At 37.9% G+C, this 60,948-nt stretch overlaps 3 protein-coding genes and 1 long non-coding RNA gene across 7 annotated transcripts in view; 2 read left to right on the top strand and 2 right to left on the bottom strand.

Moving 5' to 3' along the window:
* Window positions 1–471: 471 nt before the first annotated feature.
* On the bottom strand, window positions 472–6,107 carry LOC129206395 (uncharacterized). The gene is made up of 3 exons (XR_008577115.1): window positions 6,063–6,107; window positions 4,819–4,886; window positions 472–3,593 (listed from the first exon to the last, which is right to left on the bottom strand). It is a non-coding gene; the product is annotated as an uncharacterized LOC129206395 (long non-coding RNA).
* A 67-nt stretch (window positions 6,108–6,174) lies between these two features.
* GNPDA2 (glucosamine-6-phosphate deaminase 2) lies at window positions 6,175–14,405 on the top strand. 2 transcript variants are annotated; one of them, XM_054823433.1, is made up of 8 exons: window positions 6,175–6,320; window positions 6,518–6,743; window positions 7,899–8,062; window positions 8,376–8,477; window positions 8,960–9,142; window positions 9,470–9,654; window positions 9,750–9,924; window positions 13,363–14,405. In XM_054823433.1, exons 3-8 carry the CDS (start codon window positions 7,939–7,941, stop codon window positions 13,419–13,421), a joined length of 828 nt encoding a protein of 275 aa, XP_054679408.1. In that variant the 5' UTR covers window positions 6,175–6,320; window positions 6,518–6,743; window positions 7,899–7,938; the 3' UTR covers window positions 13,422–14,405. The 2 variants fall into 2 exon arrangements, with proteins under 2 accessions (XP_054679408.1, XP_054679407.1); XM_054823432.1 differs by lacking the exon at window positions 6,518–6,743.
* Window positions 14,406–16,319: 1,914 nt separating this feature from the next.
* On the bottom strand, window positions 16,320–35,987 carry GUF1 (GTP binding elongation factor GUF1). 3 transcript variants are annotated; one of them, XM_054823431.1, is made up of 18 exons: window positions 35,560–35,987; window positions 34,397–34,508; window positions 32,720–32,868; window positions 32,419–32,499; window positions 31,426–31,503; window positions 31,126–31,209; window positions 30,456–30,520; window positions 29,208–29,411; window positions 28,712–28,756; window positions 27,465–27,604; window positions 26,089–26,212; window positions 25,737–25,869; window positions 24,083–24,226; window positions 22,968–23,101; window positions 20,962–21,063; window positions 18,896–19,015; window positions 17,938–17,974; window positions 16,320–16,913 (listed from the first exon to the last, which is right to left on the bottom strand). In XM_054823431.1, exons 1-18 carry the CDS (start codon window positions 35,695–35,697, stop codon window positions 16,776–16,778), a joined length of 2,028 nt encoding a protein of 675 aa, XP_054679406.1. In that variant the 5' UTR covers window positions 35,698–35,987; the 3' UTR covers window positions 16,320–16,775. The 3 variants fall into 3 exon arrangements, 2 of the variants coding, with proteins under 2 accessions (XP_054679406.1, XP_054679405.1); XM_054823430.1 differs by lacking the exon at window positions 28,712–28,756; XR_008576805.1 differs by lacking the exons at window positions 16,320–16,913; window positions 28,712–28,756 and adding an exon at window positions 19,276–19,382 and having other exon boundaries at window positions 17,959–17,974.
* A 19,859-nt stretch (window positions 35,988–55,846) lies between these two features.
* The window catches only part of YIPF7 (Yip1 domain family member 7), a 15,791-nt gene continuing 10,689 nt past the window's right edge, over window positions 55,847–60,948 (top strand). Inside the window, exons 1-3 of the mRNA XM_054824688.1 lie at window positions 55,847–55,922; window positions 58,173–58,289; window positions 59,804–59,967. Coding sequence (XP_054680663.1) covers window positions 58,174–58,289; window positions 59,804–59,967 — 280 coding nt within the window. The 5' untranslated portion in view covers window positions 55,847–55,922; window position 58,173. The remainder of the gene's footprint in view (window positions 55,923–58,172; window positions 58,290–59,803; window positions 59,968–60,948) is intronic.

The following is a 60,948-nucleotide window of genomic DNA, read 5'->3' as shown; positions in this document are numbered from 1 at the left end:
TCAACATCGAGTTATTTAACTAACTAATGATTTGCAACGCTGAATCCAAGAGGTTAAGACGACCGCAAAACCACGGCAGAAGCAGAAACGGTCCGTGAGGGGAGGCAGCAATCTGACGAGAGAGAAAACCGCTCGGCTCGGCTCGGCTCGGCTCGGCTCGGCTCGGCTCGGCTCGGCTCGGCTCGGCTCGGCTCGGCTCGGCTCGGCTCGGCTCGGCTCGGCTCGGCTCGGCTCGGCGGCACCCTGCTGCCACCTGCCGGGCGCGACGCGGCATCGCCCCGCGCCCCCAGCCCTGTGACAGATGGAAAGGACGGCTCATTTCACATGAAGTCAGTCTGTTGAAATAATGGCATTTTAAGGAAAAACAAACAAACAAACAAAACCCAAAAAACCCCCCAAAAAACCCCAAACCTTAAAAAAATACCAAGGATGATATTTACAAGGTTTATTCAATAAAGAGAGAGATAATAAGTGCAAACTACATTTCTTGAAGCTGTTTTACAATTCTGGTCTTCCCAAGCTTTTCTAAAAAAGTTGATTTCAAAAACAAGGGGCAATATTAAATAGGATGCAACATTATTGTCTTTACAAGTACTAATAAAAAACACTAAGCGTGATTTTTCTGGTTATCTCTCATCATCTTCAAAAGCCTAGCATGAAACTTTTAATCCTGGTTTAGTTTTGCACAAACTGAAAGGAGAACACTTTCATGAGCACTAGGGACTCACAGAGTTTCTCAATACTTACAAATTACATACACCCCGAAACACTCCCAAGCACTGAGCTGACTGTCACAGGATGGCCTGTGTACAAGCTAGTAAAACATTTGCTGGCTGCAAAAACAGGGAACCTATTTCCCACGTGCAGAACTGGAATAGGATGGAGTATTAAACATATCCTGCATATTTTTGTGCCTGATCTCATTAATATCCCCACTGAAACACCTACTACCTCTGCTGCTTTCTCACTGGCTTTGTGCAGCACATGGCAATATGCAATTCTAGATGGAGCACTCACATCAGGGTCAGGCTCTCCTGTTCCTCTGCACTTTGCCGTGGCCTCCCTGTCTTTTCAAAACTTGAGGGTAGAGGAGGCAGAGAAGTACAAGCAGCCGTCTATTTGCCTGACAGTATATCGTGACACAGGACTACAGGTATACTGTGTGCCTGCACTGTGACTTCCTGAGAAAAGATAATCAGAATATTGATTTTCCCATCATGTGTGCAGTTAAAATAGAAAGTCTATTCATGTAAGAGTCTGAAATGACCAATGCTAGCTAAATTCTGAAGCACTGCCATGTGGGCTGCAATCCATTTGACTCCATATTCATATATTCAACTCCATACAAACCTCCATATTCAAGCTATTCACATTTTTCTGAAGGAGATGCTTAAGACCAGCTAGAATTCAACCACCCAAGACGGATGTCTTATTCCCCTCATCACTCAGCAGGCCACATTCTGGCAATGGTCCTGCAGCTGGTGTGAATCAGCCTACCCACACTTTAATCAGGCCGCCTAACTGGGCGAACAAGAGTCAGCACAGAGCAAATGCCCATACGTAAATCCCTTGTCATTCACTCCTTAACAGCTGTCACAGTACCCCTTGCAAAAAGGCCTCAAAACCAGTCAGTCTTCTTCACATATAAAACTTCCATGAAGCACTAGACTAAACAGCAATTCCCTGTAGAAAGAAGGAAAAAAAAAAAAAAGTGTTTCCTCATTGCACAGAGCTTGAGGCAGAGGCACAACTTTTGTCTTAAGCCTGCAAAGGACCCTGTGCTTGGTACCCCTTATTTCTTTCTACCTTTAGAAACAGCTTCAGTTCACAAAAGATACCATACGAGTCAAGTGGACTACCTGTTGTACACATTTCAGCCCAGTCATGTTCCTGGAAGGGCTGGAAAGTCTCACTCATTCAGCTCAAGGGAGGAGCAGATTAGGAGAGGGGAGAGAGAGAAGAAAGGACAGAAATGGTGACCATCTAAACTGTGCACTCTGAAAGGAACAAGCTTAAACAACAGCTGAGCACGTGATCAAAAATTTCTCTCAACAGCATCCCTGCACACATCAAGAACATTTCCCCACTACAGGGGCACAGCCAACCATCAATTTGTGCACTCGTACCAACGAGGCAGCTGACACGCATCAGTAACGAGGGAAAGGTTTCATCTGGAGGAAATGTGGCAGGCAGCTCTGCCTGCTGCTTCAGGCGGAGATGCTTGAAAGAGATGCTTGTGGAGAAATACCCTGGCACTCCAGACACACACAGGAACACAACCAGCATCAGCTCTCTCTACATGGCAAAATGAAGTAGTACTGAGCAGGAGACTCCAGTGCTGAACCCCTACTTTGAAGAACTGAGGAGTTCACCAGCAATAAGGTAATAGGGTGATGATACAATACTTAAGTCACACGCCTCTCCCCTCATCACCTTTAATGCCTACCCTGTAGTGATCGACTCTTATGTTTGGAACCAGCTGGCACTGGGTAACCATCTGGTTGGGTACAGATTCTACTAGAATGCATGTAGGAAGCACTGACATGTGGCAAGTGAGAACGGAAATGGAAAACAAAAGCATAGGGTGCTTATCTGCTATTGTGTATAGCTTCATAAACTGACTCAAAGCCTTGCCAATGAAAATTAAGATGGTGCTAAATATTAGCTAGATGCTATTCCTGGCATCACAGAATCTTGTTTCCTATTTTACTGGAAAATACTTCCAATGGGATTGTTGCGTAAAACATAAACCCAAAAGACATCACATGCCATGTACTCCCTGGCTTGTGGAAACGTGGCGAGATCTAACCAAGGAAGCTTTGAAGAAAGCTGTGACAAGTACAGGGGTGCATGAGTGTGTGAAACTATCCTCAGTGTTTGCAACCAGCAACCAAAGCTGCCAGATGGGTTTGGTCCCCTCAGGCTTATGTCCAGAAGACAAATGAAGTTACCAGAAACGCAGCTTTAGTCAGAGAAAAACAGGCGGCTATTGACCCTGTGGCATTAAATGGAGTACAGTTACCTACCACTCTCTTCACATTCTTTCAGAGCTCTGAAAATTAAAAAAAAAAAAAAAACACCCAAACTTTTCTTCACTGCAGTTTTCTTCCTTGTCCCTGGTCATCACCCTCTAAAAGGTTTCAGTTGCTATGTTATTTTGTATCCTTATTCCTGAGATGCACATCCGGTACACAGCAGAGTTTAATTCAGCAAAGGGAAAAGAGCTAGTCTTTTTGTTTGGTTTTGTTTTGGGTTTTGTTTGTTTGGTTTGGGGTTTTTTTAAGCCTTTTCATCAATTATCTGTTTCTCAACCTCTACATTTAATGCCTTACTTGACAAATATTTTCACTGCAACCTTTTGGGCTTCTTAGAGTCTTTCCTGCATGTCAACATCCATCTGAGTCATTTTCCTTCACAGGTCCCAACTTTGAGCAGGATCCTTTGTTCTTCACACCAAAAAGGAGAGGATCTGAAGGGATAACCACTTTGTCAAAAGATGAGATTCAGCCTTCTAAGCTCAGGTGGCCCTCCTCGGGTAAAACTTGATGCAGGTTGGTTACTACTGAAGTACATTCAGTTTAAATTCCTAGTCACTTAAAAACAGAGATTAGACACCTAAGATTTGCATGTTTAAAAAAAGCAACACAAAAATCACCCAATCATAGCAGATACATAAAAATCAGATCACCATGACTCATAAATGATTTAATACTTAACAGAAGGGGCCATTAAGAAAAAAATTGAAAAAGTGTATCACAGAAATACTGTTTTGAAAAGCAACAGAAAAACACTGGGATTTTAAATATTATGACTGTGAGATTTTAAGAAATCTCTAATGCTACTCAATGAAACCTAATAAGGAATTAAGATTTTTGTCTAATTGCTAGTAACAACATTCAGTGCACACAGAGCATTTCACATCTACTACTAATTAGAAAGGAAAACCTGAAGAATGGCTTGGGAAAAATCATACCCTATGCATTAGCATACTAACAAGGAGAGGCAGAATTGCTCACAAAAGACAGGGAATTTGTCTGAGAGCATGTCTAATAGAAGTAATTTAGATAATGTTGCCAAGTTAGCTAAAAGGGAACAGACACAGAAGGTTGCTTAGAATTTGGAGGCAGCAGGAAAAAGCGCAAGAAGTTCCACTGAGCGTAGAATAGTGCATCACGTATTCTCTGAGCTCCTGGAGAACATGCAACACCGGGGGGAGTCCCTTATCTGAATTTTAAGAGTTTTTCATTAGCGATGAACATAGTGAATTTTCAAGTTGTGGAAACACACAGAACCTGTGCGAACAATCTCAGTTTCCTATTAACAACTTCATGTGCAGGGTGATAAACAAAGCCAATGGACTAGGGCAGAACAAGGAATATATGGTAGGGTCATACCTATATAGGGCAGAGCTAGGAATGGAATGACAGAGATGGGAAGCCTGAGAGACCGTTGAATGACGCTGTTCTGCCAAGGGAAACGAGGGTAACACAAACAGCCGTTCTTGCTGTACCATCCATTCAGGCACGCTCCACTCGCATCTTGTTAAGGCAGCAGGTAGCAAGTATACAGCAGGGTAAAAATCCTCAGAAACCATCTACCACCATGAGATCACGGTAAGTAAAGGTTTTAGGGAAGTGGAGAAGCCCATTCTTGCTGCCCTCAGGGACACAAGCTGGCAACAGCGGAGAGAAAGGGAATAGACAACCCTAGAAGGGCAGCAGGGAGCTGATGAAGAACAGCACAGATGGATGCTTGACTATGAGAAAATAATTAAGTAGTATCTTACATTGAGCTTACATTTCATAGAATTGGGCTCACCTGGGGAAGAAAAGGATGTCCCCTACAGTTCTGGGGATGTGACTTCAGGCCTATAGGTACTTAAGTGCCTAGAAATACCAAAGAAATGTGTTAACTAGTCTGCTGCATGTAGTAGTTCACCACTGAAGTGTTACACGTGGTCCACACAGGTAGGAAAAAAACAATGGAAATCTAGAAGCAAAACTTAGTTTTTTACATAGGATCTGAAAATCACAACCTCCACTGCAGCATACCCTGAAACAGTGAGAGCAGCAGAGATTCAGAGCATGACTCAAAAAGTGGCACAAGAAAAAACAATTTTCCTGAGTACCTCATAAAACTTCTGAGATAAAAACTTTATAGGAAGATCAGGCATAAGCTAAATTAAGTTGCTGATATCTGAAATTCAAAAAAAGACAGATTTTGGAACAAAGGATATTTTTATTGGTTGCCTGCCAAGCTCCAGAGACTCCAGTAGGATTTATTTTTCTTCACAAGTTTGCAAATACATCTTTCATGCCCTTGGCAAAATATTACTCAATCTTTCTAAGCCACCTTGCAATAGTTCAAGTCAGGTTACCAGAAAATGTATTAGTGTTCATATGAGTAGTCCTGATTTTTTTTTTGTTCCTTCCCTTTATTAGCTTGCCCCCCTTTAGCCTTCAATCATTATGTTTGTACTGTAAATTATACTCCTGCCCAGTAAACAGATTTATCCTGGTTTTCTAAGATGGTAGGATCTCAGCAAAGCCCATGGCATTTGCATACACTCAGAATCACATAGCTTCCTCTTTTCTTCCCCACCCCATTTCCTTACTCAGTTCTGAAGAGCAGCCTTTAAGACATTAACCATTTCCCAGCCAGCAAGATCTATCACACTATAGCTGTTTCAATTATAGCTTAACCACATCTGTAAGATTGCAACTGCTTTTAAAGTAAAAAAAAAGATGTCAATGCCCTACCTACTGTTTTTGCAATAACTATAAACTGCCTTTTTTTTATAGCTACTTGAAGCAAAGGGAAGCTTTTCTCACTAAGATCTCAGTGTGCCACCTGCTTCCCCCAGAATAACAGCTCTAAGAGAAGGCCTCACACAAAGGCCCTACACTAGCTTAGCCTATGAAGCAGATCAGTACTTTTACAGCAGCCTCCACCCGCCCCAACCACACAGGCAGCTCCCTAGACCCTCCCCTAAGGGCAGGGGCCTCCTCCACCCATACCCTACCCCTGCAACAAGCAAACAGAAGCAAAGAGACAACACCCACTACCCCTCAAGGAGCCCCACTGCTGGCCCCGAATCCCGCCTTAAGGAGGCCGCTGCCCCTGCGCATGCGCGGCACCGCCCACCCGTGCAGCTATTTCCGGTCCTCTCCAGGTGTTTCCGGGTTGCGCGCCTGGTTCTGTTGGCGGTGGGAGGGCAGGCGCTGTGGGGCGCTCCGGCGGGTGGCGGTCCCCGTCCTCCCTCCCGGTGCCGGTCCGTGCCGCTCTGCTTCTGCTGGCGCCTGCTGTGGGCTCTGCTGGGGGTGAGTGGGGCTGGGCAGGGTCGGGTTGTTTGGCGGGTGCGTGAGGCTGGGCCCGGCTGTGCAGGCTGCAGTGGTGGCCGCAGGCCCCTGGTCAGGGGGAGGCCGTCGGGCCTTGGGGAGCTGTGCTGGCGGGCTGGGGGCCGTCCGGCAGTAGGTGCCTTCCTCTAACAGTGCACACTCACCAACCTCCCCAAAAGGGAGCTGTACCCCCCCCCCAGCCGAAAATCCGTGGTCGTTCTGGTGCCCGCTGGCGAGCGTCTCCTCTGTTGGAGAGCATCACCGTGTTCTCTGGGTAGAGTCGTTAAAGCTTTGTGAGGCGGCCCTAACGCCGCGGGATCTCCTTCTGGTGGCCTGTTTTTGTGTCCTCCTTGAGGAAATGTGAGCGTTAAACTTTTCCTGTGGAACAGCACTTCCTCTGCGAAGGTGAGTTTGACTTGTCACGGTTTTACTGTCCGGGGAGAGGAAGCAGCACGGTCAGCGCAAGGTGGTGTTCGTTTCCTTCCTCCTTCAGTGTGAAGAGCAGGTGTGTGACCCTGTTAAGCACTATTGCAGCTTAATTCATATTTCTTCTAAAAGTGGCGTCTCATTTTGGGTCACGCAAGGGTAGTGTGTGCTAGTGGTGGTTTGGCACCTAGCTGGCCTTAGCCTTCTGATAGCTGTGTTGTTTTCTGGCTAATGTCAGGCATGCTCAGACCTGGGAAGAGGAGAGCAATACATTGCAAACTAAAAGCCTCAGTCTTTCTGATAATTACCTGACTCTAGTAAGCAAAAACTCATGGAAAAATTAATTTCACTTAAATACAAGAGATGCTTGTGTACTTTTAACAGCCAAGCTTGTTTTCAAGCTATATCATCTTAATAGTTGATATAGTTATACTAAAAATCAGAGCCTAGAAAGAATGACTGACTGACTTCTGTTTAAAGTTATGTTGGGGGAAAAAAGTGACCTCATAGGTATTTTTTCCTGTGAATTGTAAAGACTTCAAATATCTCTAATGCTTTAACTTTTTTTTACAGATTAATAAGCTTACTAAAGCATTGTTATGAAGCTAGAATGGGAGTGAAAGGAGTTTTAATTGTTTACTTCCAGTTACATACTTTGAATATAGAAGCATGGGGTTATTCTAGGCCTTGTTTTTGAAATTTTAGGTATTCGGCTGGCCTTAAGAAAAAGGAGTTAATCTTAGTGTTGGTTGACTTGTTCGTTTGCTTTTATTTCAAGCAGAGTATTTCCTCTTTTGTAACAGTAACAACTAATTAAAAGATTGAAGTTCAACATGGCTTGTTCTCATTTTGGTTTAGCTTTTTCCTACAACTTATTTTAAATTAGTCTGTGAATTTTGATAAATATTTTGACTGTAATCTGTTACTTGGATTCTGTAGCTTTTGCTTTGATTGTCCAACAGTCTAGCTTGAACAAGGGCCACAAGAGTGCAATGTGCTTATGCAAGTAAAATATCCTTTATTTAGCACTATAAGTCATCTGTATAAAAGGTCACTTTTTATCTCTTCCGTAATCTAAGAGTTTTGCAACTATTCATATGGTGCTTATTTTTAAAGTTTTGACATTTTCTCCAGGTTTAAGTTGATTTTATCATACAAGTTCTTCACTGCCATAATGAGGCTAGTAATTCTTGAAGATTATGATCAGGCTAGTGAATGGGCAGCAAAATACATCTGTAATCGTATTATCCAATTCAAGCCAAGTCAAGGAAGATATTTCACGCTTGGTCTACCAACAGGCAAGTTTCATTTAAAGCCTATGTAAATGACTAAACCTAGAACTATGTTTGTGTCATTGCTAACAGATACAGTATTTAAAATCGCAACTACGTTTTTTGGTAATACTCCAACATATTTCTTTTTAAATATGGATTTGATTTGTGTAGAAAGTTGTGATTTCTCAGTTTGAGAAGCTGAGAAACATTAAATGAGAAATGTAACAGATTTTTTATGTTGAAGAGCATTGTAGCAAAATTTTGACTATGAAGAGATTTCAATGAACTGAAAATGTTGTGCAGATACATAGAACAGTAGAAAAAATTTCTTTAACAGGGAGTACACCTTTGGGATGCTACAAAAAGCTGATAGAATATCACAAGAATGGAGATCTATCTTTCAAATATGTAAAGACTTTCAACATGGATGAATATGTAGGTAAGATGTGCTAATTATTTGACAACACACTATACTGATAATTTTTTTATTATTAAAACTGTTAAATACTTTATCAAAGCACAAGGTCAGTCTAGTATGTTTGTACTCCTATGTTAGACTTCTGTCTGTGAGGTCATCTTAACCATTTTTCTTTATTCCTTCATCCACGAAAATCCAAATAATAAATAGGTGGATCCTGGGCTAAATTCAGTACTTCACAATACTTCTGTAGAAAGTATGTTGTCATGTAATATTGTGACTGCATTTCTTTTGGAGACTTTACAGTCTTTGTGATAAGATGTATGCGAAGGGAATGTAAACAAATTACCTTGTGCATGCCAACAGGAAATCTTTCTTATCAATATAATTTCAAATACTGACCTAGGTTTGCCTTGCATGCCCTACATCGGTTACACATAGACTGGAATTAACGCTGTTTAGTTAAACTTGTAATGTGTTACTTTCACTCTAAATTATTTCAGGGCTTCCCAGAAATCATCCAGAGAGCTATCATTCCTACATGTGGAATAACTTCTTTAAACATATTGACATAGATCCAAATAATGCTCATATCCTTGATGGGAATGCTCCAGACTTACAGGCGGAATGTGATGCATTTGAAAAGAAAATTGAAGAAGCAGGGGGGATTGATCTGTTTGTTGGAGGTATGACAAAATGCTGTGTGGTTAGTTGTGGTTCAAACAAATACACTGACTCTTCAATGACTATTTTTGTAACTTAGCTAAACCCCCTGTTTTCAATTATGGTGTAAGTTCTGGACTAACAAAGAATCAGTGTGAATACCAAAGCGTAATAGTTGGTGTCCAAGTTTCTAATAACTTAATTTCAAGTAAGTTTGGAATGCTTTGTATTGAAAATGGGGAACCAAAAGGAAAGAATGAGTCTTAAAGCTTTTTTATTCGTTTACAATGTTTGAGGATAATTGTTGACTCGCAGGTCTGGAATGATTTACTTTTTTTAACTTTGAAAAGGCATTGGTCCAGATGGCCACATTGCATTCAATGAACCCGGATCAAGTTTGTCTTCAAGAACAAGATTAAAGACTTTAGCAATGGACACCATTTTGGCAAATGCTAAATACTTTGATGGAGACTTATCTAAAGTACCAACTATGGCGCTAACAGTTGGTGTGGGTACAGTGATGGATGCTAGAGAAGTAAGAACTCATTTAGTTCTAGTTGCATGTGTCTGTTTTTGAGACTAGTTGGTATTGATACTGGGATTGATAGTAAAGAGACCTTTGTTTTGCAGGTGATGATTCTTATAACAGGTGCACATAAGGCTTTTGCTTTGTACAAAGCAATTGAAGAAGGAGTCAATCATATGTGGACAGTTTCTGCTTTCCAGCAACACCCTCGTACTATCTTTGTGTGTGATGAAGATGCTACTTTAGAGCTAAGAGTTAAAACTGTGAAGTACTTTAAAGGTGAGCACTGAATCAGAGGTTACATGTATTAAAAAATTATTTAATTATATTCATTTAAGTCTGAGCCTTCCAACACTTTAGCTAAAATGTATAATGTTATATAGTCAAAATACTACATGTTAACTTATTTCTTGTGGATGGAAAAGTGCTGGGAGGCATAACTTGTCTTCCTTACATTCCTGACAAATCAACTTTGGAAAAATATTTCCTTTGCTTCCAATTTGAAATGATAGTTTAGTAATCTTCAACTGTATGTAAAACAGCAGCAGTGTGGTGTTCCAGAATACTGGTCTTAAATATACTGGAAAGTTTCACTTAAAGAAAACTTGATACATTTAATAATCTTGGTATATTTTTCATGCTGCTTTTGCTATGTGCTCTAATGTGCTGTCTAGTAAAATTGAAATGTGTGATACAGATTTTGAAGCCACCTGAGGACACTTTTCATACAGTGCAATTAGCGTAACAATCTATACTGATTTTTAATACACTGCAGCCTTTTACTGTGCTTTTCCTATTTGTAGCAGGTATATTGAGGCAAGCTTAAAGCTGAGATTTGTTTTTAGTCATTGGAAGTTCCTAGATGTGAATTCTGTTTCACTGAGTCTGTAGAAGCTCAGAAAAGTAGGTTTTTTCCTAACTATATTAGCACAGCAAATCCAATCATGTAAATCACTCATCTTTCTCACTAGCATGGAATACTTGTAGTCATCGAGGCACCTGAGATAAAGGCTTGTAATTTATGAAAGTACTTTATAGAGCATTATATCACCAGTGTCCATGTATGTATTAGACTGTAATTCTGGGATTGATGTGACTGTTATCCTGACATCGTTTGTGGCTAACTTGTTAATTTTGGATTTTTCAGTATCCTGTTCTTTGCTATGTAGTGTGTGTGTTAGTCTTTACCTGTATCACACTGCTAGATAGGGCTTATTCTTGTTTTCAAAGACAAACTCCTTTTAACTGCTTGGATAAATTTTAAATATTATCCTGTATTTCATATAAACAAAAGCTATGCTTGGGAAAGATATAAACCTAATGTAGAATTATTTGGTATGAGTGACACTGAAAACTGCTTTAAAAAATCAAGGGCTACATTACATGAATGTGTGCTATTGTGTCACACTGTATTTAAATACCCTGTAATACAGAGCAATAGAACTCTTAAAAAGATTGTTTACTTTAAACTTGCTTAATTTTACCTATTCTCAAATCAGTGAGGTTTTCCCCCTTTTAAGATGGAGGAGAAATCAATGTGGGTCAAACTTGGAATTATTTCTGAATCTTGATCTTCGGGTTAGACTTCTTAGGAAGCTAGGTAGTTCTTAATGACTGCTAATTGTGGCAGCTATTTACTGCAATTTTTCACCATTTAAAAAAATCTCAAGGAACTATATGAAGCTTCAAATCTTTTTGATAATCAAGTACTGCACTGGCTGGTAACTAGAATAACTCCACTTTTTTTCTTACTTTCTGAAAACCTATTAGAAGTTAAAATTATCAAGTGTACTTAAATGTTCTTATTGGAAAAAGGAAAGGTAACTTTCTTGCACAATGAAGTGGAAAATGACTTTTGAATTTACAAATTACTCTGCAGATAAGTTAATTCAGGATAGTTTTTCCACTTTGTGCATACTGCTCTTAAAACTGCAGCAATCTGTTTATTCAAAGCATACTGGAATATACAGTGAGACTTGACTTTGAAATAACTGCTTTGTCATCTATCAAGTAAGGACTCTGCATACCTTTAAAAAAGCTTATGCTTCTAACTGTTTTTCCTGAAACAATTTCACTAACAGGATTTAAATATCCTTCATTAAATATGGCAGAGGCAATACTTTGTAAGCAGTTTTCATGCCTCTAGGAAGTACGTAATTATCTCCTTTTCATTTCCCTTTTTTAGAAGAGAAAAACACTGCTAGGAAGTAAAATGCTTTAAAGTTCAAAACATAATTCTAGTTTGAGTAGTATGTGCAGCTGTTATTCTTTAAGTACAAATGGCTTTTGTATCAAATGTATACTTAATACTTACTGTTAAACTCCTGAAAAATATTACTGACTTCAGCTTTCCCATGTACGTCAACCCCAGTAGTTATCCTTCATGAAATCTAAGAAACTTTTCTTTAGTTATGTTGCCTTATAAGGTGGGTTTTCTTATTGCATAAATATCTGAAGCTAAGTCATTACCTCTAGAGACAACATGAGCTGGATTCTTGAGTCAGTTATGAGTGTGTTTGCTGTTTAGTATGGCTGAATGTGTCACTAAGTGAAGATGGAAATAGTAACATCTGCATTTTATATTAAATAATTGCACACTGATTAGAAGTAGATGCTGCATAAAATGCCTTTTGTTGCGGTCACCTACAGTAATGGCCTCAGATTGTACAGTTATTCAAGTTTCATGTTGCTGCAGTGACACTAAGTTTGCCACCAGATGCATCATGTAGCAAAGGTATTTGAATATTCTTTGCTGTAGATAATTACTAAAATGTGCACTACTGTCACACTTCTGTGGTTTTTAAGGAAACTTCTCTACTAATGTTGCATATTACTTAAATTTGTAATTTTAGAAGTTAATCCTTAGTTTGGTGCTAAAATGGACTTTTACTTTGCAGATTGTGAACACTGATCAGTTACTGTTATTAGTCCTTAAGGTGAAATGAGGTTAGAAACATACCAGTGACTGAATGTCATACAGACCTAGATGTAGGTAACCTTTTTACTAAGTTGTAACAAAGTAAACAAAGCAGCACCTTTTTTTTTTCCTATTGCTCCTTCTCTTCAGCACTTTTCAAAATCAAAATATCTTACCAGGAAAAAAAAATACTCCCCTAATCACAGCTGTGGATGACTTGTAAATGACAAAAAAAAAAACCCAGCTGGAATAGAAAACAGTTGAACTGCTGAAGTTATGAATCTGCATTAACAGTCTGGATACTTTAGTTTTGTCTGTATAGGACCACAAGTATGCTATTAGTGACAAAGACAGTAATAGCACAATGCTGTAACATTGCAATTCCAGCTGTAAAAGTATCATTATGTGTACATCTGATTTTTATGACAGATTTTGGTGTGAGGGAATTTTATGTTGCTGTTATGCAGTTTTTAATAAAATGGTAAGATGGGTGGATCCCATGTAGTCAATGCATTTGAAAGTATTCCAGATGTACTTTTTGATGGGTCTGTTATCAGAGAACTGTCTCATCTGTGCTCACTTTCTACTGAAGATGTCATTAGTATTCAAGTGATACAGGAATATATAGCCTGTCTTTAACTTCTGATTTTGAACTACTTCGAATAGTCATTGTTATTCTCTTCAGTGAACTACTTAAAATGTATACTTTGAAGCAAACTCCAAATAAAAATGTGGATAGAAAAAAACATGTTGAAAAAGTATAACTAATGTAAAGCTGGCATTGTTGCTTTCCCCCCAAGGTTTAATGCATGTGCACAATAAGCTTGTGGACCCACTGTACAGTATGAAAGAAAACTGAAAGAAGAATTGAAGAGGAACTCCATGTGGGTCAACAGCAACAGTTTTAGGTAGCAGATGAGTTCACTGCTATGCAATATGCTGAAAACTGTTCAAAATGGGGAATCCTAGGTACTGTATTTTTTAAAAGGTCCAATATCTGTACATTGACATTCCATCTGTTTGCTGTGTTGTACATTTTGCTTTAATGTTTGGAGTTCTGTTGTTGGCTGGTATATAACTAAATGGAACAGAACAAACCAGCGGGAGACTGCATGTTATGTGGGGGGGGGAAAGTAGAGCACTTATTCTAGCACAGCAATGTAATGCATCTGCCTCGTGTTACAGAAGATGATACTTTATTTCCAGGAAATTGTAATTTTTGGCTTGATTAGTGCAACTACATTTTGCATTTGTGTCTCTAGGCAGAATGGTTTTGGCCTTTGTCAATACTATGGACTTGTAATAGTTGTACAATTTCTACTATGAAATGTTCTGTTTACATATATCTAATGTACACTGAGCTTTTGCACTTGGTTGCCTTAAATTATCTTAAACAGTTTTGGGGCATCTCAAGTCCTGCTGTACAATTCAGGCAAATAAAAATACAAAAACAGTGCCTAAAAATGCACCAAATTCTTGAAAGTTGTAACTTATTCCACAGATAAAAATATTGAACTTCTGCCATAGCACTTTTTCTTCTCATGTGTTTCAAATTACTTTAGGAGTTTTATATTTTTGGTAATTGAGCTTTATACATAAGGAAAAATCTAAATGTTCCTTTCTCAAGGTACCTGTTTAATTGTACCATTGATGTTACTCTTAAATGCCTGAGAAGAGGTTAATTTACAGAAATATAATGTCTGCAAGTTTAATACATGATCATTTACAGTCAACTGTTAATCACTTTGCAAGTTACCTCTCATTGTATCATTAGAAACATTGAGCTGTTACAAGGAATGTTATTTCCTACTTTGAATATAAGTAAAACTTAGACATAAATCCATAATGTCAACATTGTTTTGTTTTTAATAAAAATTCTGGCATGAATAAATACTTCAGGGTTTCAGGGGAAGGTTAGGAATCCTGTGCTGCCTTCTACCTAGGAGGAAGAGTTTATTGATATAGACTTTTTTTGCAGAGGGTGGGGGCATGCCCTTGTGTAAAATATTCAGTGGGAGAAAGCACAACAGAGAACAACTTCAGTAATTTAACTTTTCACCTAGATAAAGAATAGGCAGGTATTCTTACTCTAAAGAATTTTTTTATTATAAAAATTAGGTATTGCAATGAAATCTTTTCCAGTGCAACTTTTACTGAGTGCTGCACCTGTTGCTCCTTGCTTTCTCCATGTGGTTCCCTGTGACAAGACAGCCTCTGTCCTCTTTGTAGTCACCATGTAAATACTGAAATACTGTGATAAGGTCCTCCCTAAGCATTCCCCTTTCCAGGGAGAAAAGACCTAACTCCTCATACAGCAGGTGCTCCATCTCTGTGATCATCTTTGCAGCCTTCCTTTGGGCCCTCTCCAGCCTGACCATCTCTCTCTTGAATTGTGGGGAGCAGAACTGGACACAGTATTCCAGGTGCTGCCTGGCAAGCACTGAGTAGAGGGTTATCTCTGCTAGTAATGCAGCCCTGGATCTGATTTGCCTTTGTTGCTGCAGCAGCACCCTGTTCCTTCCCAAGGTGGCTTTATCCATGCAGGTAGTGGTCATGTCATTAGGTGACATATTTGATGTGTCATACTCAGCAACTTTATGAAAGATTTACTACTTGGATAGTATCTGGCTTACCTTTAACTTCTACCTTATTCCTCAGTACAGAGCCAGTACTTTCTCTTCTAGGTCTATTTAAAAAGGGAAAAAAATATTTATTTAAAAAAATTGCTTTAGTTCCTTTGCTCTTAGCACATATTATTATATCTGTACTTTCTCAGATATCTCTGTACTTTCTTAAATGCTATCTTTCAAGATAGTATTCCCGTGAGCTTTTTTAGGGGGAAGAATAACAATTATGTTATTGATAGAGCCATTGTCCACAGCATCTTTCCTATGTTCAGGATCAGTAGTAGCAGCAGCAGCTTATGTACATTTATTAGAAAGATGGGATACTGTGTTCTCAGTACTTCAAATAAAAAGCAACAGCAAAAAAGCCCCAAACAAATCACTGAAGTATCAAAATTCCCTCCCTCCTTTTTCTGTAGACTTAGACTAATACAGGTTGAAAGGGACCTCTGATGGTGTCCAGTTCAATTCCATCCCTCCAAGGATGTTCCCAATTGAACTAAAAGAACTATCACTCTCAAATTGTAGTTACAAGCCTAAATTTAAGAGCAATCACCTTTCTTGGTGACTGAGTAATTTAAGAGATATTACTAGCACTTTGTTCTCTAAAATATAATTTAGTAACAAGAAGATCTGTTTAGACCCAAATTAGTCCCTGAAGATCTAAAAAATAAAAACAAACAGCTTAAAAGTTTTCAGAGATGGGCATGTAGTTGTCAACACAGTATAGCATGGTCATTAACTTGTGTTAATTTATTTGCACTTCAAAAAGCAACAACTCATATTAAGCACACTTAACTACAGCTTTCAAGTGAGAACTCACTGACAAACTTTAATATGTGAACAACACAAGTAACACTTCAAAAACTACCCTAAGACTGTTCTAACTAAGCCTTTGTGCCAAAGGAATTAAGGCCTGAATTGATACTATTGGTGGAGTAACTACATATCTTGTGTTTTAATATATTAAAACTTAACAATTTCTTTGGAGATTAGCATAGCTAGGCTGTATTCATGGTAAACTGACAGATTTTAAGACGTTTAAAATAAAGAGTGGTACATTAAAAGAAGTCATGATTAGTTTTTCTTGATGTGATTTCCCCATCATCATCATGATTTCCTGACAACAGCAATTTTAGAAAGTAAAACAGGAAGTAGCTTTATATTTTTGTGGCAACAGTTCAAACTTTTTTAAAACAAACAAACAAACCCAACAGCATTGTTTGTCTATACAAACTTTTCAATTATTTTTATAAACTTTTTGGCATGTTGTTCTTGTTTTCTCAGAGACAAAAATAAAACATAACCATGTTAAAATTTAAGTGTTAAAAGTATGATAATAATGAAATGCAATGAAAACCAATACAATGAAAACTTCTAGATTCATTTAAGTCAAATAACTTTAATTCCATAATCATCTACATGTATCTGTACATTTTAAGTACACAGTCCTTTCAATTTATGTTCCCACATATGTTTAATTTACACCATTTAAAGTCAAAAATGTTCCCTCTCAGTGATACACATTAGCTCATCATGCTACTGTCTACAAAAAGTTGAAAGAATAATCAGCTGCGTGTCACGGATCTCTATTTGTCAGTTTGTCTCTTTAAAACACGGATAAAGGCATCTCTTGGTACTTCCACATTGCCTATTTTTCTCATCAACTTCTTCCCTTCTGCCTGCCTCTTCAAAAGCTTCATTCTTCTTGTAATGTCTCCACCATACTATGAAAAGGAAAAGAATTCCAGTAAGCTTAAATGCAACTACAGTACATGTCACCAACACTAAACTCAAGGGCTTAAAAATAGTCAGAAAGGCTAGTTATATTATGACAGAAAATTATTTTATACTCCGAACAGTTATCCCAAAAGGCCACTAGTTAAAAGAACAAGGGACCAATTATGCATGTTCATCGAGGGTTGAATTCAGTTACCTAAATATATGCATTCACATAAGCATGGTTGATGGTAGACACAACCTATGGGATATCCAAATCCCCTTGGAACAGCAGCAGGATGCCAGCTCAGGTACACTGGGGCATCCTGACTAGCACCAGGTGCTTACATCTAGGTAAGTTATACGATGTTGAGCAAACACCATCCCACGTATGTGCCTAGCAGAAGAATTCTATAATGGTTGTGAGAAAGGGATACTTGTTTAATTTTTTTCGAACACCTGCACTTCAGGGAGCTAAAGACAAGTAAGAGACATCCCATTTTTCCCATAGCTTTGTCCAGGCTTGTTGATACTCAACTACTGCATATTTAAGGCCTTGTCATGATGTATTACTGAAAACCCAAGTGAAAGTCTAATCACAATCAGTCACTAAAGAAGCACTTTTATAGTTTCTTAAATCACCTGGAAAAAACAAATGTAGGAAATGTGAAGTTACACATACGTGTGTGTACACATACACACACACAATTACTGTATGTCTACAACTATTAAAAAATGGTGAGGAGACAGGAGTGAACACAGACACACTCTGTTGAGTTCACTCCAAGTGTGTAATTTTGAAAAAGCCATTACTCTTTCTGATCCACTCTTACTGCAAGCTGCAACTAGAGGTTACATGAGTTGAACTTACTTTAAAATAAAAGTTTAAAAGCATCTGTTAATATTCTATTGATACTTAGGAAAACAAGCAGAACATATCTTTGCTGCATTTCTAGGAAAAGATAGACTAATCGCATTAGCAAGACAGGTTTACATGCATCAGAAACATCAAAAAATGAAAAAAATACCTACACATTTTGCCACAACATTTTTCCTGTAAGCTTTCAGCCTGTAAAATAAAATAACATACACGCTTTAGCACATTAGAATATCTCCTATGTGTGAAGCTAAACACTGAGTTGTCAAAATACTAAGCATTGTTTTTCTAGTAGTTTTGTAAGATGCACTGGAATCAGGACATTTTCATGTTCTGTATACAGAAGACAAAGTTCTACAGAGAACTTAATTCATGTTTCTCAATTCTAGAAATATCCCTTAGGTTGTGTAATATGTCCATAAAAATTACAATCTTGCCTTTTTATCTAGGATTTCTGCTATGATTCACAGTGTTACATATGTGTGTATATAGACATGTACACACAAATTCTTACAGCACCTCTGCTTGGATCCCTACCTTTAATTCTTTTACCACAATTTAAATCCTATATAAATAGCAACAGCAAAAATGTGACAAAAAACACAACATCAAGGAAACAGTTTAAAAGAAGCGAGTGATGCTAATAGTCGTGTGTTCAGCTTGCAACACATTTCCTTTGGAATAGCAAATTCATTTTTGTTTTTTTTTTTTTCCTGCTCCTCCCAGAGGTTAAACTATTCCACAACTAGCTAAATTTTTCAGTAGTAACACAATTTTTCCACTGCCCAAGAGGAAGTGGACACATGGGTGTTGCAAGTTATACTCTACCCATTAAGTGCACTGCTGACCACAAGCAATTTAAAATAAAAATACATTTTTTCAATTAAATTTTTATAAAAAGTCCTTAGTCATAGTCACGGATCAAATGGGTGTTTTTTTTGTTCCCTGCCAAGCGGTCCAGTAGCATATACAAGAAAAATATGGCTTTACAGTAAAATCCAAGTACTGTAATGTAAAAAACTAGGTAAGACATTAAGAGTCTGTATTTTAAGTAGCTTAACATAAGGGAAAAAAAAAAAAAAAAAAAGAGGGAAACAGAAGGGCTTCACTTACGTTTCTCTTGCAATGATTTTCTTGCCAATAGCAGCCTGGATGGCTATTTCAAACAACTGTCTAGGTATAGCATCTTTTAAACGTTCACACAGGAATTTACCAGTAGCATATGCTTTATCACTGAAAAATAAAGTCACCAGTGTTTTCAGAAAGAGCAATACAACCCCCCAAAAAATATATCCATACACCAAACTGTTAGATAAAAGGATTTTAATAAAGGTTTTCCTCTTTTTAACTCAAAAGATAAACTGATCAGATCATAATTTTACATCTAATAAGTGATCTCTGTGTCACCTGTTTCATACAAACAGGTGATAAGATTGTATTAATGGCAGGTCTTAAAATAAATTTAAAATATTTATTATAAACACCCTGATTACCTATCACACTGAAGCCATTTTGAATACTGTCACAGCTTCAAATGCAATTTTAAACTAGAAGGTCAAGGAAGATTTTCATTGCTGGTAGGCCCAAAACATCAAAAGGTCTACATATTAGAGAAATATTTTTAAAATATCTGTTTCTACATAACAACAAAAAAAACCAAACCCACCCAAAAACATTTTAATATACTCTTGTCATCTGCTAATAAAAATTATCCAACTATATTCAGCATCTGCATATGCTTCATATTTTGTAAAGAGAAGAAGATAAAAGGTCTAAAGAAGCTCCTAAACAGATACTTTCCTAAGTCATTGAAGCTAAATGGGTCTCTTCTCCCTAAAATCATCTATATTTAGCAAACATTTTTTAGCAACATACAGCTGAAAATAGTTTTACACATTTTCATGCAGCAACAATGTGACTCCTGGCTACCTGTATAAAGCAAACAGTTTAAACATGAAGTACTTAAGTAATGTTAAGTTTTAACAGTTTTAGAAGATACAGATATTTATTTGTGTAATCAGGACAAATAATAACGGCTAGATTAATACTGAGCTTACAGTAATCTCGGTAATTCTTTCTCTATAAATGTAATTCAGAATAATTCTTTTTATATATACAGATATAATCTATTTACAGTTGAGAAGACTCTGAGAATAACTGAAGCAGGAGCAGAATGAATGCTGTCTACAACTTAAAAAAATATTTGTAAGCTAAAGCTAAAAGAAAGGCTGTCATTAGTTTTAGTGAGCAAAACAGTTCATGGGTGCGAACTAAATTGATCAAGAAACACATGTTAAAGCAATAACTAACTTTTGCAAGGTTGGCCACTCCATTTTGTATCTTTTCGAAGTAAAAGATATGCAAGTAGATTGCTAAATGCTGCTTATTTATGATAAACATGTTAAGTAGCAAATGTATATGAGAGAGTTATTCCACTTCAGCCCCAGGATCTTTCTGAACAAAGTATGAGTTTCATTTTCCTACGCTGACCTTCTGATGTTAAGGAATTCCAATGATTTTAGGATTGCAGTTATGTAAAAAATATGAAAATATACATATCTCTTTTAGCAACTACAAGTTAGTATTTTAAGAAGGACAAAAACCCCCACAAACCCAACACCAAAAAAACCCCCAAAAAGTTGATCTCAGAATTACTGAGAGGCTAGAAACAGGAAGGCATTATTCTCACCAGCAAACCAGTAATTCCTGAGAAACTTACAGAAACTGACTCATTTTAGCAAAAAGTTTCTGAGGTAATTATATCCAGTAAATATTTACATTTTCCTGATACTCTCACTGGAAACAAGACAACAACAAACTTCTGTAGAACAGGAATTACTGGGAGCATAAAATCATTATTTTTTTTTTCCAGTAGTAAATCATAAGCGCCATGAACAATTCATCTGGCATCTCCTAGACCAGTCTGGTTTTAAATTTTTCCAGCCCCTTAAAAGATTGGCATTTTGCATTTCCTTCTCCCTTCCCCACATTACCACAAAATATTATATCTAGCACTTAAATGCCTCTTTTTCAGTTCATCTCCAAAAGTGGTGATGTGGTGAAATCGTCAATGCTGTTTTCATACAGGCGTATGTATTACTAATATATGACAAATATGTTTTCATTGTATATTAATAGGAAGTCTTATTTCTTTGGAACAGAGAATCCAGTCAACCTACTTGTGTATGACTGTTGCCAGTTCTTCAACTGGATTTCCATTTAGAAGAATATCCATTTTGATAAGGTCTGCTGCCTGGTATCCTGCATCTTCATAATCAAAACTAAATGAAAGCAGTTTAAAAGTTAGTGATGATTTTGTAAAAATTATATTCTGCACTTTTTGTTCCATAAATTTTAAGTTTTAGACATATTTCTTAATAAAACACTCGAACTTTTTATTAGTAGGAGCACAGTTTTTAATAGTCTCTCAGTACATCTCCCTTATACAAGGCTGGACTAGAAATTTAATGCAGATAAATCTCATCTCCAAGGCAGCAGAAGACATCATCCCGTCTTCCAGCTACTGAGCAAGGTAAATCAATCAAAAATAGACATTCTTACTGCAATCTCTTAAAGAGTTTATTCAAACACTTCTATCAGCTGGAAGTTCCTTCAAGTTCCAGGCAACAGAACCCTTCAACACAGCTTTTGAACAGCAAATATCCTTGATGTCACACAAATCAAACACTAACACTGGTTTGTTTCCTCTCATTTGACAGACTTTTTATATGACCCCTGTGACCTTTCTCTATGACAACAAATTTTTCCTCTTCATTTCCAAACCATGTTTTTCTCCTTGACCCCCCAAACCATGTAGGGGCCTTGCGGCCTGTCTGTCAGTTTGCAAAAATTCTTAAAATGGAGGAGATGCAGAGGTATACGTGTGTAATACATATATATTATCTTGTATGTAAATATAAACGTGTAGAATGCCAATACCACTAGTCTGGTCAGATCTGAAATATCAGAACTGAAAGGAAAAAAAATCTTGAGAGTATTTGAAAGTACTTCTACCTTAATTGGCTGAGATAAACGACAGTTGTGTGAACAGATTCATATAACAGAAGTATGATTATTGAGAGCATTAAATACACAAACAACATTAGGGAGTCAATTAGGAAATAAAAATTGAGAAATAAGACAACGCAACATTGTTTGCAATTACAACTGAATCAACAGAAACCCAGCATAATCCTGCTAATGGGATAGCTTCTTGATAAACAGATTGGTTTTTATCTAGATCCTGAGAGAAAATTCAAAATCTCCATCCCCCCCATTTCTTCTACCTGTCCTTCTTGCTTCCCTATTTTTGCTTATGCTTCTACTTCAAATATACACAAACCCAGGCAAAACACATCTTACCTTAACTTTATAAGGCATATTTAAGAAAAAAAAAGACTCAGACCAAATTCAGTCCTCCAGTAAAATTCATTTTTATGCTTATAAAATTAATAATGTAATTAAGTATACTAGTTCCTGACAAAATGTACTATATCTTACTAACAACGTGTCTACGTACCAGGTTTGTAAGAGCTATTGAGTTGCCTGTGGTATAAGCCCATCTGCCATGCAACGGTTTCTCTTCCATTAAACTCAAAAAGCCTCTCACAAACAGCTGAGCTTTGTTCTAGCCTCTGAATTTATAGAACCCATCCACAGCAGAACATTTTGTCTCAAAATATAGATGATTTATTTTATTCCCATAATAAAGCATGTAAGTAAAGTAAGCATTGTTTGTTTCAATTATAGTTTGTTGATTGTTTTTACTAGCTTTAAAGAATCAGTATTTGGTTATTTTCCCTTTTCCACCAAGAGACAATACAGCAGGAAGTACATTTTCAGTGATTCCTTTGATAGAAAATGCCCATTGTCACTTCAGACAAGAAAGAATCATCTAGATCTTACTCATCTAGATGAGTAAGTGCTGGTCTATAGGTCACACCTGAAAAATACATGCATCAAAACAAATTATTAGTAGGTAGTGATGCACTTTTAGTGTTTTTCAGATTTATTTCCATCCATTTTCACAGTGAATTTAATTAATTGAAGTAAGACTCAATTTGCAGCACCATCATAAAAGAATATTCTTCACTTGTGCCCTTCTGTGTCTTCTCAGATCTTTTTTTGTTCACGCCTCAGGGTCAAGGCTGGGGGGAAGCGGAGGGGGAACAGAGGAGGTAGTTACCTTGCATAACCAGAAGACAGAGACTTAAGAGCATCATAAAAATCCACCACAATTTCATTCAGTGGAAAGAGGTATTTTAGCATAACCCTGTGTTCATCAATGTACAACATATCCTTTTGGACTGCCCTACGATCCTAGATAAATAAAAATTGTTTCAGTTCCCTTCAACAGAACTTCTCTACAAATAAATACAAAGCAAATTAAAATAAACAGCTATCCAGTCTCCCATACTTCAAGGCCCAAAGTAACTTTCTTATCGTTCGTTAGTTTGCTGAAGTCCCAGAACAAATTGCAGCACCATAAAAAATGAAGTGGTTGTAACTTAACTGGACAAATGATTCAAGTTTACCTTCTCTAACAGCTGAATTTCTGAAATCCTTAACAGCTTCTGCTTACTGCTGCCTTTTAAATGTAAAATTATTTGGCCACAAAATCTCACTGACATTAGATTTTCACATACATTAGAGTATTATACAACAGGAATCGCAGGCTCATCTTCTTTTCTGCCAGAAGGGTGTTCTTAAAGTTATTTCAGGAAGTCTTTTTAATAGATCTTATACTTTACTGTACTGACAAGCACTGTAGTCTTTTGTATTATGTATTTTGAAATGTTAAAAGCTAAGAAAAATATTGTGAAGAAATTATATAAAGACAATATGCACGGCAGTTAAAACATTTTTTAGTTAAAACTACACTTGATGAAATGTGTTTGGCCATCACTATCATAAATGTACTCTAGTGAAGTACTGAAAACATATGAAGCCTCATTACAGCTTAACGAAAGTCATGTTTCCATGAACGTATGTCTAGAAACCAATCTTATTCCCCTGCTGCAGATTCCATTCTTTCAGGAAAATAGAACTAGCTATGAATTTGTCTAGTATAGGATGTTTGACCAGGTACTTACTGTCACTAAGCTTCATCACTAATTTTCAGTATAAGGATTTTGCAGTTGAGAAGTAATTTTAAATATAAAGAGTTTAAAATATTTTCTTTCAAAAATAGTTAATAATTACTGTCAAAGATACTCTTCAACAGTATTAGTATCTTACTATCTAGTGTCTTCAAGTATGATACTAAGAGCTTAAATGACAAAACTAAAACTGTATACCAACCTGACACAAAGCAATTATTTTCCCAATATATTCATGAGGTGTTACAATAGTACCAAGAACAGTTGGTTCCAAATATTCAGATACTGAAAGTTTATCAGGAAACTGAGCAGGGTTGATAATAGTAATCTCTGCTTTACCATACTCCTGAAAACAAACAAACAAAACAGATACTGTAATTTTAAATAAGTAGACTAAATAGCAAATGAGACAAATATAGCATTGAAAAAAATGCTAAAAAATGTTTCAATTGCTTGGAAACACTTGTGAATTATGCAACCCAGATTCATACCAAGCACAATTTTGAAAGGGATTTCTACATCACATACGGAAGTCCCTGATCAGCATATGTCTGAGTATTATTATATAGAAAGATTGTAGGAATTACTTTTCACTAGGAAAACTTTTTTTTTTTTAAGAATTTTATCCAGTGAACTGTAAACAGAAGAAGTGCTTAGAACTAGGACAACCCAGGGTTATCCACAGAAATATAAAAGCCTTTCTGTCCATCTTTCCATTTCTCTCTCTTGTGTATAGAGCAAGGATCGTCCTTCTTACTCCATCCTGATCGTAGAAGGCATAAGGTACAGCTTCAACAAAAGACCTGCTCTAAGTATTCTAGTGTTTGGTGATGGGGATATTCTTCTCTAAGTAGAACTTTGGGTTCAGGCTCTGTTACAAGCTGAAGTGGGCTTAGAAATTAAGTTTTTGATTCCTGTGAAAGTGCCTTCACAATCTATCTTTTTCTAGTCCAACATCCTGATAGGGGCTGGAGTTATCCTTCTGAACTAAGAATAGAAGGAAGGTTGTGTTTCTTGTCATGTACATACAACTCTCCCCGAGCACCAAATCAAGTGATTATATCACTTTCCACTGGCAAGGCAGCATTCTTGAACAATGACCCAGCTTCCAGCACTGTTTGAAAACAGTGTTCCACATCAGCAATCCAGAATCACTTATGCAGCAAAGGTGTCAACTACTTCATTCATAGCTGCTACCCTGCCTCAGAAAAAAAGCAAAATAACTGGAGAGAAAAAGGGTCTATGCCTTACACTTTGCAAGTACAGCAACCCTTCTTGTACAAGCTGTTTGGAATTTACAGCTTTTCCGTTGTGTTTAGAGGTACATGTTGGACAATAAGGAGCCAACCTATTTGCAGCCTCCTCTGTCAGCAGGTGGTCATAACTCCAACTCTCTCTAAACTCACAGTAATTTTCTTTGCACCCAGTTCAACGACATTTGCACATGCCTGTTTCACTCACTTGTCTTTACCAGCCCTTGCCAGTCTACAGTAGCATTACAAGCTATTCCCAAAAATGTTCATGTTTTCTGACTGATAAAGTCTGGGATGTTATTTCACCTGCTTTAAACTCAGTCCAGTCAGTATGCACGTCAAAGAATACAACAAGAAATGTGTCATTTCCATTTTCAAGGACAGGTGTAAGATAAAAAGAGAGCTCTTGAAGTCGAATGGGGAAGGAAAGCTAACATTCTTTAAAGAAATCCATTAAAAATAGTTTTAAGTTAAATGCTGGTGTTTCTAATGTTTGCTATAAAATGAAGTACTAGTCTACATTAAAAACCAAAAAGTGTAGATGTTTATTATAGGAGGCTTTTTAGCTGCTATTTACATAAAGCTGTAATAAACTTAACATACCTTTATTAACTTTGCTGAGGAAAGAACAGCTTTATAAGGAACTGTAGGTGCAGTTAAAATAACAGACATGTTATACTCTTGCTCCAAACGTTGATTAAAAACTTCCATATGTAAAAGACCAAGGAAACCCAATCTGGAAAAAAAAAAACCAAAAACCGTCAATCACAATGAATTGCATACTCTGCACAAATACAGAATGTAAGAGCATCAAATGCTTTTGATCTTTACCTACCATTAATTTGAATAAAAGCTCCTAATCTTCGATTCATTTTAATTCAACCTTCAGTTGACTTAAACCTGCACTCTCAATTTACAAACAGTTCCAAAAATGAAAGCAGTATAAAAGCCTCACCTCCATCCAGCTCCTAAGGCAAGGCTACTGTCACGATGAACAGTTACACTGGAGTCATTCAACGTCAGCCTTTCCAAAGCACTTTTGAGATTATTATATTCTGTTTGATCTGCAGGATACATTCCTGTCAAAACATATTAGATAGAAGTGATGTGATAGAGCTTTATCTAGTCTATACTGAGCTTTCAAATATGCCTTTTACAGTGAACACAGTAATAAAATCAGAAATAGCTTACTTTCTGTTCCAACTTTTTTAAAATGTGACAAACCATACAAGGACTTTTTTCCAAAAAAACATTAGATAAAATGTAATAAAATATTAGATTACATCAAAAAACCAGGAATTAACATTCAAACAATAATGATAGGGATACTGTACTCATCTAATCCTTCACAACTGTGGAAGATGCACAATTGAGTATAAGCATTGTTTTGCTGGGCTGCAGTGTAAACGTACAGCTTAAGCATAAATGAATAAGCAGACAGACTTCACTGAGATGTTCCTTCAAAGGTAAGGGTGAACAGCGAAAAAAAAAATTGCTGTATCAAAGTTGTGAATGTTTCTGTAATTTTTTTGAAATTAATAAAAAGCAGCTCTCTGTATAATTACTGCCTGAAATGGGTTCTACTGTACCACTGTTCACATCACTATGTTCAGAAAATATAGATTGCTCTATACCAAGAAGCAACACACATGCAAACACAAAAAATTTACAGGATTACACTTTTCTACATTCACTGACAGACAGCATAATCTCCAGGAGACAGTTCGAGTTTTACACATTCCATTGCAACAAGTGTAGAAAGTGATTTACAGAATTTATTTCACTCTAAAGCCATCTTCCATAGCATTTGTAGTAGTAACAGAAGCTGGTGGCAACAGCTGAACAGAACTATTCAAGTTTAAAAAGTCAAATATTTTACAGAATCATTCTGAATATTAGCTTTAGTAGTTCACCATATTTAACAAAAATTAAACAGTTGCTAATTTTTAAAAGAAAAAAGATTTCACAATAGTTATGGTTATCAAGATGAAGAATTCCAATAAATAGACTTCATTTTTTAAAGTCTCAACCCTTCTTTTCCAGCTATCACAAATTTACTGGCATTAGAAGCAATAATTGTGGCTAAAAAAATACATGTTAGTTTTGTATTCATCTAAAACCAGTCTGCAACTATTATTAATCTTGCCTGTTGAGTCACAGGGAAAATTACACAAAGCTATATAAATGATGTGCCTCTGTAGCTTAACTTTGCTAAAATTCCAATCCTCACAACTCTTAATACACACATATATTACTTTAGAAGCTCTAACAGCTCTCTTACTCTTGTTATTGGAAAAAAGTAATTCCACCTTATATCGGTTTACTCCTCACCTGCAAAAACCATTGGCTTCGCTGACTTAAAGCCAGGCAAAGGCTCCACTGGCTGTTTATACAAAAACAGCGTGTCTCCTATTTGGGCTTCTGTTACTTCTTTCATTCCAGCAATCAGGTAGCCCACCTGTCCAGCATATCTAAATAGAATTGGCATTATACGGACATGCTTCTTGGTATTATCAGTATTTCTGCTATTTTCCCCACTTCACTTATCCCAGTCAGAAATTCAAATAAATCACCCCCCTAAAAGCCCCATATACAGTCCAAAAGCCAGATTTAAGTCGTTTCTCCTCTGAGCTGGGAAATTCATCTCAAGGGACAAACTACCTGTTCACTCAAGTAGCTTTATTTCTTTTACAGTTAAATGAACATTTATAGTTCTGGATTTTGAATTCAGTGCTACTCCCAGTTTGAAAGCTAGAGCTGGAAGGAACTTCTCAAGGATCTAAGAAACAGAACCAGAAGAGTTCCCAGCTGCCACCACAGCAAGTTTCATATACTAAGTGGCAGAAACAATAAAAGACAAATGCCTTCCATCAGCACATAATGATGTTTATGACAGGAACCCATGGTTAGATAAAGAGTAAAATACAGCGTACTGGTTTTGGCTTGGATGGAATTAACTTTCTTCGTAGCAACCCCATGCAGTGCTGTGCTTTGGATTTGTGAATAAAATGGTGTTGATAACACACTAGTGTTTTGGCTATTGCTGAACAGCACTTGCACAGCATGAAGGCTTTCTCTGTTTCTCACTTTGTCCCCCTGCAGCAAATAGGCTAGGTAGGGCAAGAGGTTGGGAGCTGACACAGCCAGGACAGCAGACCTGAACTGACCAAACAGATATTCCATGCCACAGAACATCATGCTCGACAATAAAAACCAAGGAGCATAGTCTTTCCAAGGTGGCTGTTGTTTGTACACTAGCTTGTCTGCTAGTGGTCGGTCTGCTTGTGGAAGGTGGTAACTGATTGTCTTTGCATCACTCCGCCTCCTTTTCTTTTTTCTTCACTTAGTTAACTGTCTTTATCTTGACCCATGAGTCTTTCCTCACTTTTGCACTTCCAATTCTCTTCCCCATCCCACTGAGGTTCGGGTAGTGAGCAAGTGGCTGGTTGGGTTCTTAGTTGCTGGCTGGGTTCAACCCACCACACACAGTATCGCAGTCTCACTGAGAATCTTCCAAGAAAGTCATTAATGCATACTTGGATGCAAATTGATAAAGCTTCTCCACTAATTCTAAGTACCTGATTTTCTTCCCACTGCTGCCATGAGGAGCCAGTTTCTGGAAGCTGTTGCATTCATGGATTTTAAGTTTTCCACCCTCAAAATATGCTGCAGCAATAACTAAGATGAAGCCCCATTCCCTTCCACTCTCAAACAAGGTAGTTCCTAGAAATAAATTGGACAGCTGAATAAGAATATCAAATGCTCGTCTTAAAAAAACCTAGCTGTCCAGATGTTCCATGTACTATAGATGATAGAATGGCTTCCTCCCTCTAGCAGTGCCCAAAATTCAGTCCCCAAAAGTTTCTGCCTCAGCATGCCCAAAATGAAAAACACTGACATTGAGCATTAAATTACAGATAATAATCATTAAAAAACCCACCACCAAAGAACAAGAACAAAAACCCCAGGCATCTCCCAGCCTTTACCACTCAAAGCAAAAATTGAACAGAAATGCAGGACTTTGTATCTTACATCTATTTATGATTTGTTCCATTGAAAGAAATTTTTACTTACAGTTTATGCGTTGGCTGCTCATTTGGAGACAAAATTCCAACTTCATTAACTTCATATCTTTTCTTTGTGTGTGCAGACACAATTTTATGCCCTTTCTGAATCTCCCCACCAAAGAGTGCAATGTTAGCTATGACGCCTCGGTAGTGGTCAAACGTGGAGTCAAATACTAAGGCTTTCAATGGATCAGCAGTATTACAGTGGGGTCTAACACAAAAAATGTAAAACAATATAATAAGCAGTGTGTTTTTCAGTCAATATCAAGTGAGCAAGCACCCCCACCTCAAAAACTTCCATATTAAAATAGATAAAACTACCAAGTAACTTTCAATAAACAAACACATACCAGACATCATTTGAATGTTTCACTATTACGCAGCAAATCTTTACATTTTTTTTCTCTGATGTGCAACAGCAGTACAAACAGAACAAAACCAAGTGCATATTCATCATGCTCATTTCACAACAGATGAGACTGATGCTTAAAATATTGTATTACAGGGGAAACAAAAATTCAGCAGTTATATTCCAACAACTGAGGGTTTTAGAAAAAAAAAAAAAGTCCACTGATATTTTGATTTTGCCATATTTCATGGAAACCTAATCTCAGATTTTCATTGTGGTTTCTTTTAACTTTAATTATTAACTAATATGAGGATTACAATTATTAGCTAACAGTAGGAAAAAAGATTGAAAAGCAATATGCTGACTGTAACTGAACTGTAACTCAGCAGCTTTGTCATCAAGTTCCTAGATAAAAGTCTATTTAAAGGTTGGGTTCAGGATATGAAACTCTGAACACAGCAGATTTCAATTACCTTTATCATTTTAACAATGCAATGTTCAAAAGGAGTAATAGCACACACAGATCCTCAAACACTAAGTTTCATGAAAACTATATAAACATTTGTAAAAGTATCACCTTTAGTGGCTCACCTCTCATCTTTTACTTCATATTGAATTCATTTTCGTCTCCCACTTCTTAAGAATAAAGTCTTCTCTGCTGACATTCATAGATGCATTTTTTAAAAGGCATCTCAAATCTGAAGTGTCATTTTTTCTGATTTGCAATTTGAAACTGACTTAACCAGCTCAGACGTTAGATTTCTCCCACATCTCATCTCTTAATATTTATCTGATTAAAAGTCAATACTCTATAAAGTGCAAAACTTGTGTCATTATACTGTATAAATGCAACTCATGGTTTCCTAATTAACCTTGCAAGGTTTCAAAACTAAATACAGAACTTACGGTGGAATCTTCTCAATGACTTTTTGAAGAACTTTTTCAACATTTGTTCCTTGTTTAGCAGAAATCTAAAACAAGTCCAACAACAATTTTGTAAGATGTGTCTTACATTCATTCAGTATCTATTCAACAGTGTTACCTTTGGCCACAGATAATACTACCCATAAAAGCACCCTGAAGCACACTTTCGAACGCTATTATTATGAAATGCTTATTTGATTATAAATCATAGAATGGTTTGGGTTGGAAGGGACCTTAAAGATCATCTAGTTCCAAACCCCCTGCTGTGGGCAGGGACATGCTCAACTAGACCACGCTGCCCAAAGCCTCATCCAATCTGGTCTTAAACACTTCCAAACCATTCTGTAACAGGTTTTTTTTCCTCTACTGAATGGCAACTGTTGTTACAGTAAAAGTGCAAACAATTTGCAGACCCACAATGAAAAATAAAATCTATTTGATGCCATTCATCAAGACATGCTAGAATTTTTAATTGAGATGTTCTCCATTCTTGTTTTCCAGGAGACAATCTTTAAAGAAATTCATGCATATCAGACAAAGACAGGCAGACAGGTGACACCCTGTTGATTTACTACGTGTACACGTCTTTCATTAGCTACAAAGTAGATGCAGATATACAATCAGCACGTTATAAAACTTGCAGAGATCTTACCCTTACGCATTCATCTACAGGGATATCAAACAGCTTCTCAATCTGTTTTTCAACTCTTTCAGGGTCTGCATTCTTCAAGTCAATCTGAAAAACAACAAACCGCTAAATATGCAGATAATCACCTCTTCCATACAATCCAGCACTGTAGTTTCCAAATGTACAAGTCAAGGAACCTTTAGGTATTTATGAGTAAAACACAAAGTTCTTATCATATTCTAGCTATTTTGATGATACATTTCTTATAAATCTCCTATATAAACAACGCAGCCATTTAATATGAAACTCTAAAACCTTTATTACCTTATTTATGACAGGAATTATTGCAAGCTGTGCTTCAAAAGCAAGATAGAAGTTTGCCACTGTCTGAGCCTGAATACCCTAGAAAATAAGCATTAAAAAAGTTTAACACGGAATCTTTTTTTTTCCATAATCATTGAAAGGAAGTTACTTTTTTTTGTATAACAAGGAAAAAAATAGTATTCATTTCACCTTTGTACAATCCAATCATAAATATGCCACAGACAAAATTATCAAAACACTTTGTGAGAATACGTCCACATTTAAAATCATGTTCCCATACTCCTCATATTCTAGTCTGTTAACCGATTCTTCAAAATGTTCCTAGCTCTGTACAAATAAAAGTACAACTAAGATCTCTAATTTCACTTCCCTCCTAGTATAGACTTTGTAAATTTATGAGAGTATCACCTTACAAACATTTTACTCCCTCACTCTCCTGCTTCTCCTGAAAGATCAGTCAAGAACATACCAATCTAGCAGATATAAAACTTCTCAAGTTTCAAGAATACGTCTGTTCACATTCAGCTTATAGTGTCCTTTAGCTTTAACACTGCCAGTATTGGTTTGTACTACTGACAATCAAAAACACAACAGCAATTAGTTATAACTAACTGTGGTTGGTTGAACAAATCATCAAGCTTTCCAACAAGAAACTGAGGGTTTTCAAATCGGTATTAGCACCAACAGCTAAAAGTTCTCCGCATTGCCATTTGCAAAGTTCATATCTTGTACAAAGGACCTGATTCTTCACTAATCCTGTGCTTGTATTTCTATGTCTTGGAACTGCAGTAGCTATCAACACATAAGTATTTGTGTCCAGATTTTTTTAAAAACTCCCATTATTATTCTTCTTCTGCAACGTAATACTTTCATGGAGACAGACCAGGGGCAAAAACACTGATGGAAAAATTAAAAAAAACCCTAATCTTCTCCCTCACTTACTTAATGAAATTGCTGAAATTCTAAACAGAAAACAGGAATTAAGAACTCCACCTCATTTGCATCCACTACAAGTATGACACCTTGACAGGCAGACAGCGACCGTGACACTTCATAGCTGAAATCCACGTGGCCCTGTGGAAAAAATAAATGTTTACAATTTCAAGTACTACTAGAGTCCTTTGCAAAGATTTCTATATTATGATGTTTTCATTTGTATGTATGCTCATCCAAAACACAATTCCTCCAAAAAAAAAAAAAAATTGAATAAACACAAGAAGCCAGACATCTCCTACTTTTAAATATAAAGGCATTTAGCTTTGTGTGATTTAAAAACTGTTTACACTTAACTTACTGGTGTGTCAATAAGATTTAAGAGGTAGTTTACTCCTTCGTGACTGTAAAAGAGAGATGCAGATTGTGCTTTAACTGTAATTCCTCTTTCGCGTTCCACTTGGAGTTTATCCAGCACTTGTTTATTACGGTCAGTTTTAGCAATTGTTCCTAAGATAAAAAACCAACCAGTTTTATTATCTCATTTAGTACATTAGCTTTCAAAATAAATAATTCTTGAAAACGCCATTAACCAGAACATAGGACTTGCAGCTGCAAATGAAGCTTTTCCATCTGATTAATCTAAACTTAGATTTTCATTTAGAAATAAAATTATGCTTCAACTCTTAACATTAAATAAATTTTTTACATATGAACTTATATAAAATACTTTCCTCAATAAGCAGTATACAAAACATCATGTAAGTCTAAATTAGAGATTAAGAAGTAGCAAAAATTCCATTCAGTGCTAAATAATTTTGATGTTTGAAGAAACTTCACCTCCACGGCCCACAGCTCCGACCAGTGCCAATCTCAATTGTGAGAAGAGTATTATCACAGAGCTGGACAGACCTGAATTCAAAGCTCCATTCTATCACAGGCATCAGGTAAAATTGCCATAGTCACACATAAGAGGTAATCATAAAGAATAGCTTTGATCGAAACCTTCTCTCCCAGGTTTTGTTTTGCTCACCACTTAAATGGGAAATACAAGACTCCTCCAAAGGGTATCTCTGAGTAGCTAATTTAAGCTCTGCTCTGAAATCAGTCTCCTCTTGGGAGATACAGCAATTGCGTTACAACTTACCTTAGAGAACCTTCTAAGGCAACTTCTGTCTCTCTCTCCCCCAAGGAAACCCTAGTTTCAGAGTCACTTAGCACTTGTTTCTCACTTTCGCTTTCAAGCGGGGTAGTTTCCCTTGTCCTCAACAACAACACAGAAATAAAAATTCTGAAGTCCAAGAAGCACTCTGATGAGGACAAAATAAAAACCTCTGAAGATGAAAGTAACACAGCTTCAGCAATACTTACGGTGAAGCAAAAAACAAGTCTATAGCAGCCGAGAATCTACGGAATTTACACTTAATTACTAGCAGTTATTCTACACACTAAATCTAAATCAACATAGGGCTGTACGTTTCTAAAACTTACTATGCAGCATCATATCACCTTCCGTACCAGTGAGCTCCACCACCATGAAAGGCAGCTGTTTACGGTTTGCTCACAGGCGGACATATCATTTCTTTCATCCAAGTACAAGCAGCTGAAGTTCCTCTCTGTTTCAATAACACTTTTGAAAACTACTGTGTCCAGAATTTCTAAGTCATGACAGTCCACCCCAAACACTGTCAGTAAACACCACAAACTTGCTGTGTACTGGTCTAATGGACAAATGGTCAGGAATGACAGAAGTAGCATCGTGAACAAGGAAGTACATTCCTTTTCAGTCTCTTTCTAAAATATGTACTTCCTTCAGTGAGTTACACACTTCCTTACCCCTAGCTGTAGGCAGATCTCAACCAGAAAGAAAGTCCATCATATTCACATCTGTAACACTACACAACTGGAAGCCTAAAAGCATAAGCAATCTGGCACTAAAAGAGCAAAGATATTAGAAATTTTAGTAATAATCAAAGCTACAGAAACTGACACATCATCTTACATGTCAGAAAAGGTAGTATGAAATGAGAACACTTACCTGTGATTTCCAACAATCTGTCTGCTAGTGTACTTTTGCCATGATCTACGTGAGCTATAATACTGAAGTTTCTAATGCTTTCAACAGGATACATTGACATATCTAATTTTTCCTGAAAAAAACCCAGAAATTTATTTTCATAAACCATGGTTACAGTCTCTACATAGAATAGGATCTGGCCTTTAAAAAAAGAACTAACTCTTTTTCTCTAGAAGAGGCATAGGCTGCATAGATACAAACCCTTAAATTGTCATCAGTGTTTAAAATGCTAGCATTTTATTTTAGTCATACATACGTACATATATATTTATTTATTAATCTGAATAATCAGTAAGTATGCTGGAAAGTTGTGAAAGGTACTATGTTCTTATGAATGTAGGGAGTTGGAATACTTAAAACAGTTTCAAGTCTGCTAACTACTAAACTTAAGGATTAAGAAAACTGGATTCAGGGGGCCATTAAGGACATAATTCTTCACAAGCATGATATGAATACAGCGTCATTACCTAGCATTTCAGGTAGCAGTGACCTTATCATAAGGAGCAAGCAGACTTTGTGGAAAAGGAAGCTACAGGTAGCACTTATCTTGGCTAAATTAAAAAAAAAAAAATGCAGAAAACCAGCTGACTTCTTGGTTCACATACAGAAAGGTCCAGCACTAAAAAACTTTTCTTTGTGTTATTCCTGCTCATCCCAAGTAATACAACATTTTGAAGAAAGGTGGCTTCTTCGCTTTTCAAAGCTTTCAGCACCAGGAACCAGGAGGCCCCTAACAGCAATCAGTAAAACTTTACTGAAACACTTTGGTCGCCGATTTTAGAGGTACACGAGCTCATCTCTCTCACACAGGCTAGGCATGCAGCTCCGGGCCAGGCAGAGAAGACAGCAAGCCCGGAGTTCTTTGCTAGTATCAATACACAGCATTACCTGCCGCGTCCCTTGCGGGATGCCTCCGCTCGGAACGGCAAGTTCTCTTATTATTGCCAAGGGGACGCAAACGCCCCTGCAGCGGGAAACGGCTACTCCAGGATGGCACCGCCTGTCTGGAAAGGCCATCTTCTACACGCAAGACCGCCGCCTTCGGGGACTCGCCACAGAACAACCCCGGGCAGGCGAAACGCCTCCCCGCACCCCACCCCTCCCGGGCAGCCCTGCGGACTCACCTTGCCGTGGGAGCTGTACGGCCGCTCGCACGCCACGGGCCCGGCGGGCAGCCAGGGAGGAAGGCAGAGCGGGGCGGCAGCGGGGCAGGGGCACCGCAACCAGGCCCACCGCATCGCCGTCCTGCCGGCGAGAGCCATCGCGCTCGGGGCTGGGGTCACACCCTCACAGCGCCGACGGGTGCGGGCCCCATCGCAGCCCGCCTCTGCTCCGCGACCCTCACCGCCGCGCCGGCCCGGCCCTAACGGCTCCCTAACGGTTCCCCAACGGCTCCCCAGCCGCCCCTATCTCTCTTTCCCTTCCGCGCTCCCCGCGCGGGCTCGCTCCGGCGTCGCCTAGCGACCCGCCCCACGCGCGGGAAGAGGGTGATTCCCACGGCACGAGCCAAACACGAGCGGCCACCCCGCGGGACGCAGCACCTCGCGCCCCGGAAGCGCTTCCCGGCAGCGGAAGTGGTCAGATGTCCCCTCCTCCCTCCTCTCCCGCCACGCCGTTCCCTGCGGTACCTAGCCGAGCCCTGTCCCGCCCTGCCTGTGGCCGGCGGCCTGAGCCTGCTGCTGTCGGGGTGCCACGGGAGCTCACTCCAGCCTCACCTCAATACGTTCCGGCCGCCTGCGCCGCCCGCTGCGGCCGTTCGGGGCCTGCGGCCTGCCGGGCCGCGCCTTCGCCTGTAGGTGTGTGGCTGCTGTCCGCCCCTTCGGTGTGGGCTCCCCGGCGGGGCCGGCCTGGCTGAGCACCCAGCCGGGCGGCGTTCTTGTCTGGGTCCCGGCTGCGCCTGCACAGTCTCCTCCATCGGCCTCCTAGTGCAGCTTCCGAAGTGCAGAAATCTCAGAGGAGAGCCTCCACAGGGGTTTCCCCTTGGCTCTTTATTTCAAAAACAACCCACCAAAAAACCCCAAGCACAAACACAAAAAAAAGCAACGCAGCAGTTTGGCCCAGTTGCTGCTACCTGATGTCCTAGCGACAGCAGTCTCTGCGACATCTTCCCTGTCGAATTTTTTTTAGGTGCCATTAATTATTTACATAGAGCACAAACGGTGTTTTTACAAGTTTTTGGAACTTTATTTTCCTTTTTAAAGTTGGGTTTTGTATGAAATTGCTCACAAGAACAGCTTGGTTTGTGATTGCAAAATCTCAGTGCTGCTGCAAGGCATAGAATACTGTTGCCTTGAAATACTTCTTTACTGGCGTTACAGAGGGATCTGTTGCCTTGTATGTCTGCTGCTGTGCCAGCGTACGGCTGTTCTGGCCTTCACAGTTGTGCTTTGTAAAATTCTAGGAGCAGAATAATGTCATCATATTCTCAGATATGTTTTCCTTGTGTTACTCTTTATCAAAGTCTCTGTGTGTTGACATTGTCTTTTCCAGGTATTTTTTCCTAGTTTAGCTTTTATTACTGCCTATACATTGGTGGTTTTTTCTTACTTGAAAATTTTGCATTAATGTTTCACAAAGTTGGGAAAACATGTAGGCCTAAGGTCACTACTCAGTTTATATGTATTGGCTTTATTTTTCTCATTTGCTCAATCTAATCAGGATTTCAGCTGTAGTTACACAAAGTACTTCAGAAATGCCAGCCAAGAAAACTGCAAATATTTTTATCAGCTTCACAATCTAGAGATGTGCCAAATAAAGCAAGATGGAGTATATTTTGACAGTAAAACCATTTAAACAAGGTTTAATTTCAGGATATCAGCATAAAATTCATACTCCTTTTTAAGTTACGATTTGGTCTCAGAAGGCTGCATAAAAGTATCTGATACATAGTGCAGAGGGCGCAAGAGTTCTGCATATACCAGCTTGGTAGTGAATTTGCTAGCATAGTTCTCTGTGCTGATCACCTCGAATTTGGTTAATAATGGGCAACGAGAGTCCTTCAGCAAATTCACGAAAATATATAGGGCAAGAGAAGCATGTCCTTGGATGGAGAATGAGTGTGACAGGAGCCACAAATCCAGAGTTGTGATCCAGAGCATGTGTGTGAGCATAGCAGCCGTATTTGGAAGAAAATAGCCGTGTTCCTGCTACTCGCAGGTTAAGTGTGATGTGCTGTAGGTATTGGCTTACCTGTGTGCAATAACAGAGAACTTAAATAAATACGTAGCAATCCTATAATTCCTAAATGTTTTCACTGTCCCAAGAGAAAAGAATACCAACAAATCTAAGAAGGCATTCTGTTAGCAGGAATTAAAATAATGCTTTACAGAATGTCCTCAAATATCTCCACCAGAGAGCAACATATATAGATACCGTATTTGAGGAATTCCAAAAAAGCAGCTGCAGAGGTAGCTAAATCACATATTCGCACTAGCAACACACGTTGTTCATTACATGTAAGGACATGCACAAAATTGCATAGTCACACAAATACCTGCAAAACGGAAAGTTACTACAAACCAAATAGTATGCTGAAGGTTGCACTTGTGCTCCATATTTACTCCTTAGAGAATCAAGGCTTGTATTAGCACCACCCGCACACCAAGCTGGCTGAATACAACCAGGATTACAAGAAGGTGTACTGGAGTAGTTACTGAATGAGCTTATGCGCTGTGTCTTCATGCTTGAACTCGTTCTTGTCTTGTTGGCAGGGAGTGAACACCGATGGAGTTAGTGCTGGTCCAGGCGGGGAGACTGCAGTCCTAATGGTTAAGCTATCAGCAAGTCCACGTATTTTGGAAATTTGAAAGAAATGAAGAAAAGCAGGAATGGAACTAGGTTTCAAGTATGACTCCTAGTCATGTGAATACAATATAAGTTCAGATCAATGGTTCATCAGTAAGCCAGGATAGAGCACCGTAAAAATGACAGTCATCTGTCTTGACCTTTGCTTGTCAGCTTGGATAAATAAATGATGCAAATATTAAGATTTTTGATCAATTTGATTTGAGCTCCATATGCAATGGAACATACTTACTAGAATAGTTGTGGAAAGATGTCCAGCAGAATAATAAATGTTAAAATATTTGTGGGACCACAAATCAATAGTGGTCATGAATATCCAAGTGGTACATTTACGTGTCAAAATGTGATGGATGTATGTACACAATTAACATTTCCTGTACTTCAAAAGCCATTAGTCATAATGAGGATAAATTAAATGTACCTATCATTAGCTATATTGAGTAACATTGAAACCAACCACATAAAATGGTAAATTCAAATACTTACAGATTCATGACTGAAAATGTGAAAACAAAATGTAAGCATGAATTTCTTGTCTGATTCCAGAGTATCTCATTATATCTACACGTGGATGCAGCATTGAATGTCCCATCAATAATTATTTCAGTTGAAGACTTAATGTAATTGCCATAATTGCAAATCAGTGAGTGTTATGTGTTATTTCCTGGTAGTTGTGTTCAATAGAACAAATACGTTCGCTAATTGACGTGATGTCATAGTCTGAGTTTTAAGAGGAGTTATGTTTTCCCATAAACTTGATAAAATTGCAAAAGTAAGCATTTACAGTCAGTGGTCTTAGTCATCTGCTAAACTTCCGTTAGTGTGACAGTCACACAGAATGGAATAGCGTACCATAATGTAGTGAATAAAATAAAAATTAAAGAAGCATTTCCCCAATAGTAAAATATGAGCTGATAAAATGCAGCTAAGATTTTTTAGCATTTTTTATATATATATATATGCACAAAGCCAAGCAGATTGGTATTCGGTGGTATCTCTGAAACACAGCAGGGAGCGTTACCACTTGCTATTCAATCAGCAATGCACCTCATTTGGAAGCAATCTTCGGTAGCAGTGTGAGACTCTGGAAAATAGAAATAAAAACAACAAGATTCCATGGCAATATTGAAAAAAAAGGGAGTGGGTATGTCTTTTTCTCATTTGTGAGGATTTCTGTAGCAGAATCACGGGTAAAGGAGATGACAGATTTCTCCTCTCCACAAGTTACTCCACTGGAGTAACTGTGACAAAAACCTTTCCTGTCACTGGGAAGTGCTGCTGCTGCTAGCAGATTCTAAAAGGTAATGACTTCCTTAAAGATAACATGAGCAGAAATTTCCCCTTGCTGTAAAATGTATTCTCTTAAGCCAAATTCATAGGCTTTGCATTGCACAGTAATGAACTGAATCAAAAGGAAAAAAATTACCTGGACGGCAGGAGGGAGGGAACCCAAAACCCAGCAAACAAAACCAAGGTTAATGAATTTCAGCCTTGGAACTCCTAGACTAAACATGTTATAGGACAGGTCACTAACACTCATCTTCTAAGCATACGTCTACGAGGCAGAGTGAAGGGCCTGACCAGACACCTGAATTACCTGACCTGGTCTGCCAGTTTCTTAACCAGAAGACAAGTCACACAATTGTACTCAGGTTATCTATTTGAGTTTGACAGGCCCTTATTGTTCTTGGGAGGACAAAAATGAGCAAATCCTTTTCCTTTTGCCTTTTTCCCCCCTTTTTTCTTTTTGCAATCCAAAAATGCCAAGTGCAGTGTCCACATTGTACTTGCCCTTGTATCAGCTATAGACCTTTCTTAATAAGCAAAGTTATGACAAAGAAAGAATGGTGCAATGGGACAGCTGTGGCTGGAGTTAGTATTTTGCTTCAGGCTGACAGTGAATTTCTGTTTTGGAACCTTTCCTTGACGTTGACTTGTCATGTTACTGCAATATCTCAAGTTCTTCTCCAGTTGTGCTTGAAAATGCAGCTTAAACTTTTATTTCTTGGCATTTTGTGGTGATGATGGCCAAACATTTCTGTTGTAGCCAAGCTGACAAAAGTAGAAGACACATTTGTATCTCTTGCCTTAAAAATACAGCAGAAAAGGTTGTTGGAATCTTCTTGTCTTATCTTCAAAAGTCACAGCAGAAACTGAGTGAAACAGTTGTGATTTAGTGTATGAAAGAAAACACCTAAGATTATTATAATCTGTCTAATAAAAATAAAAACCAGAATGCTTCCTATTTTCTATAAGTGATGCCAAATTACATGCTTCTAGGCTATTGCCTACAGAGGAAAAAGAGTATGTACTGAAATATGTAACAACATAATAATTGATATTTTTCTTTATATTGAAAACCTTTGTCATTTATGACATTCATCTTCTATATTCTACTTAATAGAAAGACAGTATTTTAGAATTTTATTCTGTTTACTTCCCTGGGTTCATAATTCCAACACATTTTAATGAACAGCGATCAAGAATATTTCTTCCCCTTCCTCTCCCCCATACTAAGCTCTTAGTATATAGACTGTGATTAGCAGCTTTGCATGAGATTACCAGTCTAATGGAAAATTGCCTATTTTAAGATGTTCTTGAGAAGGCTTAATGAATATTAGATGGACTCCTATTATCTTGATTTGTGTTTACAAAATAGTTTGAACATGTTTAATAGGTTGCATCATTTTAACAAACTGCATATTGAGAAAAATGCTTGAACAGTAAAGATTACTGATGACAGTTTTATTTCTAATGAAATATCTTCTGCATAGAAACATTGCAGTTTCAAGTGTATTTTCACCCTTGTATTATCCAGTTAGTTTTACAGGAATGTGCTAAATCTTAGGGGATGCTTTGTAAGTGACATAGCATGCTGAATAGATACAGCATAATAAGATAAATTGTCTTACAGGAGACATGATCCTGAACTGAAGTTCAGTTTAGATGTTTTGAAATACTGAAAAAGTGTCATATGTATCTGGATAAAAAGACCAAAAAAAGGAAGATGTCCTTTATGAGTCACCTGTAGATAATAAAGTTTCTACCTTGAAGACTAAAGACTTTCTGGATTTAATTCTTTGCACTGGAATATGATTACGAATAATAAGCAAGGAGTCTTGATTTAGAAAGCTGTCAGTGATGCAGAATCTTCTTCCACATGGGACAATTACTCTAACAGCTGCCTAGTTTTAAATCTTTAAAAAACTGGATTTATTTCTATTCTGAATTGCTCTATTATCAGCTGCCTGTTGCTAAGACTGAAAAGAACATCATGAAAGTTTCTCTCCCATATAAGTTCTTACCTGATCAGTTGGCCTTCCTTAATCTCTTCTTTGTAAGCCAGGCTACGTTCCCTGAGTTTTTGATGGAAGGAATTACATTTCTGTTATTGTTTTTCCTTCTTTATTTCCCAATTAATTGATTTTCTATCATATTTGCCTCGTTCTCTACAAACAATTTTTTAATGAGAAAAAGCTAGTAGCATAGCCTTCCCTTTCTCATTATTGACCTTCATGTGTTCAAGGATAATTGTTTTGCCACAAAGTTTCTGAAGTGGATGCTGCCACCACGTAAGCAGAGATCGCTTTCTTTGTTCCAAAATGTGGAACTTTACCTTTGGCTGCATCATAGATACCTGGTTTTATTATGCCCACCTTACAATACAGTTCAGATTGCTTTCCATCAGTGACTTGTTCTTCTCATTATCTAAACAATCCTCAATCTTTGTGTAGTTTTTAAGTCTGTTAGAAATGACTTTGTTCCCCAGAGATAATAAAAAGATTTGTTAAAACCAAGGAAAAACTCTGCTAAGCTTCCTCTAGAAACTCAAGTGCTTGATGATCGTTTCCTCTCACCATACGTTTGAGAACTGACAAGTATACCGATCCATTTGATGTGCAGTGTAAAAGTTGTTTTGTTGGAATTTCATAATCAAATATTGCATGTTATCAAAGTCACATGTCATGTAGAAATTACATATTTTATATTAAGACTGTTATCTACCACTTCTATCAATCTATCTTGTAACCTTATTTTAAATGAGAAATCAAGTTACCTTGATGGGATATATTTTTCAAAAATCTGGGTTGATTGGCATTAACTATGTTATCCTTTAATTCTTAATTATAGTCCTGTAGCATGCATTCCATTATTTTGCATATGATTGACATCCAGCTGACAAGCCTATAATTGCCCTCTTTAAAAGCTGAAACACGTTTGCTCTCTACCACTGTTCTGGAACTGACAGAGTGTTTCAGGAGTTGCTCAAAAGCAATGTTAATGTTGCACAGAGCTCGTCAGGCAGCACTTTTAAAAGTTTTGTATGCAAATTATCTGGATACAGCGATTTTAAAATTTAACTCTGCAACGTTTTCTGGTATTGCTAATAGAGTGTAAAGAATTGGACCCTTGTTATTGTGTGACACGTATATAAAAATATCTGGTTTGTATTTTGACAAATATTATTTTTCATCTGTATAACAAATATTATTTTTCATCTAATAAGTGAATCACCTAATGCATCAACATGATTGGAGTTTTTTTCTCCTGAGGAATGGATTGCATTCCCTGAAAACATTGAAGAGTCAGCACTTACCATCTTTAACTAAGCTAAACAACTCTCTTAGCAAATATCTATAGTTCTCATCTCCTTACTTACGGTGACTATTATCAACTTACACTTTCTTTCATTTCTGGGTTATTTTTTTCTTATACCTTCTCTTCCCTTTTAAGACTAATGGTTTGTTTAACCCGTGTAGCCTCTGTCTTCGTTGACTGCCCTGCGGCTCTGGGCAGCTAGCAAGATGTCTGTCAGTGTTCTGGATGGCAGTCAGAGCTCTGTATCCTAGGCCCTTTTTTTTTTTTCTGTTATTGTTAACGGGTATTAAAGTTAGTTCCCTACAAGTTTCTTTGTTTTAAAATGTTTAGAGTAATCTCTCAAAAACAAATCAAGTCTATGAAATTGCCACATCAAAGTAGCCCAGCCTTAGTGATGTTCCAAGGAATCCAGGTTTTCGGATGCCATCCTGCATTTGTTCCCTTCCCCATCCTTTCAAAAAAGGTATAAAAAGACTGTTCATTTCCCCCCCAAAAAAACCATTTCCTTTCTCCTCCAGGGGAAAGTAAGTGGCACTGAGAGAATTCAAGAGCCCAGATTCACCATGCTGGCCACTAGTAATCGGGTCGTGCTGAGGAAGATATAGTCTGATTAATTTTGTAGTTCTGGCTTCTGGCAGTGTAAAGAGATGAAGGACAGCAAAGCGCTTTTCAAGAACCTCTTAAAGTGCCTCACAAAAGTAGTGTCTCTATACCTTGTTTTCTTTTTAAAAAGCTGTTAATAGTTGTAAGGTCAGGAGTTACATTACCTGTATGGTGAAAGAAAACTGGTTAAAAAGCCTAGCAGGCTGTTGAGTAATGATAGAATTGTTATGTTTTAGGACGCCTTGACTAGATAAATGATAAATGGAATATTATTTACCTTGTATTTTCTTCCATTTATATGATATGGACCAAAATATTGTAGCTTGTTTAGTACAGAAACCATTTTTGCTTTCTTTCCCTTTGTTAAAGCTGTTCTGTTTCAGCTGACGTTGTATTCTATCTATAATTCAGTGATTATTTGTCTGAGTTAATATTTAATGGGAATACTGCAAGAGACAATTTGTAATTAGGTATCAGTAAACAGAGTTAGGAAAGGCAACAGATTGGCTTGTTACTATAGAAGATTGATTTTCTGTGCTTGGATACCTAGCTTGTAGAACATGAAAGTGAGCCATGGTCTATCATAACCATTTCTTTTAACCATTTCATAAAGATGTTGCTGGAACTTTTTAAAAATAATAACAACCTCTTTTAAGGATGAGGCCTCATAAATGTAAAAAAATGCTCTCTGACTTTTTCATACTGCACATATTTTTCTTCCACCAAGGTGGAGAAAGTCTATGGCTTTTTTAGAGTACATACAATTTGACCTTTTTTTTTTACAAATTAGTGGCTCTGATTCTGTTTTTTGATAGCGGCATTCAACCAACATTAAGTCAGTATGAAACTGACTTTCAGGACAAAATTCAGTTCTTTGTATGAAACCACCAAGTATAACATGTTATTTTACACCTATATCATCGCAATAGCATCCTGGAAAACAAGTGATTCAATGATTAATAGAAAGCAGCAAAACAGAGAATTATTTTAAAAAAATACCAAAACAAAACAATGCTATATGTATGAAAAGATGAAATAAATAAATAATTTTATTTAAAAATGATACCTCAGTCAGGCAAGAGTGGATAAGTCACTGAAGCAGCAATACCTTTCAGCTACCAGCAGTACATGAAGCAGTACATGAGAATAAGTAACAACTAGTTATAGACACTTTGAATAGTACAGAACCTGCAGTATCAAAGTGATAATTTGTCTTATTTCATATTAAAACTTTTTTTTTCCCAAGTTTACCTTTGATATAAAACTGTAAGTACCTCTGTACATGTGGTGATTTTAATTACCTCTGCTTTAGTGAGAATAAACATTGCTGCTACACTGTATTATGCTGTATGTCCCGTCTGTAATGTGCCAGGCCTGGAGATATATATTCAGGATGCCCGAGGTCTACTCAGTAATGCATCAAGGAAACCATTTTACCTATTCCTAAAGCACCTTTTCCACAGCACTAAAAGAATAAGGTTATGAAGGGTGACAGTCCACAGAGAAGATAGTTCATTTGCATTACTGTTTGTCTTTGAGATGGTCATGGAAGACAGCCAGGTCTCGTAAGAGAACAACAGACCTAAAAGGGAGAAGAGGAAGACCTGATAATCACTCACTCTGATACCCAGAAAAACATTAGTGCTATTTCATTTATAATGTCTATTAAAAAATAAGAAAAAAACAGATGGGTTGGGTTCATGGAGAAAAGGATGTCAAGTCAGATAGCTATCTTTTCACAGGCTGCTTGGCCTGATCAATGCAGGGGGAAATATCAAAGGATGCAGCTCACTTTCAACTTTAGCAGGGTTTTTGACAATCTCAGTTTCTTGTAAGAAGCTACAGCTACCTTGTCAAAATCAGTGATTCCTAAGCTCAGGTTTGAAGGCAGGTGGGGAACTTACTCCCCCAGTTTCCATGAGCCTGTGTATTTATAGTTAATATCGACAGCCATCCTGTGAAGTGCTCCTGGTCCATCTCCACCTTCGAAAGGCAATTTCTGAGCTACTGCAGCCTATCGAGCGTTTGGTGTCTTTTCAATTTCTCTATGGCATTGGCCTTTTGGCCCGATTTGCATTTGAAGTCTGAGCAAATCCTGTGTTACCGAGCTCCCCAGGGAAATAGGTATTTCCTTTGGTGTCGCTGTAAATAAGTCAGTCGCTGTCTGCTGCAGCTGCTATTTCATTAGGCTTCCTTCCAAGACACACGTCTGCTATCTGTCCCCGTTTCAGGGATTCCTTGACGGTGTGCTGTAGGAACAAAATCTCTGTGTGTCACGTGAAGTGTGGCATGCTGTGGCATATCGTCACGTCCCTGTTTCTCCCCACCCCAAGGTCTTTCATCTTCTTTGGTTGGATCCATTCCTTCTGCTGCCCAACTGCTGCCTGAGGTTAATGTTTCCTTTGCATTCGGTAGTTATAAAAACAGTCGGAGTCACAATTGCTTTAACTGGGAATATTTGGTTATAGGAATGTATATAGGAATGTGATACTGCAGTTGTTCTGGTTCCCTCAACATGGATGTCTTAAGGACTCAATACTTTCCCATGACAGGCCTCTCAAAGAGATAACATTTTCTCAAAACTAGTATTGTTTGTAGCAGCGCAGCTTCAAAATGCTTCTGACTGAATGGAGGAACTGCAGACATTAGGAAAAATGATACTAAGAGGTTTAGAAAAAAACTTCGCCAAAATGCTAAAAGAATGACTAGATTCTTCTAGAAGAAGGAAAGCTGGCTAGCCTAGGGTTGCATGGCCTGTGCACTTCGCAATGGAGTTGCCCATGCAGAACCCAGATCTGATGGGTTTGTGTAGCGCAAATCTAAGTTTCATCATTGCCTTCTTGCCACCTCAGCCACCATCACAACCATATGATGCCTCTCAACACTTTAGTGAACCAGGAGTTGCTAGGTTTTTCTCTCAAAAAAGCATCAGCCACAATTTGCAGCCCAATGCGTACTTTGTAATACAGCGTACAGCCTGAGCAGGAAGCTGGAGGTTGATGGGAACACTATTGTGTTTCTTACAGTCAAGAAAATCGAAGAAGATGTATACAGCTTGATATGGCTAATTTCATTATCCACAAAAAATAGCCTCACTTTAATTTCCACATCTGTCTAATAAAACAAAACCTTATATAACTCAGTAGACCTAACCCACCCTTGTCTTTGCACTGATTAAATGCATACTTTAGGAGAAGTTATAACTGTAGCTGAAAGCAGTTAAGAACATAAGGAACACCTCACTGGGCGAGATGAATGGTTTGCCCAGCCCGGTATTTTTCCTTTCAGCAGCAGTAGCAGGAGGTGCTATTTACTGGGAGCACGCAGGCTTGGCCAAGCCCTCCGGTGCATTCCCCTCACCCTCAGGCATGTCCCACTTTGCCCTCTCTCCAGCATGAAGACACCCAGCCTCCGTCCCTTTCTTTGGTTTCCTTGCCATTCGTTATAGCCTCTTTAACTCTATTGGCTCACCATCTCATCTTAAGGTCTTATTTTCTGGAAGCAGAGAAAATAATTTAGCACTTTATTGTTTAAACATGAGGTCACAATATACGGGACAGACCTGAGGATGACAACAGTATTCGGCAGGGCATATGAACCATATCTGGAGGAACAAAATCCACGTTCCTTGCTATTTCTAGTCAGTTCCCTCCAGACATAGATCAGGCCAAGGTCATTAATCCCAATTTAATTGCTTTTCTCTCTCATTAAGTTGTCTGTGTTAGAAAGCTAGATTCATCCAGCAGTGGAGAAGGGACAATTCAAATCTTTTTAATGGTTATTGCCCAAAAAGAGTTGCAAATAAAGAAAATGTTTCTGAGCAGAAGAGAAAGGATTGTTCATATTAGACATAAGTATTACAGGGTATTACAGGTATTCCAAAAGGACAGCTTTGAGGATTTGATTTTTAAAACACGGTATCTTGTGAATTACAGTGGTATCCCTACTTTTTAGTTTTGATGACAATGGAAGGATGCAAATCTTCTGTACTGTTGTGCTTAATTTTTTGGTCTATATAACTTTCCCATGAGCTAGCAATATCTATGTTGTATGACTTGTCCAGCCAGAGAAATGAATGTCTCTGAAAATTACATTATATATTTCTGAGTACTTCTTCAATCTGTAGCAATAAATAAGAATTGCTTAATAATACAATTCATGACAAGCTTTTCTTTTTTATCATTCAGAAAGGAGATTTAAAATGAATACGGCAAGCACTCTTGTAAACCTTGCCATAAAAATCTTTTGCATTTTGCAATCTTTCTTAGTTATCTTAGCCAAACTGGTTTAAAATTATTTTTCTTTCTCCTTTTTTCAGCTTAATGCTAAAATAAAGTTAATAGTGAACAGTGATCATTTTAATAAGCACTTCCAAAAGCAATTCACCCATTAGAATCTTGGCTCTGATATTTATACACATGTAGTTTTAGTATTTATTTTTTTATTTATTTATTCTGGTGTGGATCTTTTCTGTGTTGAGAGGAAAAAAATGTTTGTTGACCTTCTGCTGTTGGCTTTTAGCCAATAAATTTTATCTTGTTTTGTATCCATCTTTTATAATGGCTACTGCGATATAAAGAGTAACAACACATAAAACCCTAAGCAAATGTTAACTATGAAGTCTGAAAAGTTTGAAAGCATTGGGAGTGAGATTCTCTTCACAAATATGATTTGAATTAATTCTGCTTATTCATTTTCATACTTGTTCAAGTACTTTTTCTTTCATAAACCGTTATCTTTTTTTTTTTTTTTCCTAAAATGATTCTCAGAAAAGAGCGAGCATTTTTTTCACTGAATTTTCTTCGCTTTGAAAATAAAAGGCATGGAGAGTCTAAGCCCAAATACTTAAGATTTTTCAAATTTACAAGCAACAAGGTCTTTATATAAGGCCTTTAATTACAGCGCCGGCTATGGCACTAATCCGTTGCTTGGATTACGTCTGAGTGTACGCTCTGTGTCACAGCAAGCCTGCACCCTGGATGAACCCGGCTGGGATGAATCCTGAATTCACGGATCCCTGTCACTCCGTTTTGGCACCCAACATTGTGTCAGCGTCTGGAATTGTCTTCTGGACAAATGTGGCTTGTATATCATTTTCCTATTCAAATTGGGCTAGGCTCAGGAAGGGCTCGTTTGCGATGGCCAATTTTGCTGCACACGGGAGTAGACGCTGTGCCACTACCCCCTTTCTTCCTAGTAGCAACTCACAGGATCCGTGTGGCATCTGTCTGACTTTTGCCAAGGTCAGGATATACTCGGCTAAATAGAAATTCATTAGGAGGCCCAGATTAATTATTAGTAAAGGCTTTCTCTGGTGATTTAGGTTTATTTCCAAGATTTGGATTTATTTCCTCTTCCCTTTCCTCTGCTCCTGTGGGAGCAAAACAACGGCAGCAAACAGAGGCTTTTACTGTATGCTTTTCCCTTAATTCAACATTTCTGTCCTATGCAACCCCTATATATGTAAAATAATATGAGCAAAGCAGCAAATATCTCCAGAGGTCTATTGCTTGTTTTAAAAATCACCAACGCCTTTTTTTCTGCTCTTTATCTGGCTTCAAGGCCGGTTACACTGCTCCGTATATAATTACTCTAGGCACAGAAAGGAAGCTGAAATTTTGCCTGAGAAGCCCTTTAAGGATGCCAAATTCATCTATATGTTTTTCCAAAAAGTAAAACTCACTTTCTGGAGTTAACATTCCCTTTAGGCAACTTGTGATCCATAGATTATTGACACAAAATGCTGTAGTTGCTCTTTTGAAACCTTTATAGTTTACGGAGCCTGTGGGTGCTTATTCTAAAGAAATAATTACAGTTTGTCCTTAGGAGCTTTGTGACCTCCACACAGAAGAAACTTTTTTTACTGAAATGTTATCACCTCTCCTGTTCCCAGTCCAATTTCGGAAGAATCATTATGATTATGCAGGATGCAGTGTTGCAGTTTTGTTATTCCACTAAGAGCCCTGTGAAAAGTAGGTATTATGCAACACACTTCTCAAATGTTGAATACCTTTATTGTGTGTGTTTAAATAGTGTTACATTCTATTTTAAAGCTTATCCATAGTCTTATATAAGGCTTGCCACAGAACCAACATTTCTAGGAACAGTAGAAAAAACTCTGTCCTGCGTCTCAGAAGTTTAAAATTTCATTCCCAGAGGTATTGCTGGCTTCGGGAGCTTAATAAGGTTGCCTAAACTCCCTTTTCAATTGTATAACAGCAACAATACCTACTTCCTGCATAAAACACTTCACAATCTAGTGAGCAAAAGCCCTACAAAATAATAAAAAAGAGATTGTATTTTCTATACGTTAACTATTGTTTCAGTATTCCTGGAAATGATGTTTTCTTAATTTAATGCAAGGATAAGCCAATATAATTAGATAGCTACATTTCAAACAAGTGTACCTCAAGGAGCACATTTTCTTTTCTTCATCCTTAATCATGATTTATTTCAAATTGAGCTCTCCTGGAGTGTAAATACATATTGTGTTTTATATGCCTCAGTATTTTGATCTCTCCACTAGAAGATGAAGATTTGAAAGAAAGTGCAGTAGACTGAAAGGATACAGCAAAAAATCAAAATAAAATTTAGATGTTACTGTCTTTTCTATTGCATATAAATCTTTATTTCCTATAGATAAAAGACTGCTGCACCATGCTGCTTATCTACCTGTTTTGGCATTCTCCACAACTTTTGAATCTGTTGGCTGATTTTAAGTATGTTGAACAGAGAGGCAGAGCTCTTAATGCTAATTAAGTTTTTACAAATTTCATGAGAATAGGCAACTACTAGGATGTAAGAATTCATGTTAGTACCTCCATTGAGAAAAATATTAAAAGACAACTCATGCTTATTAGACACCAAAGAATTAACCTGAGAACAAGCTATTATGTGTGATTCAGCCATAAAAAAAAAAAAAAAAAAAAGCTGCAACTGAAGTTTCTGGGTTTGTGGGTATCAGATATTAAAGATTTCAAGCACAAAATATTAATCTATCGTCAATCAGGTTCTGTTGGTTCTGATACCATAGAACTAAGGTTTCTCTCAAAATTATCTTTCCTCTCATGAGAAACATCAATAACATAAGCAGACTTGTAATGCTTTTTTGGCCTATCCATATGCAGGCAGCGTCTCCAAGGAATAGAAACTGAACTCTTCAAGATATTTTGTATGTAAGACAAAGAAGCACAGAAATTTTTGGGGTTTTTTCCCAGCAATACTAGTACAGAAGTGTTATACAGGAAAGCAGTTGTTTCAGTTGAGAAACTCTGGAAAAATCAAGAAAAGTTCCTTTCACTTTTTTGGAAGTCGTTGATCTAAGCAGGTCAGTTAACCCAATTTTAGATTTTTTTTCTGCTGCTTTCAGCAGAAAAAAAGCTGGATGAGGAAGATATGTACTATGAGTCAGAAGCTGAAAGGTAGCTAACTCAGAACAGAGACATGAGAACAAGGACCCCAACCTGAAGAAAAAAAGCTGTGTGGAAGGAGAGGTATAGCTGAAGCCATACAAAGCACTAGCTTTGGTAACTGTTGGAAGTCAACAAATCCATCCCACATAGAATGAAGGATGTTACGGTCTCGGGTAGTTAGTTTCTGCCCTTTTCTTAGATTTGAATCTATATTATTTTGAGTTGCTTTCCTCCTTCACAAACATAAAGAATATGAATGGCCATGTAAGTCAAACCAGAAAGTCTTCTCTTCAGCAATGACAGTGATTGAATGCATGGAGAAGAATATGATTGCTTCCCCTGAATATTTTCCTAGCCTTCTACTAATTCTTGTTTGTGGACTTCTTGAGCTGCATGCTGTTCCTATGTATTTAGTAATTCTTGGTGGGTTAATCTTTCATGGACTTGTTCTGGATCCATATAAATATTCAACATGCACAGCTTCCTTTGACGAGGAGTTTGCCACCCATGAACCCTTTGTTTCTTTCTTTTGAACCTAATACCAACACTTAGTGGCTTTTGTTTTTCTTTCAGAAGAAAGAGTCAACAGTTTATCCCTACCCACCAGTTCATGTCACTCAGTTTTGTAAACCTCTAGTAATCGTTGCTTTCCCAGCCCAAGGACTCCTCGCTGACCTGGTTGTTCTTCACGTGGAGCGCGTTCCACACACACCTCCCCTGCCTTTCTCTCAGTGCATTGCCATTCTGCTAAACACTTTCTGAGGGAGGGGAGCTAGAACTGCTCGCAGTATTCAAGCTGTCAGTGAATCACAGATTTATACAGTGGTACAATGATGTTCTCTGTTTTATTGTCTTTTCCTTTCCTAATAATTTCTAGCAGCAGAATCGTGTTGTTGATTGCTAGGGGGTATTGATAAGTAAAACCTTTCATGCAGGAACCATTAACTTCTGACTTGTTTGTTCAAGACTAACAAACTTGTTCAGCATAAAAAAGGAAAGCACTAATAGCTTCAGATTTCACTTGGTTTTGGCCTCTTACCCACCCTCTGAAGATCTGTCATAGGAAAGAATTAGGGTGTTACAGTAGATGTGTCTGAGGCCTCTAAGCATGAAATTAATTTAGTAGACACTTTATATAATGTAAGTAATTACTCTGGTAAAAAAATATTTCATAGAAGCAGTAAGTGGTATATTTCTTTGCAATTAAATTTTCCTCTCTTCTTTAGTAACATATTATAATAATGTCCCATTCATAAAATTATTAATGTGGCCTGTAAATGTAAGTAATTAAGCTTAAGGCTTGCTGAATTAATCCTTAATGTGATTAATTTTTACATTTGAAAAAACTATAGAATGATTGACTAATTATTATAATGGATTTTCCATACTCATCAGTTTACTTTGAGTTATAAATATAGGGTTACCAAACTGTTCTTATAGCCAGAATTCTATAGTCTTTTCCTACTTATCCCATTTAATCTGATGCTATTTTTTTAAAATAAGTTTACCTGAAATTTTTAAAATACTTTAATTATTACCCCATTTTGTCAAAAAAGCTGAAAATGAAAATGTAAGCTTATGAAAACTGATGATATTTCACTTTTCCTCTTCTCTAATGTGGTGTGTCAGTGATGGACTGAACATCAGGTACCTGAAGAAATGCTCAGCTCAGGCATCCCTTCACTCGGTCTACTGACCTGTACCTGTAAATATCAACTGGGTACTCCTTTCTCACTGAACTTCAACATTTAATATTTGCTATAGCAATTGTGATCATGGACACATCCACTTTTCACAGCCCCTCTCTGATCCTTTTCAGTCTTATAGTTTTTTCACCTCAGAATGGTTTGTTTATTCTTCAACCCTGCTCCTGAGTAAAATAGTTTCTTATTCATAGACTTTAAGACTAGAAAGGACCTGTGCTATCTAGTTTGTAATCCTGGATAAACGGGGGTCATGGAGCGTTACTGAATTAATTCCCTACCTGAACTAAAATATAATATCGCATCTGATCTTCGGATGCCCTGTTACAGGAAACCTGCTAGCACTTCTGGGAAACTGCGCTTGTGGTCAACTGCTGCTGTCACTGTGAGAATTTTCAAGCTCTTCTGCTCTGAGTTTTATTTATTTTGTTGTTGACTAATAGCTTCAAGGATCTTTTGATTATTTGCTGTCTGTTTTGTCCTAACAGATTCTGGTCAAAGCACCCTGTGACTGGCTCCGGTTGGTAGCTTTTGCTTCAAAGTGCCTGCTAGATGAGGTTTGTAAAGGTTCTGCCCTGTAAGGCACTGTTAGAAATCCTCCCCTCTTTTACAATTACATTCGAGACACGTCGGATAGCACTTACGTAATCAGAATAATGGTTGTCCCATTAAGCAGTGATGGTTCTATATTTATTGAAGCAAAATCAAATAAAATGCCTTGTATAAATATAGGTCATCAGTGGTTACCTTTCCCAACTACAAATCCTGTTAGAAAATAAATTAGTTTGAAATGAGCTAGTTTCCAAAAGCCCATGTTGATTGGATTCATCGATTCAGTTATTTATTATTTGACCCCATAATTTGCTAGAATTAATCTCATGGTGATGGGCCACTAATTACTCAGGGCACCTCATTTAGCCTTTTACAAAATGGCGTATTTACTTAGTTTTGATTGCCTCAGACTTTCCTGTTGTTTCCCAGCTCAACAATGTAGAAAGATTTTGATCGGTTCTCCTAAAACTTTTAGATGCAGAATTTTAAAATGTTGATTTGAGCATTTCTAATTAAATGTTTCTGTCTTTTTGTTTTATTGACCCGTTTTTCATCTGATTGAATAGAGAATGGCAGTACTGGTATGATTCTGTCTGCTTCTAAATCACTTGGACAGTCCTTGTTTCTAACAGTCACTTTACTGTCAACTATTTAATGCTTTTATTATTTAATCAATTGTCTACATCATCATTTCTAAGTACTACTATTTTCCATTTTTGTATTTTAGGTGTCCATTTATATACCTATATACACAAGGATATTAATGTAGTATACATATCGAAATTATGTATAATATGTATAATAAGTTATATTATATTTTAATTTTATATAGGAAGAGAAATATATATATATGTTTGGGGGTTTTTTTGGTAATTTTCAGGTGGCTTTCTGTTCTAACTGTCATATGTTAAACAGCTACCAAAATATTCTTCAACCGTTCCCCACTACCAGTCATTGGGGTTTTTTTTAATTTAAATTCCTTCTCTGAAGTGCCTTGTCTGATAGTTATTCCCAGTTCTTATCCGGCAGCCAGTATGTATGTATGTATATATATTTGTACGCTCTGTGTGTGTGTGTATATAAAACTTTTTCTAACAGACGGTAGCAAAAGCAACCAAGTCATTTTTGTAATTAAAATAAACAGGCGTAACCCTAGTAAATTAGGATTTTTCTAACCCTAAATATTTTTTTTAAATTACCTTCCTGAAGGACAAGTTAATTCTATATCATTCCCACCCCTGATTTGATATTAACAAGTTCAAATCATATTATCTAAATTGAGGTGATTAGACATTATAGGGATTAGCAGTTTGCTAAGAATTGAAACTGAAAATTCAGCATGGTGGGTGTAGCAGCATGAACTGTTATGATGGAAATGGCAGGAGAAAAGTTTAAGAGCATGAGGGAGGCTTAGCAATAGCTGTAATAAATACCACGTTAGATTACCCTTAATTAGCAGAAACAAATGTTACATTTTTCTACTTTTCACCATCCTTCACTTCTGGGCTCTTTTTTTGACATACATATTGAGTGAAAACTTGGTATACTTCATTTTTTCTTATTTAAAAATGCACCTATATTATAATTCTTTCATAGCATTGTAGGTCGTGTACTAACCGGGCATGATTATTCTCCTAATGAAATGGAAGTCATTTGGCCTTCAATCTCACAGAATTTAATATGCACCTGAGGCGTAGATTACTGGCCTGATAATACATCCCATTTAATGTCCCATTCCTTAAATTAACCAGCCCAACCGCTCACTGGGAAGCTATCCAATAAATAAGTGAAAAAGGCAGCACCTGTTATGACTGGTTCAGTATCTGATACTAAAGCATGTGTAAATAGGAAAGCCGTCTTTGAAGTTTAAATGCTATTTCAGAATCCATACTGTGCTACAAGTTTTCTAGTAGCCAGCGCTATAGAACAGAGGTTCCTAATGTTTTATTCATAACGGGTCAGGTACCGAAAGGGATATCACGCTGAGCATTGCATGAAAAAAATTAACCGTGACTCTGATGCCTGCACGTTCAACTCCGCCTCAAAGAGCGGAGCAGGGTTCCCTGTAGAGACTTGCCCCGATCCTGGCGTGGCGGGCACTGCACCGCAGGAGACTGCTTTGCACGTGGACGAGAGCTCCTGGAGAGGCAATGGGGCAGGGGGATGTGCCTGGAGAACGGGGCCCTGGCCTTGGACCAGCGGGTGGACCTGGCCCCGTGCGCGATGTCTTCGCCCTCCCTCCCCGCGCTGTTGGGGTCCCAGGGAGCGTCGCGTTGTCCCCGTGGGCCACACCATGGAAAGCTCCTCTGCCCACCACGAGGAACAGCTCGAAGGCTGCCTCTGGCCCAGAGCCCACGCTGAGGGAGCGTCTGCTAGAAACGTACCCCCAAGTAAATGTATTTACCCGACTAATTTAACAGGTGTTATTACACATTGTTAAAACTTTTTCATACATAGCAGCTCAGCTCATGAGGGCTCCACCAAGATCTTCATAAATACCTACTTAAGAAGGAAGCTCTAAACTGCAATCTAGATTACTGGGTTGAAATATATGGAACAGTATTTGTTCATTTTGTTCTATCTTCCTTGAAGATTTCTGTCCTTTTCTGCTTATTTTTGTTAGCTCTTGTTAAATGATGGCCGTGATATTGACAGGTTGTGGGGTTTTTTTCCTTTGTATGCATCTGTTCAAAGATCAAATTTAGAATCTTATAAATAGCACTAAGCTCATCCCTGTTGAAGCAAGAGGATATTTTAGGTGTTCTCCAACATGTAAATTCAACAGGCTGGAGTTTTCATCAAATATCTTAAAAAGTAAGTAACCTTAACTCCAAATTCTTTTGGAAAATAAATTTATCTTTTCTGAACCCTGTTATACAGATTGTAGCATACCTGGTTAAGTAATTATTTCATTCCTTATAGTGACAGCAAAGAACTGGAAAGACTTACTAGAACTGAACTATTGGGGTAGAGGTACCAACTACAGTTTTTTAAAATATATTTCCTGTAAAATTTTTATTGAACAAATGCATAACTGGTCTGCAATTCCAAATAAAACCACAGTAAATAGCTTAGGACAAATAATTTCTATTAATTCATATTTACAATGTAAAAATTATTTCCCTTCTAAATTTGGAAATCCTGCATGATTGGTCAGCAGTTAAGAAAATAATATAAGAATAACTTCTACTTTGAATGCTCTAGGTAAGTGAAGGAATTGGGTCCCCACAGATTAGTCTGATTATGGGATACATTTTAGAAACTTTAATATGCAGCATTTCAAGGTCCGTGATGAAATACTAATTTTTTATAACTGTTGCCTTACAAAGAGATTTGCAAAGATCTTTTCCATAAGCAGTGTATGCTTGATAAATATAGAGATACCTATGAGAGTAACCACGAGAGGAAAAGCATATTTTTGCCAATGGCATTTGGAAAAGAAGGCAAAAGTGCAGAAAACAGGAAATGTTAGGGGAGATAGATTAATATCTTACATGAAAATCTAAGTAAATTCGATATGGTCATGGTTATCAGGTTATATAACTTCTCTGTATTTTTTTAAGAGTTTAACTACATAAATGCTAGCCAAATGGTGAAACACATGCGTAGATCTATACATTTACAGGCAAATCCAGCTCAGACCATTCCCTACATCACTGAAGGACGTTAGCTGGGAGGAGAGAGGGCTGAGGGGGATCTCATCAGTGCATACAGCCCCCTGATGGGAGGGAGTAAAGATGACGAAGCCAGGCTTTTCAAAACCCGATTGGACACAGCCCTAAGCAGCCTGCTGCCGGTGAGGCTGCTTTGGGCAGGGGCTTGGACCAGGGGATCCCCAGAGGGGTCCTCCAGGTCCTCCATCCTCAACCCGTGGGTGGTTGGGGGACTCCCTGAACCGATGCACTGCTCCAAGCAGGTGTAATGGCTTTGCTGCTGCTCAGCGTAGAGGTAACGCTCAGGCAAAACAAGGTTGGTCCTTAAACTTGTGAATACTCTTACTCAAGGCATGGAATTAGTTGTCTTGGTAGACCTGGCAATTTTGAAGCTGTTTATAGTCAGCCATGGTAATAACATAAGAAGCACCTAGACAAAATCCAAGCATTAATACAATTACATTTGCAATCTGAAACACTCTATAACGCCAAAAGGTACATGATGTTTTACAGAACCAATGTGCTTCATTTCTTATGTAGCTTACATATGATCCAGACAACCAGTCCTGCCTATACACAAGATGATACATGAAATGGGCCCAGTGTGTGCAAAATTCAAATCGTTACAAAACCAGGAACGACCCCATCCTAGGTTAGTCACAACGTAGAAGGGAAAGCAGACTAGTTGTGCCTTTTTTAATCTAATCAGTCTGTACCTACAGAGCAGGACTATGGGTCAGCAAGAATGAAAGATGTGTGTCTTCATTCCTGCTTTTTTTTCTTTACTGTCCAATCAATCATTCAGTATGCTCTCCTCTTCAAAGTCATGCGGCTAACCAGTGAGAATGTTTATCTGGTACTCCTAATATGCCAGCTACAGTGTTCTCAAACAGAAATCACAAAATCTATGAATATATTTGTATTTTTCCAGTGGTTTATGATGGTCATGTTTATTATTGCTAAGCATGAATAGCTGAAATTAGTAATTGGTTTTGAAGCCCAAAATACTTTTTAAAAACATTAATTTCTAAGAATTTACACATTGGCCACAATTTTCTTTTAAAATAGGAAAATGAACCATTTAAAACAATAGTTTACTTGATATATCTCTTCCAGAATTACTTAAGTTATTTTTGGTAACACTAACAAGACAGGAAGTCTTGTATACCACTTGCAAATTAATATACAGTCATTAATGATAACAGAAGATTAATTTGTCTTGTTACAACAAATGAAAGTAAAGAGTCCATTTTTGTCACTTCCAAATCATCATGAGAATATACGGAAAGATTCTCTTGACTTTGTGTCTTTAAGGTTTATTGTTTTCATTTCAGTGTAGGACAGTTCAAAGCAGATATTGGCTTGTTCCAAAGGCTATCTTATAAATACTTACAATCTTTTTTCCAACCAGAATGTCAAATTTCAAGGAGTTTCACTTTGACTTTTACCAGTCCAATTATACCATAGATGACCAGGAAGAAGGTTACAACAGTTACAGGTCTAATGAAAACCTCTGTGGAAGCAGAAAGTAAGTATCCATAAAAGAAAAGGGGGAAAAAAAAAAAAAGAGAGAAAAAAGGCGATATATCTCAAAGCTCAAATGAAATTAATGACAAAAAACAGCCCACAAATGCCAAAAAAGGATTGCATAGGCAACACAGTGGAAGCTTTAGTGGAGAAATACAAGCCATAGCAGTAGAAACACAGGATGAATCTTATTATTTCATGTTTTTCTTATATTTTTTTAAACCTTTTGGTGACTTTGGGCCATGGAAGAGGGACATTGAGGGAAAGAAGTTCTGAGAGTTTCCCCTTAAGGAGATTTCTACAGGACTGTGTGGTAGGAGGCTGGGTGTTCCTGCAGCTTCCCTGCTCAGCAGCTGATGGATCTGGCTGGCTTTGTGTCTTGCAGAGGGGGATGAATGGCAGGAGACCAGCTCAAGCCAACAGTGTCCTCCCCGCCATGCATTTGGGCCTCCTGGCAAAAAACCCCTGTGCCCCATAAAGGTATTTAGTCCCTCCTGCCTGTGGAGCCAGTGCTCCACAGTGTCCATGCCACTCCACTGGAAAATCTCAGGAAATAAAGAATGGGTTTAGTTAAAGCACTGAAATAGGAATCAAAGGATGAGAGACTGGCCCTAGCTCTCCCTAGGAGCTCCTGGGCTGTTCTGTGTTATATCCTTACTATTTCTGCATTGTTTGTTTGGGGTTTTCTTTCATTTTTACTATCGGCCTTTTTGGATGTCACTGGCTGTTTACATACGTATTGGTTTCAGTGAAAGGAGAGGTCAAGCTTGGTTTATGCCTTCTGGTCACACAGAAAAAAATCATATATAATCATAATTAGGGAGTCACAGAAAATAGAGCTGAAAAGAGCTTCAAGGGATCATCTAGACTTTTCCCAAAGCAGAATTACTTATAATTAAACCTTTCTATATAAAGGATTGGGTTCTGTGCTACTCTTATATGTACAGATGTTACAGGTTATTTACCTAATTGGAGTGACTGAGTTTTATGTTATTAATGTGGATTTTGGGACAGTTATTGCTACAAATTCTTTAGTCTCTTTCTCAGATTCGAGGAAAAAAAAATAATCTAAATATATGAGTCTTTCGTTAGCCATACGGACATGTCTGAGGAATGTCACTAGGCCGCTTGGTTGAACAGTCAGGAGTGCCTAAATTTGTGGGTGCCCTCACAGCTCCTAAATTCCCTTTTCCCTCGCCCCCAGCCTGGGGCCGTGGGCTGTGCCATGAGCTGGACAGGCACGGAAGTGGGTGAATGGGCTGCAATGTGCTGGCACGCTGGCAAGGAGCCCTGCCTGGTTTTGGGAGGGGGGTCGCAGCGAAGGGGAGCAAAGCCGTGGTCAGCAGCTCGCCATTCACTACACAGGGAGGTTGCAGTGCCCAGAAAATTTTCCAAATTCCTCACGTTGAAAATAGTTGAAAATTGAAACCATGGCACACAGGCAAGCAGCTTTAAGCTGTTGTGAAGTTGCTCGTTGCAGTTACTTGTTACGCTGTGATTTGCTTCTTGTCCTAGGAGCCAAATAGAGCAACCTCCAGCCGGTGCTTTTGCCCCGTCAGAAATGCGTCTGTCCTCTCCAAGTTACACAGGTCAGATTTTTCAGCCAACATACAGTCCTGACACTCTCTCTCACCTTAGTTACGCTGACGGATTTGAAGAGGAACCTCCTTTGCTAGAAGGTAAAAGTAAAACCACAGACGATGTGCGAGGTTCCTGGGGGTGCCTGTACTTTTCTTTGCCAGCGAGTGGCAGTGACTGGAGACACTGCAGCAGAGCTGCCAAGCCTGCCTGTGCGAGCTTCAACCAACAGCCCCTGGCCCCCAAACCTACATTTTCTTAGTTGAATTACACCATGGATTCATTCAGCCTTATGGCATGTATAGCATATACTTTACTACCACTAGATGACAGCATAACAATAAGTTTTGCATTCATGTTGCCAAATTTTTTCCCCCACTCTTGTGTTTATCCTCCATACATATTGGAACATCTATAATTAATAAATACTGATAATAATCCTTTTTGCATATCTAGTAATAAATTTAATGGTTTGAAGATGCTAAATAACTTGTTTCAGTGGGAAATTGAGAAAACTGCTTTCAGCTTCAATTAGTTGATCATTTAACTACACGAACAATATCATTCTTTATGATGATTGAAACATCCTAACGCTAGTGGCTAATTTTTTATTTTACAAAATATTTGTGCTACATGAAAAAAAATCAAAGAATTTGTGATTATTTCAGTATAATATGAAAAGAGCATATTCAGCCTGCTTTTGCATACTGGAAGGCAAGTGGATTTGTTACTACTCAAAAGATACTCCTACTGCTTTAAAAATAGCAAGAAGACTCTCTTTGATGTAGATAACTGCTAGATCTTTACCTCTCAGACCTCCAAGCGTTTAACTCCACAGGCAGCCCACCCTCTGAAAGAGGATGTTGAAATACAACCGCCTCTGATCCACAGTGCTGCAGAGATGTTCCTATCTGCATACCACATAAATCTAACCAAAGCCACGCATTTTAATACAGACTAACTTTATTTAGGTGATGTTTTGGCCTAGCTCGAGATGATGGATCATAGAATAAAGACTTGGCTTTCCAAACAGATCGAACACATTTTCAGTCTCAGTAATTCTGGCACCCGGTTCTGAAGCT

Source organism: Grus americana, chromosome 4, assembly GCF_028858705.1.
Source record: "Grus americana isolate bGruAme1 chromosome 4, bGruAme1.mat, whole genome shotgun sequence".
NCBI classification, from domain to species: Eukaryota; Metazoa; Chordata; class Aves; order Gruiformes; family Gruidae; genus Grus; species Grus americana.
This window is presented reverse-complemented; position numbering and strand designations above follow the sequence as displayed.

Coding starts and splice junctions, on each gene's coding strand:
- GNPDA2 (XM_054823432.1), top strand. CDS start 7,939: ATGAGGCTAGTAATTCTTGAAGATTATGATCAGGCTAGTGAATGGGCA. Junction 8,063..8,375: donor CACGCTTGGTCTACCAACAG/GCAAGTTTCATT, acceptor TTTCTTTAACAG/GGAGTACACCTTTGGGATGC. Junction 8,478..8,959: donor CAACATGGATGAATATGTAG/GTAAGATGTGCT, acceptor AAATTATTTCAG/GGCTTCCCAGAAATCATCCA.
- GUF1 (XM_054823431.1), bottom strand. CDS start 35,697: ATGGCTCTCGCCGGCAGGACGGCGATGCGGTGGGCCTGGTTGCGGTGC. Junction 24,227..25,736: donor CCTCAGCAAAGTTAATAAAG/GTATGTTAAGTT, acceptor GTTTGTTTTCAG/GAGTATGGTAAAGCAGAGAT. Junction 23,102..24,082: donor AAATAATTGCTTTGTGTCAG/GTTGGTATACAG, acceptor TTATTTATCTAG/GATCGTAGGGCAGTCCAAAA.